Source organism: Myxocyprinus asiaticus, chromosome 18 (genome assembly GCF_019703515.2).
Source record: "Myxocyprinus asiaticus isolate MX2 ecotype Aquarium Trade chromosome 18, UBuf_Myxa_2, whole genome shotgun sequence".
Taxonomy (NCBI): Eukaryota; Metazoa; Chordata; class Actinopteri; order Cypriniformes; family Catostomidae; genus Myxocyprinus; species Myxocyprinus asiaticus.
Window position 1 is genome coordinate 18,247,030 of NC_059361.1, and position 65,147 is coordinate 18,312,176.

The 65,147-nt window shown below is 39.8% G+C and overlaps 2 protein-coding genes and 1 pseudogene across 6 annotated transcripts; all 3 read left to right on the top strand.

Moving 5' to 3' along the window:
- The first annotated feature begins 23,831 nt into the window (after positions 1-23,831).
- Positions 23,832-29,298, top strand: LOC127455856 (sialate O-acetylesterase-like; annotated as a pseudogene).
- Positions 29,299-34,162: 4,864 nt separating this feature from the next.
- On the top strand, positions 34,163-42,447 carry LOC127456072 (CLK4-associating serine/arginine rich protein-like). Of its 5 annotated transcripts, none has more exons than XM_051724379.1 (21): positions 34,163-34,287; positions 35,724-35,866; positions 35,967-36,064; positions 36,163-36,264; positions 36,462-36,541; positions 36,646-36,730; positions 36,843-36,982; positions 37,118-37,214; positions 37,363-37,441; positions 37,547-37,620; positions 37,899-37,940; positions 38,062-38,244; positions 38,539-38,850; positions 39,297-39,473; positions 39,565-39,604; positions 40,708-40,786; positions 41,041-41,099; positions 41,206-41,252; positions 41,359-41,447; positions 41,702-41,726; positions 41,855-42,447. In XM_051724379.1, exons 2-21 carry the CDS (start codon positions 35,768-35,770, stop codon positions 41,901-41,903), a joined length of 1,956 nt encoding a protein of 651 aa, XP_051580339.1. In that variant the 5' UTR covers positions 34,163-34,287; positions 35,724-35,767; the 3' UTR covers positions 41,904-42,447. The 5 variants fall into 5 exon arrangements, 3 of the variants coding, with proteins under 3 accessions (XP_051580339.1, XP_051580341.1, XP_051580340.1); XM_051724381.1 differs by having other exon boundaries at positions 40,726-40,786; XM_051724380.1 differs by having other exon boundaries at positions 34,173-34,287; positions 35,727-35,866.
- Positions 42,448-43,558: 1,111 nt separating this feature from the next.
- LOC127456073 (B-cell lymphoma/leukemia 11A-like) lies at positions 43,559-58,406 on the top strand. Its single transcript, XM_051724382.1, has 3 exons — positions 43,559-43,932; positions 45,538-45,867; positions 55,928-58,406. The coding sequence occupies exons 1-3, from the start codon at positions 43,881-43,883 to the stop codon at positions 57,448-57,450; spliced, it is 1,905 nt and encodes a 634-aa protein (XP_051580342.1). The 5' UTR covers positions 43,559-43,880; the 3' UTR covers positions 57,451-58,406.
- Positions 58,407-65,147: the final 6,741 nt, after the last annotated feature.

Below are 65,147 nucleotides of genomic sequence, written 5' to 3' on the forward strand. Positions count from 1 at the left end.
TGATCAGGTTCTGCAAAAGCTGGCAGAGATCCTTGAGGTGTGTAGAATGAAGGCCAACAAAATCCATCATTCTCCTCAGAGAAAGTACATTGAGTTTTTTAAAAAGGGAAGTGCCACACAAGGCACAACATGGAGAGAGGAAAGGTCAATCCTGGCACATGGAAGTGATTGGTCAATGGTGGTCAACCTTGGCCAGCAGCTCAAATTTCCGTCTGAGATCGCCATTACCTCATTGAGGCTGGATATAGTGTTATGGTCGGCATCAGCTAGGAAAGTCATAATGATTGAACTTACTGTCCTATGGGAAGAGGGACTGGAGGCAGCCTATGAGAGGAAGAAGCTAATATATGCTGATCTGGCCACCGAGTGCAGGGAAAATGGATGGAGGGCTGCCACTTACCCTGTGGAGGTCGGGTGATTTATTGGAACATCAATGCAGCACCTGTTGAAGAACATTGGTATCTTTGGATCAGCATTGAAGCATGTAGAAGAGGAAAGGAGTAGGGAGGAATTATTTCCGCTTACCCACTCGGTCCTTATCCAGGGGTTTCTGGAAGGGGATTGAGTGGGGGAGCGAAACAAGGCCAAGCTAGGCATTATAGGGGTGGCTGACGCAGTCTCATGGCTCGCCTCTCACGTCACTCTCCTACTCAATCTGGATAAGCACTGGATGGGTGATAGGTAGAGACTGATAGCCTGTGTTTATCTAACAGAGAAGAGGCCTTGGACATAGCTAGGTCTGCTCATGGGGGGGGGGGGTATTGAACCCTGGTTGTATGGTATGTCTCGACAGAAAAGGAGGAATGTCTTGATGGGAAAGCAAGAACGACAGGCAACTGAAAGGATCTGGTATCCAGCTGCAGGTGCTGGCAGGGAGACGTCCCTGACTGCTGCCCCACCACCAGGAGATATTCCAGGATTAATGGGGCGAAACATCCATGATAGGTGGCTTCCGGCTGATGACTCCATAGCTGGACAACTGAAGGCACCAGTGGAGGTGCGGCAGGCAGTAATGCCTAGCAGATTTAAACATTTACCTGTGCATCTGATTAACAAAAATATCAGTAGCCTATGTTTTGTCATCCTGCGGATGGCAGTAAACCAGAAATGAGCAACAGACTGTCTCCCTAACTTCAATTTATGGTGTTTGTTTTTGCTTTCTTTGATATGAATTGCTTGTGTTGTATTCCTCACTTGTAAATTGCAGTACAATAGCTGGATGTAAGTCAAAGTAAAGTTTATTTATAAAGCACTTAAAAATATTAGTGTAGACAAAAATGCTGTACATTAAATGCACATCAAACACAATAACACAATGAGACAAACTTATTAAAACACAATGGAATAAAACATTTCCAAACATAAAACCAAATGTATTTTAATTGTAACACTTTCCACACAGAAGCCTTACACTACAGGACAGCAGTGCTTGACAGTTCTGCAAGCTTCATATGTATTAAAACTCATTGGAACTCATTAGTGAGATCATTTTTATACTTTTAGTAAATAATATAATATTTGTCATGATGGTACATGGGGGCAAGTGTCCGCAAAGGATTTGGGGTTATGAAAGGGGTCTCAAAAAAGTTTGAGAAACCCTGGCTTACAGCACCTTTAAAGGGTTAATAGCCATTTGGCTTTAAGGCCGAAACATACTCCACGCAAGAATGTGAGCGCAGATCATTCTAGCTACGCAAGCTCAATTTTGTGCATTGTTATTGTGTTCAAACAAAGATATGTCAGACTGCAATTCATAACACAATGTAGTGAGTGTTTTGCTTTCAAGTCAGCTTCTGTAATGGCGAAGCAACCATTTGAGGAGGATACAGCTGAGAAAGTAAGTTAAAGTCAAAAGTCAGAATATTTATAGCAATTTACCTGAATATCAGTACATCCAGTTTAATGGCAAAGACTCTTAAATGTAACTCTATCGCCCCCTTGAGTCCCCTACCGAGGTTTGTTGCCGCCACTGTAACACTAGAACGCACAGCAAGCATGTTCAATCAGACTGCATGTTGGCAATGCATTAGCCAAGAGCTTGCATTTATGAATGCATACTTGTGTAAAGTATGTTTCTGGCCTTAGTTTTGTGACATGATTTAGTAGTTGCTGTTTGGTTGCAGGTGCAGGAACATTCTCCTTCTGTAGAGCATTTGATTGGACAAAAATATGTGTGGTGCAGCATGAGTAAACAATATTTTTAGTCCAATTTCCCGGAAAAGAAAGACTGTAAATTAAACATATATCTGCTAAAAGGGAATTTTGTCAATGTTTAGGAATACACTATCATATAGATGTCTTTAAAGCAAACACACGTGGACTAAAAGCCACAAAACAAAAATAATTTTGATTTCATGGGCTCTTTATGTGTTGACAGAATCTCAGCAAGAAAAAGAATGATCTCCGTCTCGCCTTTCTTTGGGCACATTCTGAAACAACAGCTATATGTGAATATTAGATGGTGTCAGTTGTGAAATGCAAATGCAGGGAGGGAGTGAATGTACTATTAGTTAGTTTATTCTGATTGAGTGCAGGTGTAACAAAGCCAGCTGGTACATGCTGTGCAGTGTGTTTGTAAACCTCACTCCCCTGGCCTCAAGAGGCGCACTAGCGACTGACTCTAGGGGCTGTAGCCTTTAGCCTCCTCATTTGCGCACCCGCCTCCCATGCCGAAGACGCTGGTTCGAGTCCCGTTCAGAGCATGTTGAGCAGGACAGGTTATAATGGTGCCGTGACCCAGATGGGAGTGAGGTTTAGGGGGGTGAATGTAACAAGAACCAGCTGCTACGTGCTGTGCAGCATGTGTAAACCTAACTCCCCTGATATCAAGAGGCGCACTAGCGACTGACGCTAGGGGCTGTAGCATTTAGCCTCCTCATTAGCATGCCCGCCTCCCATGCCGGAGATGGCGGTTCGAGTCCTGTTCGGAGCTGGTCGAGCAGGACCGGTTACACAGGTACTGAATGATTCCAAACATAACTGACATTCTGAAAATTTCAATATGAATAGTGATATAGTGATATGCTAAAATAGTGGAAAGCTCAGATTGTTTCACTGTATATCATGCTTGAACAAACTCTGTGTTGAGGGGTGCCAGAACTTTAAACTTTTGAGCTTTTTCCAATGACAGCCATATGCTCCCATATGAATATTAATAATTTCTCTGTAGGGTTTCATATTCTACTTTTCTGACATAGATGTCACCACCCTTTTGAACTACTCTTTACCCACCCCCCTCAATTTCCCTCTATATCCCCCACTAACAGAAGGAGAGAGAGCTTTCAGGAGGCCATCGGACAGTGGAGATAGTGGCTTGAGGGTGAGTACAGATGGCTGGACCATGACGTGCCCACAGGCAAGGCCTCTGACAGCCTAGTTACACGTCTTGCTCTCAGATAATTAAAGAGACATCATTTGACTTTGGAAATTATTTTCAGTTGATGTGGTTTACGCTTAAAAGCAAAGCAATCTTTAGGTTTTTTCATTGTGGTTAAGGCTGTGATTTGACATTGCTTTAAGAATGCTTTCTCTCGTTGGGTCACGTGACACCATGCGAGGAGCAGACGTGTAAATGGCAAGCTCTGTGCACTTTGCTAGTTTTTAAATCATTTTCATGTTATAATCCGGTGAGATTCAATACACCCAGCTACATATTTGTTCTTTGAGGTAAACATGGCAAAGAACATCATGGTTACTTGTGTAACCTCCGTTCCCTGATGGAGGGAACGAGACGTTGTGTCGATGTAGTGACACTAGGGGTCACTCTTGGGAGCCCGAGACACCCCTGGTCTTTGATTAAAGGCCAATGAAAATTGGCGAGTGGTATTTGCATGCCACTTCCCCGGACATACAGGTATAAAAGGAGCTGGTATGCAACCACTCATTCAGGTTTTATGCTGAGGATCCAAGACAAGGTCCTGGCATTTCAGCGGGTAGTTCAGCGTTGTGGCAGGAGGAACACAACATCTCGTTCCCTCCATCAGGGAACAGAGGTTATGCAAGTAACCATGACGTTCCCTATCTGTCACTCACTCACTCAATGTTGTGTCGATGTAGTGACACTAGGGGTCCCTATACAAAATGCCACAACTGGCTGAACTGTGTTACGTGAACTGGCGGAGTGAAGGGCAGACAACTGTGTGCCTAGTAGCCAGTGCACCAGGCCGACACGTAACCACCCCCAACATAGTTATGAGTGTTGAATGGCCCTTTGGGGACAAGTCGACTACCCAAAAGATAAATACAGGTTAGCCCAGTCGTGGCCTCTTTTCCCCTTCTTTTTTTTTTTCATTCCCTAAAAAAAAGGGGGGGGGGATTATCTGACTGGGCCGACCAGGTCTAGTCGGGGGGTGTCCCTCCCAAGGGGAGGACACTGTAGAGACCACACCTCACCCAGAGAGAGGGGGGATATTTAAGTGTAAAATATGTCACATGGTCTTGCCAATTATGTCGAGAAGTCTCATGGTAGGTCCTACCCAATGGGGGAGGAGTTACTACAAACATGGAGACTGTGGCAGAGTCCAAGGAAGACGCAGTTTGCCAACAGGGAAACAAATTAGCGGAGGATATACATCGCATGGGGTTGCCTACAGGGAACCGCCACATGCGGAGCACCTACCACAGAACAGGGCTTTTAGTTAGCATGTGTACTGGGCTGGCAGCAAGTCTCTCCGAAAACTCAACTGCCACAGGGCTCGGAGGAAGTCAACCAGGGAACATAGTTTGTGAACACTACTGGGAATTAATGGTGCACGTCTTCAGCTCAGAGGAGGTGAAAGATGCTATGTGCAAGCGATACACCCGGCCGGCTATCCTGGGCTTATCCACTTGTATTGCGTGCCACTACCCAGGACAAAACCGGTTCCACCCAGAGGTTGTAGAACCACGCAAAGGTGTTGGGTGTTTCCCAGCCCGCTGCTCTGCAAATGTCTGTTAGAGAGGCACCCCTGGCCAGGGACCAGGAGGCCGCTACACCCCTGGTAGTATGGGCTCGTAGCGCTACCGGGAGCGGCACGTCCTGGGCGTGATATGCCATAGCTATGGCGTCAGTAGGTCAGTGGGCGATCCTCTGCTTGGAGACAGCGCTTCCTTTCTGCTGTGCACCAAAGCAGACAAAGAGCTGCTCAGAGATCCTAAAGCTAAGTCCTAATCCTAAAGGAGGCTTCGTGCCATCCACTGCAGCAACCACGCCCAACTCACCACGCGCCCCACCGAGAATGAACCACATTATAGCGACCACAAGGAGTTTACACCATGTGACTCTACCCTCCCTAGTAACCGGGCCAATTTGGTTGCTTAGGAGACCTGGCTGGAGTCACTCAGCACACCCTGGGATTCGAACTAGCGAGCTAGCGAACTCCAGGGGTGATAGCCAGCATATTTTACCACTGAGCTACCCAGGCCCCACGTTTTTCTTTTTTGTTTGGTTCGAGGGGGAGGGGGTTCGGGGTTTGATTGTTGGAATAATGTTGGAATGTGGTCTGTATAATTTATAATCTATAATTTATTTTTTCTATTATATCAAAATGTCAAATGTTAATATGAGTGGGTTATCCTGATTTCCAACAAATGTTAAAAACTGAAATCAATGTTTATATTGATACCAACTGGTCCTCAGTATCTTCTGTGGGCATGGCTTGGGAGGCACTTAAGGTGGTTCTTATGGGTCGGATCATACAGTATGCCTCATTCACCAAAAAATCCAAAGCACAAGAACTCGTGGAGTTGGAAGGGAATATTAAAAGTGCAGAAGCAGAGCTGAAGTGCCGAATGACATCTGATGGCCTCAGAGAATTGTCCCGATTGAAATACAGATATAATACTATTTTGTCGCAGAAAGTGGAGCTTTGGTTATTCAGGGCAAGACAGTCATACTTTGAGTCGGAGGACAAAACAGGGAAGCTTTTGGCTAGATATACACTATATTGCCAAAAGTATTCGCTCATCTGCCTTTAGACGCATATGAACTTAAGTGACATCCCATTCTTAATCCATAGGGTTTATTATGACGTCGGCCCACCCTTTGCAGCGATAACAGCTTCAACTCTTCTGGGAAGGCTTTCCACAAGGTTTAGGAGTGTGTTTATGGGAATTTTTGACCATTCTTCCAGAAGCGCATTTGTGAGGTCAGACACTGATGTTGGACGAGAAGGCCTGGCTCGCAGTCTTCGCTCTAATTCATCCCAAAGGTGCTCTGTCGGGTTGAGGTCAGGTCTCTGTGCAGGCCAGTCAAGTTCTTCCACACCAAACTCGCTCATCCATGTCTTTATGGACCTTGCTTTGTGCCCTGGTGCGCAGTCATGTTGGAACAGGAAGGGGCCATCCCCAAACTGTTCCCACAAAGTTGGGAGCATGGAATTGTCCAAAATCTCTTGGTATGCTGAAGCATTCAGAGTTCCTTTCACTGGAACTAAGGGCCAAGCCCAGCTCCTGAAAAACAACCCCACACCATAATCCCCCTCCACCAAACTTCACAGTTGGCACAATGCAGTCAGACAAGTACCGTTCTCCTGGCAACCGCCAAACCCAGACTTGTCCATCAGATTGCCAGATGGAGAAGCGTGATTCGTCACTCCAGAGAACGCATCTCCACTGCTCTAGAGTCCAGTGGCGGCGTGCTTTACACCACTGCATCCGACGCTTTGCATTGCACTTGGTGATGTATGGCTTGGATGCAGCTGCTCGGCCATGGAAACCCATTCCATGAAGCTCTCTACGCACTGTTCTTGAGCTAATCTGAAGGCCACATGAACTTTGGAGGTCTGTAGCGATTGACTCTGCAGAAAGTTGGCGACCTCTGTGCACTATGCGCCTCAGCATCTGCTGACCCCGCTCTGTCATTTTACATGGCCTACCACTTCGTGGCTGAGTTGCTGTCATTCCCAATCGCTTCCACTTTGTTATAATACCACTGACAGTTGACTGTGGAATATTTAGTAGCGAGGAAATTTCACGACTGGACTTGTTGCACAGGTGGCATCCTATCACAGTACCACGCTGGAATTCACTGAGCTCCTGAGAGCGGCCCATTCTTTCACAAATGTTTGTAGAAGCAGTCTGCATGCCTAGGTGCTTCATTTTATACACCTGTGGCCATGGAAGTGATTGGAACACCTGAATTCAATTATTTGGATGGGTGAGCGAATACTTTTGGCAATATAGTGTATAAAGCAGAGAGTCTTTTTCTACCATTCCCTCAGTGAAATCTGCTGGTGGTGAGATTTTTACCTCGGCCATTGATATTAATAATGCCTTTAAAGAGTTCTATCTTGATCTTTATAGTTCCACATCTTCGTCTACTGATGAAGATATTAGAAAATTTCTGAGCAAAAAAATTCTCTTGATTCTGAGATAACCTTGGAGGAGTTTGATGAGGTAATTAAGGTCTTACCTACAGGCAGTGCTCCGGGGCCAGATGGTTTTGCCGCTGAATTTTTTAGATCTTATGCTACAGAATTGGCTCCACTTTTGTTAGAAGTTTATACGGAATCATTAAAAAATGGAAAGCTTCCCCCAACCATGACACAAGCCTGGATCAGTCTGATTCTTAAAAAGGACAAAGAACCAAACGAGTTTAAATGTTACTGTCCAATTTCCCTGATCCAGCCAGATGTAAAAATGTTGTCAAAAATTTTGGCTAACCGATTAAGTAAAGTTATGACATCTCTTATACATATAGATCAGGTGGGGTTTATTCGGGGCCATGGTTCTTCTGATAACATGAGGCGTTTCATCAATATCATGTGGTCAGTAGTGAATGATCAGTCTCTGGTCTCTGCCATCTCACTTGATGCCGAAAAGGCATTTGATATGGTAGAATGGGATTTTTTTTTTAAGACTTTGGGAGTACATTTATTGGTTGGATTAAGTTACTTTATAGACACCCTGTAGCAGCGGTACAAACATATGGATTAATTTCAGATTATTTTACTTTTTCAGATTATTAGGGGCACTCATCAGGGTTGCCCTCTTTCTCCATTATTGTTCTGTCTTGCCCTGGAACCATTAGCAGCTGCGATAAGAAATTATTTTCCAGGGGTGATGGCGGGAGGTGTGGCACATAAGCTTCTGCTTTACGCAGATGATATTTTATTATTTGTCTCTGACCCTACTAGATCTATGCCTTGCCTCCACAGAATTATTAATTCCTTTTCCAAGTTCTCAGGATACAAAGTCAATTGGTCTAAATCCGAAGTTTTGGCTCCGACAGCATACTGTCCAGTAATGGCCTTCCAGCCAGGTGCCTTCCAGTGGCCCAAACAGTTATTACGTTTTTGGGTATTTTATTCCCAGCAAATTTGTCTGATTTAGTTAGAGTTAATTTGAATAAAAACCCTTTAATAAAAAGGTTTTCGAGCGATGTGGACAGGTGGGCTTCATTACATTAATCGATGATTGGGAAGGTTAATGTTATTAAAATGAACTGTATTCCAAAATTCAACTACCTGCTACAGTCACTCCCTATAGATGTCCCCCTCTCTTATTTCAAACAATTTGATAGCATAGCGAAGCCCTTCATATGGAATGGTAAATGTCTCAGACTACATTTCAACAAATTACATAGGCCGATTGACAAAGTTGGACTAGGCCTACCCAAGATTTTGTTTTATTATTGTGCGTTCGGTCTCAGGCATTTGGCTCATTGGTCGCTTCCACCTGAAAGAGCCACTCCCTGGTTTTCTATTGAACAGGAAGTTCTTGCCCCTATTTTGTCATCGCAAAGCCTTTCTATCAATCTAACCAGAGAACTTAAATCACACCCCGTTATTTCACATTTGACAAAAGTGTCCAGAGTGTTTAATTCGGATATTTATCACAATGTTGCCTCGAGCTTATGGCTGAACCCTAAACTGTGTATTACTAAGTCCCTTTTCTGCTGGACAGACTGGATTATGAGGGGGGTTAATACACTCGGTGACCTGTATGAGAGTGGAGTATTGAGATCTTTTGAAAATTTGATTCAACATTTTGGGATTCCCAGATCTCAGTTCTATAGGTATTTACAGCTGCGCTACTTGCCCTGCACTGTTTTTGGGAGTAGCACACACGCTCCTAAAGTGGCAGATACTCTGGAAGTGGTGATTACTGCCTTTGGAAAAGGTCATGAGGCATCAGTGTATTATTCCCTGTTAATTCAGAGTCTGGGTGATGGAGATTCAGCTTCTCTTAAGAGAGAATGGGAGAAAGATTTAAATTTGGTATTGGAGGAGGGAGTGTGGGCTAGGATTCTAAAAACATCAATTCTACATCTATAGATGCAAAGGTTCGTCTGATGCAATTTAAGGTTTTACATCGATTCTATTGGACCCCCTCTAGATTGTATAGACTTGGTCTCAAAGACACACCCACCTGCTAGCAATGCCAATCAGAAGATTGGGACATAACCCATGTTTTTTGGGGGGTGTAAAGATTCAAGATTTTTGGTTGGGGGTTCAGAATTTTATCTGTGAGGTGTTGGTTGCACAGGTTTCATTTTGCCCCAGGCTCTGTGTTCTAGGCGATGGGACGTTCATTGATGTAGGAGATGGGTTCATGGGTCCTGGCTGGTGTCATGATCGGAAGGCAAGTTATCCTTAGGGGATGGAAATCAGCTGGAGCTCCCTCGTTTTTGGAGAGGTGCGCGGAGTTGGGCAGGGTGGCGGTTTTTGAGGGGATGGTTTGTAGAAGGCTGGGCAACACGGGATTATTTAATAAAAAATGGGGTAGGTATTTGGATTTTGTGGAGGGCTCTCGGGGGAAGACTGTAGAGGGAGATGGGTAATATTTAATGTGTCTGTGCATTCTTATTATGTTTTATTTTTTCTCATTTCTTGTCTGTTGATTTATTGTATATTTTGTGTGTCATTATTGGTTTGATGTCAGGCCACTAGGGTGTGTGTGTTTGTGTTGGGTGGGAATGTTCAGTGAGAAGGGTTTAGGTTTATGTAATGTGATTCCGTGCTTCCTGTTATGTTTATTGGATTTGTCACTGGAATTGACACAATTGTTAATTGTAAAAAAAAAATAAAAAAGAATGCTTTCTCTCCCCAACCTCAAACCTATGCATTATAATTTAACAAGAAATCCTACCAGAAACATCCTATTAGAGAGAGAAAAGAGAATGCATTTTGCACTTATACCATCAAAGATGTAGTGGAGTAAATTCATAACTTTCACCTGGCTATTATCACCATACCATCTTCTGGAGCATAATTTTTACCACTCACAGCTTTGCATTTGCAATGTATCGTAAGAGGTACCCTGACTGTATACATGACACACTGCGCTGAAAATGGTGGCAATATGAGCTGGATACTGGCCATTAGATTGGGATCATACAGCATGTTCCCGCAGGTGTGATTTATGATGGCCTTATTGATGTTTGTTTTATTTTATTTGCCTACATGATAGAGCTGTCAGACATGGCTGTGATGAAGAGCATGCAGTGTGTTGGGTATATCTGCTGGGATTTTCCACTGTCATGTTCACAGAGCCTGTGTCTCTCAGAAACTGATCTATGGCTTATTGCCTGCTTGAGAGATGAAATCTGGGTCAGTTTGTGAAACTCTATAGAGGAGTCAATGGACCTTGTTCCATGGACGCCATATTTAATTTGACACAAATGAAAATAAGACTGTGAGAGTTAGATATACAGTCTGTTCAATAGGTGGTACTGTCTTAAAAGTGCACTCCTGATTGAAAAAAGGTTTCACCCCTAAAGAAGTGAATATTGCTTTTGAAAATTATGTTTAAAATCATATATTCTGACATGAGATGGAAAAATTCAGTCATATAATTAGCCTAATAAACTCTGTTTTATTTTATATAGAGCTGGGCTTCGCCACCAGTGCAAACATGTAGAGGTCACCTGACCAGCCGAATATTACTCACTTTTTCTCCCTGGACATTTTGTGGAAACATTTTCAAAATTAGTTGGTTGAATGATCGCAAGAATCCCTATGGGAATCCCTACAAAAAATGTACAGAATATTTCTATACATAGATTACAATTAGTCATTTTGATATTTTAATGAGTTGTAAGATGAAAGTAAGATGTTAGGCTTAATAATAGACTATAATTTTTTTAATTTAAATAGTGGTCACCATGGCTTTGATGCATAGTATATGATAGAGCTATAAATTAGACGTATTCACAATTTCTTTTGAATGTGTTAATACGTTGTTTTCTCTGTTATCGCTGTCATTTATCAGTATGATGACCTTCCTATTCTGTTTGGTCATTTTTGACCAAAATAAATATTTCTGATGTAATAAAAATGGTTTCGTTTATCTGAGCAGTACAAGACTTGGTAACTTTTTCTCCACTTGCCATCTGAACACACAAAAAAACATTTGGACTTGATTCAATAAGGTGAGACTTTACAACATGCAGTACAAAACATAGCGAAAATAATAGTTTATATTAATATTATATTTAAATATTTCATAATGTCATTTTTCTTTTCACCCTACTGTTAGGTAAGCACTGCTTACCTTGCTTATATGGACGGCATGTCCCTGACACACACACACACTTAAAAATGAACTGGTGACACTATAACACAGAGCAATTTTTTTTAACATTTCGTCTAATAAAAACTATGAATCATTCACAATGCAGAACACGCACACACATAAATGAGGGGTTGAGACTAACACAGCCAGAAGGCAAAATGCAGTACACAACACACACACTCACACCTGCAACCAGAGAACAAAGAGTATACACTAATACATTTTTTACAGTCCATTGCTGTTCATATCTTTTCCTTTCTGTTCATTTTCTTGACATTATTATGAATTTACTTTGTTATAAAATTTTGATGTTTGAAATAAATGATTGGTAACAAAATTATTATTTTATGTCTTCTCTTCGTAACACCAGGTCAGGTTTGTTATAATTTCTTTAAAAAAATTTTTTTACACCTGTACTGTGTCTGGTTAAAAATGACCACGAACAGCAAAGTGGCCCTACTTGATCAGAATAGGAGGGTTAAAGATATTGAAAGAGGGCCTGCTCGTCACAGGCACAGCAAAATATATGGACAAATATATTTCTCCACATAGTATCCATGTAAAAACATCGAAACTTTTTGATAGTGAGCTTACACGTAGTGTTAGTTAGATTAATTCCAGCAAAACTACGATCATATTACAGTAACTGCATGCATTTTAATGAACCTCTAGTGACGGTTTAATTCTAAGATAAATGATTATTTAATGTCAGTAGTAATGTTAGGAGTACCAACAATCTTACCATTATTGTGAGGTGAAAATGAGGATCCACTTTGACAGTGTCACTCAGTTGCTGTCTATAAATTCCATCATAAAGCAGCAGGAGGCACACTTGGGTGTGTTTCCAATTTTCAGGCAGAAAAAATCTAATTTGGATTATTTGTGAAAACTGGGACAGATAACAATGTTGCATCATGTCACTGCAATAATAATATGAAAATAATTAGTTTTCTGTTTCTAGTATTCTAGTTTTGATGAAACACCAGTGGACCCCCCAAGTCCAATTTCTGTTTGGCCTTATGCCCTAGAAGTCCCTTAACTATTATGGGGGACCCACCCAGCCCCCCTCAGTTTGAACACTGAATGATCGACAAGCAAGGTACGCAATAGCACGACCCGCTGAACAGACTGTATATCTATACATCAGCCACACTTTCATTAATGTAAAATTAAATATGGCATGTATCCTGACTAAGGTCCATAGTGGTGCTCTGGAATATTACCAAAAAAGTAAATAAATAAATCATTATCATAAATAAATCATTCCATAAGTATAAAGAACAAATGCTCAACAAACCAGGAAAAATTGCTGTCAGAAAAAGTATATGACCATAGCAGCAGTTTGAACAATGTTAGGTACTGTATTGCAGACACTAGACAGTAGTTGCTGTCAAATCTGTTGGTTCATTTATGATGAAACATCAACATTAAATTCAAGTAGATCTTTACAAAAATAAATGTGGCTACAAAAAAAAGTGCATTCCCAAACCGCTTTCAGGTCTCCTGGAGAAATGTTCCCACTGAAGGCAGCACCTCACACCACTTTTAGGTGTGAACTCAGGAATAAGACTGAGAACAAACTCATTACATACTGCAATATCTGACATTATCCATTTGGCTAAGTTCCATGTAAAAATCACAACATTCAAACAAGCACAAAGCTTCTTACCCCAATGTGTTTTTAAGAACATGTTCTTCTCTTCTATTATATAAAGACTTCAGCTCCTCACATACCTGTCAGCATGATGAAGCAGTTTAGTAATTATTACAAATCCTTAAAGCAATTACAGATTCATTCTTTTTTAAAGACCCAATTGAATGTGGTTGATACAAGCAAGCTTTTCTTTCATGTGTTGATGTATTTCCCATTGATCCCGCTTTTTTTAAATTGCCAATAGCCTTTTGTTTATGTCACAGCCATGAACAATGATTGCTATTTGCTATTGCTAATTGGAGTCAAGTGGTATAAGGGAGAAAGCTATTCTCATTCAGAGCATTGTATTGGACAGAAATGTGGATGTGTCCCTGAGTTCTGTTTTATTTTTGTCTGTTTTCCTGGAAGAGGAAGACTGTACATTTTAAATATGTGTATATTTGTATGTGCTAAAAGTTTCTTTAGTCAGCTTTAGGAGAAGCTTACGCTAGCTCACTGATAACTAAAGCTAAAAGACATGAACTCCAACTTTGGTTTAAAGACCAATAAGTGCAACTTCACATAACACAGTGTTCCCCAATATAGAATGAAAGTATAGACATAAATAGAGACCCATTTAAGTCAACGTCCTAACTTGTTCCCTTTCGTTATGGATTGCTCTCAGTAAAGTCTCGGTGGTTGAAAGCAAAATCTAGCCTACTCCCCTCTTTCTAGGCTGTAAGTATATCTGAACTAGTGTATTAGAGATATGGAGAGAAGCAAATCAGTTGAAGTATTGTGATGGAGCGACTCATAGATCATGGTGGCAGCAGGTGGCTACTACATCTTTTTATAATATATGTAGCTGCGATGCAGCATCTTGTTGCTCTCAGTCAAACATCACTGTCATTTGAGCGCCGCCTGCTGACCAGGACTCTAACTACAGTTAGTGCACTGTAACTGAAGCATCAACATGGATTTATCATTTTACCGCATCCAGCACGATTTTCTTCGCTCCATAACTCACTACTATGTGCTCCTGCAGTTTTAATGAAGGTCAGTACATAAAAATGACATTTTTGCCATTTAAACAATGGTTTGTTTTATTAATGTCGGCCCCATGTTTTATGTTTGAAGGTACTGAATCATTTAACATTAGCTAGGAAACATTGCCATCCAGTGGAAAGAGGAGTCTGTCCATCTACTGTGACAGACATTGGGGCTCTGAATGAATAATAAAAGGCAGGTTAAGTGACATTCAGACTTTTGAGGTTGTGGGGGTGGGGTAACATGACACATTTGGTCATAAGATAATTTAGCTAGAAACATCTCTGGGCTGTGTCACACATCTGTGTTGTATTGATTACCTCAGCAAGAGAATATAAAGTGCATCACAGCTGATGAAAATTGAAAAGTGTGTTCAAAAAATATTTAATTAGCAACGCTTGTCCTCAGAGAAAAACAAGCAGTGAATCTCGGGTTAACATCTGCAAAGCAGACAACAGTGACTAAGCGATGCATATAATTAAATTCCACCCATTTAATGAGATTTTTGCTGTGAAGGAACACTGTGTCACTGTCAGTCCAGTTCAGTGCTGGAGTCTTAGGACTTCTCTCGTAGTCAGTCCATGCTGGTTCTCACACTTTTTGGCCAAGTTTCCAGTCATTTGGGATTACTGGATAAGGATTTTTTTAATCATTTTGAATCAGAATGATTTGCTAGTTTTGATGGCTGTATATTGTACGGTCTACTACCCTTTATTTTATTAAATTATATAAACTTGATATACTATCCTTCTGGAACTATAAAAGACTACAGCTGTATTTTTTTTAAACCTACAGTCTTCATGATTTAAGGAATCTGCAGCAACACATAACAAATTCAATGTGAGGAAGATAAAAGATAAGGAAATAAAAACTGAACTCATCAGTTTGAATAGGCATAAGGCATTATAGTACTGTATATTATGTTTATTACTGCTTGTGTCAAATGATTTCCACTTTCATCCTTGAGTCTCTTCCAATCGTCTAAGGATTTTTTCTAACAAGATCAAGCACTGCTACATACAACAGCAGGAGAGCATGCACTCTGTATTCAAAGCTCAAGTTATTGTAAATGATAGCTATTTCGACAAAGATTTTCTTTACAACAGATCTTCTACACAGAACATTTTTATAATATCTAATTATAATATTTGTTGTTCAAAACAGAATATTATGTGCATTTATTCACAATGTCTCAGTGACTGTTCATTTATTTATTTTTAAATCATCTGCGCATATTGCTAAAGATAAGTCTTTTTTGGGGTAGCACTTTTTATACATGATGTAAAGCAGGCTACAGAGTTTAAAGATGAAAATTGATGCTGTGTTGTCAAAAAACATTAACTTGCAAAGACTAAGCAGGATTTATGCTTGAAATCAATTTTGAAAATCTATGGTTCCCTAGATGCTAGTCATAGTTATATCACAATTTGTTAAAGTAATGTATTTGTCTTCAATCGCCAGATCAAGAAACATCTTTCTTAAAACGTTGTGCTTAACGGTCAGTCCAAGTACACCATTCATAAAACTTTGTTGTTCTTTACGCCATCTAATAGATCAGCATGCTCATATTAAAATTCATGCCTCATGCTCTCTCTCGTGTCATGATTTATTATACTGTAGGACTCAATTAAAAAGCTAATGGCCATTACGAGGGCTGCACATTGAAAAATATTTCTCAAATCATTCTTTTTCTGACCTTCAACCTGTCCATTATCCATCAAAGAGAAACTTACACAAAGAAAAACACATCAGTCCCAAATAGCATATTACATTTACAGATGTATTTTGCGTGATTTACAGTGATATTCTCTGTATCCGTTTTAAGTCGAAGTGATAAATTTAGTTTATTCATTTTCTCTGTACATCTTTGGAAAAACAAGAGTGTTTTTCTAAGTCAAACTCATCTGGAGGAGGCAAAACATAGCAGCAATGCTATTTCCTGGATATGCTTATGTTTAGTGTTATCCATAATCATGGGATTGCTGATTACTTAAATTTTTTATTTTTTTCAAAATACAAATATTTGAAAAGATAACAAACAGGATAAAAAACTAAAGCAAATAAGAAAGGACACGTATTTTGAAATTATGTTCATATTGCAAAATATTTAAAGAGAACTCTGAGAAACCACTACATTCCATTGATGTAAAATCCAGAAATATACCACTTAAAACCCATTTCTTTGTCTCTTCACGCTGTTTTTAACTAGCTGATTGATCAAAACACTTTCTGCTTGCGCTCTCTCTCTCTCTCTCTCTCTCTCTCTCTCTCTCTCTCTCTCTCTCTCTCTCTCTCTCTCTCTCTCTCTCTCTCTCTCTCTCTCTCTCTCTCTCTCTCTCTCTCTCTCTCTCTCTCTCTCTCTGATCAGTCATATGCAATGATTTTATATTGAATACTACCCTTCAGCTGTAATGATGTTGCAAAGTTAGGCTGTCAGTTGGCCTCTGCCAGGATGCAATCAGACTGATGGGGTGCCATGTTTACTGAAATATATGCTAAGATGATGAAGTGGGTCATTGGTGTCTGCATCTATTGGGATAGCCTGATTGGTGCTATTATTAGTGTTGGACTTGCAAGCACATTGCAATATTGAAAATGCAGACTAGACATGAGCCCAACATATTCATATATTATATTACCATGGTAAATAAAAGACAACTGACACATACACACATATAATTTTTGGGTCGTCTTGATCACATGGTGAGCCTGAAACAGAGCAGTTTTAGGCATACTGTATGAAAGGGAAGGAAAATATATTGGTTGAATACAGCAAATGCTGTTTTGATCACAGCAAAAGAGACATCAAGCATGACAAAATTAGACAAAAACTCCTCTCATCATTTACTCACCCTCAATATATCAAAAGTTTGGTGTCACTTGCCTGAAATGATCTTAAAAATCTTGATCTAAAGGTGTATGCTTAAATGTTTGAAATTAGTTTTGTAGACAAAAATATAATTGTGCCAACATATTCATTTATTTAATTACAAAACCAAACTTTTATTTAAAAAAAAAAGTTTTTGAAATGGATGAATTGGACCGGATAATTTAGAAAAGCAGCCACTAAGTGCCCAGCATATAGATGGGAACTCCTTCAATACTGTTTAAAAAGCATCCCAGAGTGATACCTCAAGAAGTTGGTTGAGAAAATGCGAAGTGTACATTTCTGCAAATTCTAGGCAAAGGGTGACTACATTGAAGATGCTAAAATATAACATAGTTGTAATTTTTGGGGGATTTTTTTAGTCACAACATAATTCCCATATTTCCATTTCTATTATTCCATAGTTGTGATGACTTTACTATTATTCTAAAATGTGAAAAAAATAAAAAATAAAGAATAAGTAAGTGACCCTAAACTTTTGAACAGTAGTGTGTGTATATATATATATATATATATACACTATATTGCCAAATGTATTCGCTCACCCATCCAAATAATTGAATTCAGGTGTTCCAATCACTTCCATGGCCACAGGTGTATAAAATGAAGCACCTAGGCATGCAGACTGCTTCTACAAACATTTGTGAAAGAATGGGCCGCTCTCAGGAGCTCAGTGAATTCCAGCGTGGTACTGTGATAGGATGCCACCTGTGCAACAAGTCCAGTCGTGAAATTTCCTCGCTACTAAATATTCCACAGTCAACTGTCAGTGGTATTATAACAAAGTGGAAGCGATTGGGAATGACAGCAACTCAGCCACGAAGTGGTAGGCCACGTAAAATGACAGAGCGGGGTCAGCGGATGCTGAGGCGCATAGTGCACAGAGGTCGGCAACTTTCTGCAGAGTCAATCGCTACAGACCTCCAAAGTTCATGTGGCCTTCAGATTAGCTCAAGAACAATGCGTAGAGAGCTTCATGGAATGGGTTTCCATGGCCGAGCAGCTGCATCCAAGCCATACATCACCAAGTGCAATGCAAAATGTCGGATGCAGTGGTGTAAAGCACGCCGCCACTGGACTCTAGAGCAGTGGAGACGCATTCTCTGGAGTGTCGAATCACGCTTCTCCATCTGGCAATCTGATGGACGAGTCTGGGTTTGGCGGTTGCCAGGAGAACGGTACTTGTCTGACTGCATTGTGCCAACTGTGAAGTTTGGTAGAGGGGGGATTATGGTGTGGGGTTGTTTTTCAGGAGCTGGGCTTGGCCCCTTAGTTCCAGTGAAAGGAACTCTGAATGCTTCAGCATACCAAGAGATTTTGGACAATTCCATACTCCCAACTTTGTGTGAACAGTTTGGGGATGGCCCCTTCCTGTTCCAACATGACTGCACACCAGACATGGATGAGCGAGTTTGGTGTGGAAGAACTTGACTGGCCTGCCCAGAGTCCTGACCTCAACCCGATAGAGCACCTTTGGGATGAATTAGAGCAAAGACTGCGAGCCAGGCCTTCTCGTCCAACATCAGTGTCTGACCTCACAAATGCGCTTCTGGAAGAATGGTCAAAAATTCCCATAAACACACTCCTAAACCTTGTGGAAAGCCTTCCCAGAAGAGTTGAAGCTGTTATAGCTGCAAAGGGTGGGCCGACGTCATATTAAACCCTATGGATTAAGAATGGGATGTCACTTAAATTCATATGTGTCTAAAGGCAGATGAGCGAATACTTTTGGCAATATAGTGTATATCAGCTCTGTAGGTCCATACAATGCAAGTGAATGGTGGCCAGAGCTTTGAAGGTCCAAAAAACACAAAGGTGGCATACATTTACTATAAAACTCCACTTCCACATTTTTCTTCTTTTGTTTTTGTCTTTGTGTAGAACGCCACCTACTGGGCAGGGAGGAGAATCTATAGTAGTAAATGACTTAAAGTCACCATGAATTCAAAACTGACAATTCTTATTTACTTATTGGATGTTGCTGTTTTTATTATAAAAGATTTATTCATGCATGTATATTTTGTAATTTTATTTTTTATGGTTTGCTCTCTTAATCTTTAATCAAAAACAATAACTCGCAACAAATTCTCTTCTCTGCTGAGGTATGTACTGACTGAGGGCTGGACTATAAGTTTGACCAATAGCCAGACGAGTTTCAACCCCTTCCATCCAGCCCTCTGTCATTCACATGAAACAATTGCAGCAATTAGCAAACTACATGTCGATGAGGTATATTTTATGTTACTACCATCCCCAAACCCTCTTCCTTATCCCCAAACTACCTTGGTTGCGTGCCCGCTGGCTTGAAGTTTTACACTTCGAAGAAGGAGGAATATCGGACAATATCGTTTGTTGTGAAGATGAGTGGCTGGTGTTTATTTATATTTTTTTGTGCAGCTTGAGTTCCCTTACGACTCAGTACACTTGACATTGTGTTTGCTAAGGCATATGGGGAGTGTCCTTCCACACGACCTAGATGAAACATCTCTACAATAACGCCAATATTCTAATACTGGCTATGGTGTTTGAGCCCGCCCTTTTAGGCGCGAAGCTGTTCGCTATAATAGCAGGCACGCAAACACCATTCATCTGAATTTTCTCCCTTCAAGTCAGCGATTCATCTCTCGTCTAGAAGCCCTCTATTGCTTCAATGTGGACTACACGAGTCAGTGGGCGGGATCTTCACACCAACGAGAAGACTCTACGCTCCCCTGCAGTGTTCCAGCGAACATCACTCCGCCTCACCGCTTGACGCTTCGATGGTGTACGGGCCACTTCAGCATCCTGATTCCCCTCAGTGCTTTGGCAGGAGTTGTGTATCCTTATAAGCAATTGTATATTGTTATATTGTGTGTATATATATATATATATATATATATATATATATATATATATATATATATATATATATATATATACATATTATATACAGTTGAAGTCAGAGGTTTACATAGACTTAGGTTGAAATCAACAAATTTTTTAACCACTCCACAGATTTAATATTAGCAAACTATAGTTTTGGCAAGTCGATTAGGACATCTACTTCGTACATGACACGAGAAATTTTTCCAACAATTGTTTACAGACAGATTGTTTCACTTTTAATTGACTATATCACAATTCCAGTGGGTCAGAAGTTTACATACATTAAGTTAACTGTGCTTTTAAGCAGCTTGGAAAATTCCAGAAAATGATGTCAAGCCTTTAGACAATTAGCTTCTGATAGGAGGTGTACTGAATTGGAGGTGTACCTATGGATGTGTTTTAAGGCCTGCCTTCAAACTCAGTGCCTCTTTGCTTGACATCATGGGAAAATCAAAAGAAATCAGCCAAGACCTCAGAAAAAACTATTGGACCTGGAAGTCTGGTTCATCCTTGGGAGCAATTTTCAAATGCCTGAAGGTACCACGTTCATCTGTACAAACAATAGTACGCAAGTATAAACACCATGGGACCACGCAGCCATCAAACTGCTCAGGAAGGAGATGCATTCTGTCTCCTAGAGATGAACGTAGTTTGGTGCGAAAAGTGCAAAATGTGCAAATCAATCTCAGAACAACAGCAAAGGACCTTGTGAAGATGCTGGAGGAAACAGGCAGACAAGTATCTATATCCACAGGTAAATGAGTCCTATATCGACATAACCTGTAAGGCTGCTTAGCGAGGAAGAAGCCACTGCTCAAAAACTGCCATATAAAAGCCAGACTACAGTTTGCAAGTGCACATGGGGACAAAGGTCTTACTTTTTGGAAAAATGTCCTCTAGTCTGATAAAACAAAAATTGAACCGTTTGGCCAGAATGACCATCGTTATGTTTGGAGGAAAAAGGGTGAGGCTTGCAAGCCGAAGAACACCATCCCAACCGTGAAGCATGGAGGTGGCAGCATCATGTTGTGGGGGTGGTTTACTGCAGGAGGGACTGGTGCACTTCACAAAATATATGGCATCATGAGGAAGGAAAATTATGTGGATATATTGAAGCAACATCTTAAGGCAATAACCAGGAAGTTAAAGCTCAGCCACAAATGGGTCTTCCAAATGGACAGTTACCCCAACCAGACCTCCAAAGTTGTGGTTAAATGGCTTAAGGACAACAAAGTCAAGGTATTGGAGTGGCCATCACAAAGCCCTGACCTCAATCTGATAGAAAATTTGTGGGCAGAACTCTCGCTGCATCAGGTGAGTGGTCAGTGGATGACGCTACTGCCCCTTCCCCCAGCGAGGGTGAGGAACGTGTACATGGCACTGACAAGGAGATTCTTCGCACCATTTCAAGGGCGGTCGAAGAGCTCGATATCGAGTGGTCTCCTTCAGAGGAAACTACACAATCTCGCCTTGATGAATGGTTACTGCAGTCCAGACACCATCAAGTGACCGTGTCCCATAGATCTGCCCCGTTCTTCCCTGAAGTTCATAACAAACTGTCAAAATCCTGGCGTGCACCCTATTCAACTCGCCTGCGATTCAGCTCACCAGCGATTACATCCTCTCTGATGTGGATCACAGGGAAGAAAATGGTTATGCCCAACTATTTCATACAATCACTTCCCATTGCTGAGCAGCGCATTATATCTTGTAATGAATTACAAAGATTGCAAAAAGAATACAGCACTCGTTGCACATGCACAAGATGCTCACACTTTTTTAATAAAGAGCTTTCTCTCTTCAAAGCCTCACATTATGCGCAACCGCTTCCCAATGGTGAGCAGCACATTATATCATGTTATGAACATACCAAATTGCCCTCTGTCCCATTACGCGGGCGCATGGCAAGCTCTTACTTGCATTCTGACTGGGTGCTAAAAAACAATCGGACATGATTATACGATCCTGTGGGGATGAGGCCGTGGTCGTGTGTCTGTTTGCAGGAGAGAAGGAGCTGTGTGGTCCGTCAAACTGGTTGGCGTAATTTCTAACAGCTGTTTTTTATTACAGTGATAGCGGAGGGAGACCTCAAAAACCATTGCACAGCGTTACAGACGGCTTTTTAGATTCGTGTTCGAGGGAACTGTGTATCAATTTAAAGTCCTTCATTTCAGTCTGTCTCTGGCTCCCCGCACGTTCACGAATGAATCGATGGCCCAATCAGTCATGGTTTCTGGAGATGGTAGAAATACTGTACGGGCCTCCATGGGAAATACCGCTGAAGAAAGATCTTCTCTCTTAAACACAAGGCACGGTTTGGCATCCCCAGCCTGAGCTGCGAAGCCAACATGTGTGGCCTTTGAACGGAGTGCGCTAAACACACCAGAACAGACGCATTCAGTCATGAACACCATTTTACAAGCCAGAGCGCCATCCACGAGACGCCTCTACGTGCTAAAATGGAATGTTTTCACTGATTGGTGTCTTTCACATGGCAAAGACCCAGTAAACTGCCCCATACATTAAATTCTCATATTTCTTCAAGAGCGATTAGAGACAGGACTCACTCCGTCAACGCTCAAAGTTTATGTGGCGTCTATATCTGCATATCACGCACCTGAAGCCAGCACCACTATAGGCAAACATGATTTAATCATAAAGTTCCTTAGAGGAGCAAGACTATTAAATCCAACTTGGCCGGCTACAGTCCCAACTTGTGACCTAACTTTGGTCCTAAATGCGCTCGCAGGGCCCCCCTTCGAGCCTTTGGACTCGGTTGATTTGCACATTTTCTCCATTAAGACCACACTACTGCTGGCTCTGGCCTCAGTAAAACGGGTCGGTGACTTACATGCACTATCAGTTGACAATTCATGTCTGGATTTTGGCCCCGGTCTTCCAAAAGTCACTGTCAAACCCAGAAAAGGCTATGTGCCTAAGGTTCTAACCACGCCCTTCAGAGAGCAGGTGGTTTACCTTCAAGCCTTCTTTCCTCCTCCATTTAATTCGGATGAGGAACAATCATTGCATTTGTTATGCCCTGTGCGGGTGCTACATGCATATGTTGAGCGCACCCGCCAGTTCAGACTGTCTGATCCGCTCTTTGTGTGCTATGGAGGATGCACGAAAGGAATGTCCATCTCCAAGCAAAGACTTTCTCACTGGATCGTTGATGCGATTACCCTGGCTTAAGAGTCGCAGGGTAAGATTTGCCCAATTGGTGATAAAACACGCTCAACTAGAGGCATGGCCTCCTCATGGGCATGGACGAATGGTGTGTCTTTACATGACATGTGGCCTGTGCAGTGACTTTCTGGGCTCGCAGTGCTATGTCCGTATTCTATATCATTTGTTTTATTGTACTTTGTTGAACAATGTGTTTTTGCTGTGGTCAAATTTAACCCCAAACAGAAGCAATGTTATTTCATTGGGCAAAAGTCACATTTCTGCCAGGTCAATTCCTTTTTTCTTTTTTTTCATACTGCAGAGGCTTCAACCTCTAATAATAGCTGTCAAATAGTATTGATTTTGTCAGAGGAATATTTAAAACAATGTGAAGAGAAAATAAGAGGTTGATTTTAAAAATTAATATTGTTATTACACATACCTCACTGGGTTCTCTAGGACGCCAAACATAAATGAAATAAAGTCAATCTCAACAGAACATTTAACGTTCACTAATCAGATAATACTTGTATGAATCTCTTGACAATAAACTTCTAAGTTGCAAACCTTAATGTTACGAAAACCTTAATAATTGTAATGAATACTACATGTTTTTTATTTACTTAGTCTTTATTTAGTATAGAAGCTAAAGATTATGAGGGCTCATAGTTTCCTGCTGCTGTAGATGATGCAAACCTCGTGACACGTTGGGCACTTTCTTGTTTTGAATCATTTGGAGAGATGTTGACACCATTGAGTTTATCGCTTGTTTTGAGCGTCTTTGCCACTGTGTTATCGGCAGGTAAATCGTGATTTGTAGCCATGCAGTGAATTAAATGAACTGATTATTTTGTTCCTAGCAGTTACTTAATGCTTATAGTGGTTTTCCACACGCATATATGAAAACGAATGTTTAATGACGCTGCACGCATGATTTTTAATAGGTTCAAACGCATACATAAAATTGTAAAGCAGAAACGTGTAATTCAGATTTACTTAATGTAAACTAGACTGAACGTGAAATCTAGTCTTGCTGAATGTGCATGTGACAATGCAGTGTCTCACCCTAGTTCAAATGCTGATATACGCTGTCTGTATTTTTCCTGTGTCCTCAGCGGAGGTGTTTAGGTTGGCGTCTTATTATGGTGATCACATGGTTCTGCAGAAAGCCCCAGCTAAAGCAGTCGTGTGGGGATATGGGAAGACAGGAACCGAGGTTGTGGTGTCATTGTTTGGACCATCCAGTATCTCAGCAAATTCTGCTCCTGTTGTTAATGGTAAGTTAATTTTTTTCCAGAGTTGGAGTAAAGGTCTAGGTCTGCTTTCACATTGAATTGTTTTGTATCACATGATCATTACCAAAGAAAAAAAAAGAGCTACTGACTATTCCAAATTATGCAGGAATATTTGAATTGGCATTTTCCAGTTTTTCATTAATGTTAAAATATTGATTTGCATCAGAGAATACAGTTAGTGTAGGGGTCAATGACAAATAGTGTTGTCCGAGGTAATAAAAATTAGAAAGCTTTTAAAAATCTAGTGTAAAACACATCCAGTTTGGTTCCATAATAAAAAATTATAATAATTAAAATAAAATAAAAAAACACACACATTTAAAGCATTTTCTACAAAAAATACTTCCCTTGCACCTTGAATACATGTGTACACAACTTAATCATTAATAAAAATAATTTAAAAAAAAAAACTTTCAAACACATTTTTCAAGCTTTTTTTTTTTTTTTTTTTTTTTTTGTACAAATATCATGAATTTTTGAGTCAAGAATATCAAGAAGTTTTCTCAGGGTTACACCACATGACGAACAAAATGTGACTTCATAAAAATTTCAAAATGTTGCTTGTGTTATAATGCATTATACTCTTAGGTATAACTATGAATAGGTAAGTATTATAATGTATTATAATTGTGGTTACAATTATTTATGAGATGTTATAGCATATCATAAGATGTATTATGAGAAATTTCTAATGCATTATAATGTTTTTACAATGCATTATAAATATGGGCTTCATAGAAAGCGTTACCCATTGTTTTTTTTTTTTATTGTTTTTTATTTTTTATTTAATAGATCTTTTAGTTCGCCTAAAATTATGACGAAATGTTCAGTACATTATGATTTGCTCCTGTTCGCATATATTCCCTGAAATTCTTGACATAGGAGAACTCAGCTAGTCGAAGAGCATTGATGATTGGTTAAGACTAAATGTGGATGTGGATGTTCTTTTTTTATTTTTATTAACAAACTCATTTTAAAATGATGCCATGAGTAGTAAATGCAGGCTTTATTCACCTAGGGTACCAGGAGAAAAATATTTGGCTTCTCCCATTGTATAAATTAGGCTTTATGGTTCATTAGAGGTGTTTTTTTGTTTGTTTTTTTTTAATTGTCTCACAGGTATATGGCATACAACTCTCAGCCCGGTGGAGGCTGGTGGTCCCTACAACCTGACTGCATCTCAGAGCACAACTGATAGTTCCATCTTGCTCACAGATGTACTCTCTGGAGACATCTGGTTATGTGGTGGACAGAGCAACATGGCATTCACTGTTGGTCAAGTAAGTGAACTTTGCTGTGTTTATTCCTCTAGTTTTCAGATATTAAGATGCAGTAGTCACAAATTTTGTTGCCTGTTGTTCAGTAGGTGTATAATGCAAAAGAGGAGCTTGCCATGGCTTCTAAGTTCCCTGATGTGAGGATCTTCCAGGCTGCCATGGAACAAAGCAGTGTGGAGCTAAATGATCTGGTAGGAGTGGAAGTTCCTTGGTCCGACCAACAGCAGGTATACATTATGGTGCAATCCTGAACACAAACTAATGGGACATCTCTGATAGTAGTCATACTGTATTTCTGCATTATCTTAAGGTTGATGTCCAACCATGTTTTTGTGCCCTAGATGAAAAGTGAAGCTTGTTGCCAAAATGCAACATCTAATACTCTACATATTCCTGTAGAGAGATAAGCCATCTGTTCCCTTTTTTGTTTTGTGTTAATCATTGAAGAATTGCTTGGTGGAAAGCAGTTTAGCCATTTCTCTGCTGTGTGTTGGCTCTTTGGTCGCTACCTCTATAAGACGCTGCAGTATCCAATAGGGTTGGTAGAATCGTGTTGGGGAGGTACACCAGTGGAAGCCTGGTCATCCCCAAGGGCACTTCACAAGTGTGGATTGAAGAGCTCAGTTAGCAGGTACAATACCAGCTGGGGCTGAACGATTAATCAAAATAAAATTGAAATCGCAATATGACCCAGTGTGATTATTTAACCACGAGGGTTGCGATTTAATTAAATAGATAAATAGTCTGAACGTGCTGTCTGCTGTGCTGTGTTTATGTTCACAGCTGTTTTGTCTTTAGTGTTTAGTGCTTTCTTAAGTACATGAAAACGGGGTCATTACACGTTGTTTAAGTAGTTTCAGAGCAGTTCTGTGCTGCTCGATACCCCGGATTCTATTTATCTGATGCCCTGAGTGACAGATGTGCTCTGAGTTCGGTTTTGGTGTACAAATGTGCCCTGAGTGCATTATAATTAAAGGAATAGTTCACCCAAAAATGATAATTATCTTATCATTAACTCATCTTGATGTCATCTCAAACTCGTATAACTTTCTTTCTTCAGCCAAACACAAAGATATTTTAATGAAGATATGATGTCTGTTTGTCCATACAATTCAAGTGAATGGTGACCACATTTTCAAGCTCCAAAAAGGACATAAAGGTAGCATAAAGGTAATTCTCCAGTGGTTTAATCCTTGTCTTTTGAAGTAAGCCAATCGGTTTTGGGAGCGAACATACCAAAATGTAACTACTTTTTCACTGTACATCTTGCCATTGCAGTCTCTTGGCACGATCATGATTTCAAGCTCAATTACACTTCCTAGCACTTGACACATGCACAGAGTGCTAGATGGCGCTAGGAAGTGTAATCAAACTTTAAATCGTGATCACCAAGGAAACTGCCAATGTCAAGATTTACTGTGATAAAGGAGTTATATTTTGGTCTTTTCTCACCCAAACTAGATTGGACCACTTTAGAAGACATAAATTAAACCACTGGAGTCTTATGGATTACATTTATGGTGCCTTAATGACCTTTTTGGAACTTGAAAATTTGGTTACCATTCACTTGCATTGTATGGATAAAAAACACCTCATAAAAAAACAACACCAAGGCTGTAAACTCAACTACAAACAACAGAAACTTAACTTCCTTCAGTTTTCAGCCAAAATAAAGGCTTGAGGGTTTAACTGGACTGCATAGCAATGACACCAGATAGTTAAGAAGTTATTAAAGAAATAAATTACTATTAAATAATTATTATTATTATTATTATTATTATAAATTAATAATATATTTCTATAATAATTTCTTTACTTATCATTATTATTATTATAATAATATAATCAAGTTGACTGGGTTTTTTAAAAATAATGATGAAAAGAGTGAGCTGACCCTTTCACAAATTAGACCAAAACAAATGTACACAGCAGACAGATGCAATGTGATTGATGTATTTTTCCCCTCTGTGTTTCACTGTTTTATTTATTTATTTAGACTGGTCCTTTTAAGAGGAGTCTTTCTAGAACCGTTTTTCCAGTCGGCAGTAGAGCATGGGCAAAACATGGTTTCATTTTTGTTAAAAGTAATCACTTACACTTCTTTATGTTTATCATATCTGATCACAATCACATTTTTTTGGTCCAAATTGTTCAGCCCTAATATCAGCACATATACATGAATAACAAAAGATGCAGTTGTCACTGTCAGTATATACGTGAATGTTGTTGTAAATTTATATTAGTTGATTCGAAGTACCTCTCATTTAACATGCTTCATTTCTGTACAAAAATGTACTTCAGTGTTCAGCAGCCAATGCAAAGCAACTTTTGGGAGAACATTTTTGCAGAATGGGACGGTTTAGTGCTGTGGAATTCTATGATCCATCCATTACTCAACATAACCATAACAGCAGTCATATGGTACCAAGGTAATACTTCTCAGGTTCTGGAATTATATTAGTGTCTAACTACATTTCTGTGCAAAGACATGCAATTCTGCTTTTTTATCCCAGGTGAGGCTAATGCTGACCACAATAGGGATAAATACAACTGCTCTTTCCCTGCCATGATTGATGACTGGAGGATAACTCTCCATGAAGGCTCAGATGACCAAACAGCACCAGACTTCCCATTTGGATTTGTGCAAGTACACTTGAATAGCCAGTAATGGAATAAAAGTTCCTAAAATTATTTTTGACAATAGACCTGTGGGTCCTCATTACTTAAAAAAGCAAAAGGAAATACATTTGTGTGCTTGTACATGTCCATTTTAAACATTTCATCTCTTGTAGCTAAGTACATGGCACAATGACAACTTGCAAGATGGCTTTAGAGAAATACGCTGGCATCAGACAGCAGACTATGGCTTTGCCCCTAATAAATGCATGAAGAACACATTTATGGCTGTTGCTATTGACTTGCCTGATGATAAATCGCCATGGGGCAATTGAGAAAGAGTAGAAACTGTTAGTTAAACTTGTATTCTAGGGGAAAATGTGTAATTGAAAAATTGGATAGTGCTCGACTCTAAGAGCTGACTTGCCTTTTTTGGTTTTCAATAGTATCCACCCACGTTATAAACAGGATGTGGCATACAGACTTGTGCTAGGAGCAAGAGCTGTCACCTATGGGGAGAAGAATGTGTCCTTTAAAGGACTTTTCCCTACTCGGGTCCTGCTTAATCAGTCTTTCAGTAGCATCGTGTTTAATCAGGATATTTCTGCCACCCTTGATGATGATTTTTTTGAGGTAAGAAACTTATTCAAGTCCATATATCCAGTACCTATTCTGGTGAAAATTGTAATTTAACATTATACAGATTCAATCGAGCTGGTTTTAAGACTAGAGTGTTACAAATTACCCTAACTAGCTGATGGTCTATGTATTTTTTCGTAGGTCTGCTGCTCTGCGAATAAGATGTGTGGCTCAGATAACCAATGGTTGCCTGTTCCCATTATAAAACAAGGCTCTGATTATGTCCTTTTAAGTACACCTCCATGTCCCACTGAACAAATTGCTGCTGTGCGTTATCTCTCGAAAGACTGGCCCTGTAAATTTAAAGCCTGCCCCATCTACAGTTCTGATGGAGTCTTACCGGCACCACCCTTTATCCTAAACCGCTGGTCATCAAACTAGTGACCAGCATTACCCTTTTTACATATCCATGTTTGGAATGCAGATGTAAATGACTGCAGGGTAAATTCTATAGCGGTGAATGAGACCACAAAAAAAATGTTTTGCTTATGTGTTTGCTCTAACAGCAAAAGAAAAAAAATAACACTTTGTGTTCTATTCCAAGGTAATATAACACAAAGTACAATGTTATAAATTTACACTAAATAATTTTAAAATTGCAAATCAAAAAAAGCTTTCTAGATTTACACTGCTAAATAAGGTGGAAACGCGCCATCACAATCTGTGAAAAGGGTCCATTTTATAATGTGTGAATATACAGTATAGAGGTAGTAGAGAGTTAACAATAATTCTTTTGTACGTTTTGATGTGATAGACTGCTAATTTCTTTTGACTACATGAGCTGAACATGTTTATAGTATGTCTTGTTTAAGTGGAGAGCCATATGAAAGCCATTTATCTTTAATACATTTTCTTCATCATTTACATTTAAAGCACTTTTAATTACCACTGTGTATGAAATATGCTATATAAATAAACTTGCTTGTTTATTTTAATCACACCCTGTTTACATTCATTTTATGTAAGATCGTATTAAAAGTTAAAAAAACAAACCACTGTATACAACATGGTTATCAGATCTTTCCTGACATAATGTTCATTTTATGTTGTTGTCCACAGGTTTGTCTTTATTAAGCTGGTTGATCAAGACCAGTTTTTCCCCTTTTGAGGCCTTCAGACAAATATATATAATATATAAATAATAACAAAAACTGGGTCTCCCTGGGTGACGTAAATGGTGAACAGGTCTGACAACATTTTCTGAAAATATCAGGCCTAATTGTAAAAACACTTGATCTGTTTGAACATCTGACCGTCCATGTCTTCAACACATGACAAACCTGTTTTTCCTGTTGTAAATGGTCAAACCTAGTATTACACTGACAAAAATAATGGGCTGCTCTGAACATATCAAAATGAATATTTCTGCTGTAAAAAGATTAAATATAGCAGCCTATTAACATAGAAACTTACTCATCCATACTAGTAAAATCTACAAATCACAACCATCAACCAGCTACAACAAAACAACAACAATAGTCATAAGAACTATACACATTGTTTTATAACAGTTATTATATTTTTCCATAAGTTCCCTTGTCTTGACCAAAACATACATAATTTATTCATGCCCAAGTGCTTATGGGTGTTGGGCATTTAGTTAGCAGTACACAAATCCAAAGTTTAAAGAACATATACCCCGATCATCCACAAAATTAAAACCACCTGCCTAATATTGTGGAGGTCCCCTTCGTGCCACCAAAACAGCGCCAACCAGCATCTCAGAATAGCATTTGTACAGAGCGGTAATCTGAGTTACCGTAGACTTTGTCAGTTCTAACCAGTCTGGCCATTCTCTGTTGACCTTTCTCATCAACAAGGCATTTCCATACACAGAACTGTCACTCACTGGATGTTTTTTGTTTTTGGCACCAATCGGAGTCAATTCTAGAGACTGTTGTGTGTGAAAATCCCAGGAGATCAACAGTTACAGAAATACTCAAACCAGCCCATCTGGCACCAACAATCATGCCATGTTCCAAATCGCTGAGATCACATTTTTCCCCCATTCTATTGGTTGATGTGAACATTAACTGAAGCTCCTGACCCGTATCTGCATGATTTTATGCACTGCACTGCTGCCACAAGATTGGCTGATTAGATAATCACATGGCTGGTTTGAGTATTTCTGTAACTGCTGATCTCCTGGGATTTTCACAACAGACTCAAGAATTTACTCAGAATGGTGCCAAAAAACAAAAAACATCCAGTGAGCGACAGTTCTGCAGATGGAAATGCCTTGCTGATGAGAGAGGTCAACGGAGAATGGCTGGACTGGTTTGAACTGACAAAGTCTACAGTAACTCAGATAACCACTCTGTACAATTGTGGTGAGAAAACTAGCATCTCAGAATAATATTCTGAGACGCAGGTTGGCACTGTTTTGGCGGTACGAGGGGTTTGAGTTATGATTACAAAATGTGACATTTCAAGTACTGTTTAATTAGGGCCACTTGATTGTTTTTATTAATGACAACTTAAGGGTTTAGAGTGTAACAGTAACTTAATTCAAACTAGTAAGAATAGTCAAAAATAAAGCTTAACCTTGTGTGACCTTCTGGATATTTTTGTCTTTTTCATTTTTGTTGTTTCAATCATTTTGGCGGTGTTAATGCCAACGGCATCCTTTTTGCCAAAGGTGTGTATTTTTTGGGGAATTTTGATATTTCAATCTCAGTTCCTAAAATACATCTATAATACACTGTGTACACAAAATAGTTACACTCAGGACCTTCGGGACAACAATGTCCCCATTGAAACCCATTAAAACGGCAATATTTGATCCCAGTGCCATGTAAGCATAAAATCATGAATTCTATGATATTATGCTTTTCTTCCGGAGCCCTGGCTTCAAAATGTAAATGTTTTATGTTTTCCACCAGATGGTGCCATTTTTCTCATGTTTAGCCTGTGGAGTAAATACATGCTTTTTTCCTATTTTATGTTTGCTGTATTATAGAGCACTGCAGGCCAATTGAATAAATGATGCAGCTAAAATGGTGTGGGTGTGTTGGTATGAATGTCAGAGTGTGTTTTGTATGTGTGTATTGAGAAGTGTGTGTGTGTGTGTGTGTGTGTGTGTGTGTGTGTGTGTGTGTGGTGTGTACAGGATTTACTATCCTTGTGGGGACCAAATATCCCCACAAGGATAGTAAACCTGAGATCACCTACATTGTGAGGACCAGCCAGCGGTCCTCACAAGGGAAATTGCATATTTAATTATATTTTTTTGAAAATGTAAAAATGCAAAAAGGTTTCTGTGAGGGTTAGGTTTAGGGGTAGGGTTAGGGGATAGAATCTATAGTTTGTACAGTATAAAAATCACTATCACTAAAATGAACTAATTGAAAGTGGAAAATAATATTAATATATAATATTATTATGGCGGTTTTATGACTGAAGATAACTATTAGTATTTACAGTGTGAGAAGTAATAAAGATGTCTTCTCAAACTTTATTGTATTTTGAGATTAGGGTTTGGATTTAGAGAAGTCATACTGTATGTGTTCAAGACAAAGAATTCAAAGAGTAAATTTAAGATCATACCAGAAGCTTGACTGCAGTCTTGCAGATACAGCTGTTAATGGATGGGAAGGACAAGAAATAGGAATTCTAATTGGCAGAGATCATTACTGGGAAATTGTGTCTGGCAAGGTAGAGAGACTGCGTTCTTTGGTAGCAATGTACAGCATCTTTGGATGGTTGGTGCAAGGAACAACAGCAGTGATGAATGTGCGCACCGAACCATCAAATGTGCAAGCAATTACAATTGTTAATGACAATGTCAGTAAGCAGTTGAGATCATTTTGTTAATTGGAAGCTCTTGGAATTGGAAAACCAAATGAGGAAATTTCAAAAACCAACAAAGATGTGTTGCAGATATTTTAAGAAAATGTGAAAAATATTGATGACAGATATGAAGTAAGACTTCCATGGAAAACTGAAGACATTGAACTTTCAACAAAATTTCAATAGCAAAGAACTGCTTTGAACATTTGACCAAGAAATTTCAAATGAATGCCAAGTAATATGACCAGTACAACTGAAGTAAAAAAAAATTTTTTTTAAATACTATTGGTGTCAAAACCTGGGAGATATGAAGAGATAGAAGAAATTTGACATGGACAAACAAAGGACAATGGAAGAGGCCTTGGAATGACTTGTAAAGAAAACAGGCATGATAAGAGCTTCTACTACAAGACTGATGCGCAGAATTGATTCAAACAACATTAGTCACTTTAGCAGCATGGCTAACAAATAAAGAGGAAGTCCCGCCCACTCCCAATATTGAAAGATGTTTAAAGTTCATCAAGATTACAAAAAGGGAATGCAAGCAAAGAAAGGTTAAGAATGGGCCTTTAAAATACTTTTAAGGGAAAACCTGGTTAAATGCACAGATTAATAACTTAAATTACAGCATGACTATAGGGAATATGGGATCTTGAACTTGACTGACAGACCGTCTGCTAATGGCAGACGTGTGAGCCCACTGACTGCAGTTCAATGGACTGACTGCCAATGAGATGAGCAATGAGCATATGGCATAATGCAAAGGAAGAATAGAAATATAATTTTCATATTATATAGATTCAATCTTGGTCCTAATCACAGAAGAAGGTACTTTCAAATGTATGTAATGATTATAATACATTTGTAACACATTTTTAATACACCCAGACCATTACTGGTATTACAACCAGTTGGGGGCTCTACAGATTCATCAGACAGGAACAACACCAAACCAGCAAAGGTCATAGAAATAGAAAAATCAGGTAAAATGGCAATTAACTTTTCTTCCAAGTGGGCAAGTTTAGCGACCCGGACGTTGTCTCTCATTGGTACATTGTGTTTAAATTTAAACCCCTCACAGTGAACTTAAATTAAATTACTGGTTTCATTGATTAGTTGAATAATGAAGGGTTTCATTGTCATTATTCAGACCACTGCTAATCTAATAAATGTTGCAGGCTGAGATTTAACAACACTCTAAACAACAGACGCACCACCCACAAGCGCCCATAGGCCAATCACAAGCCATTTTGTTTACTAATTTTAAATAAGCCCATATATGTGATTTAAAGTACACACATTCAAAACCAATTGATTCTATTAGTATATTTTTTATACGTTTCAAGAAACCAGGCCTAAAAACGCCTTTAGAGTTAAACGAGCCAGAGTGCGCCTCCTGTAGGTATGTATAACAGTTTCACAAGTAAATATAAAGACAGTGAACGCCTCTAGTGGTGTTCAGCTCAGTGATTGGAGCAGCGTGTGCGTGTATGTAATCTTGCGGCCTGTTCCATTAGGGCAACGACGTATGTCTTTTCCTATCAGGAAAAAACACTCTTTACTTATTGTAAACGCAAACAGGTAATTAATTTGCTTATATGATCGCAAAAGCTATTCTTGATGATAACATCATCTGTTTGCGTCTTTATCCGTTAGTTAGCGTTAGATGTAAATATTGGCAGCTAGCGTTAATACGCTAGCGAACGCCAGTGTTTTTTTTTTAAATATTATTTCGCAGTTATAAATAATCTCACAAAAACACTGTCGTATATGCACAGGAATGATAAATATTACACGAGTATTAAATTAGCTGAATTGCTGTCTTTTATGTGCGTCCATGAATGACGGAATACACATGTGATGTTAGCTTAAGTGGCTACATACATTACTAACTTAATTTTGTTACCTAATAGTCTTAATGTCTTATTATGCAATTCTTATCTAAAGACAAAGCATTTAAACCATTATTAGATAGTTTAGATGTTATTAGGTTAACATGGTACCTTTATTTACTTTGACACTAACCATGTCAACAAACTAAAAAATGAATGTTTGTTAACTCTTTAGGTGTTTAAGCAAACTTTACTATAAGTGTTTAGCCACTTAGTGTCAGTAAAGATAGTTAATTTAGTTTTCATGTACAATGACAGTCTTACAGGTAGTCTCATAGCATGTGTTTGTGTTTTCTGACGTATACATAGTTTATGTAGTTTCTGCAGCTGGGGAAACCTGTACTAATTTATTGTAATCTAATCTTCTGTGATAATTCTGCATATCGCAGGAGCTTAATGTGTGTTACCAGGGTGAAATATACTGTGCTCTGTGTGTGAAAGTATACAGATTTGTGAGGTGCACAAAATGTGGGTATTCAGTGTGTTTGCTGTTTAGAATCAGAATGAGCTTTATTGCCAAGTATGCTTACACATACAAGGTTTTCGTCTTGGTGACAGGAGCTTCCAGTGCACAAACAATACAACAATAAGACAAAGATAATAAAAATAAAAAGTGAATAGAAAATATAAGTGTATATAGAAATACACAATAAGACATATGTATTTACAATATACAAATACAACTCTGTTATATACAGATGCAAGGGAATGTATGGCAGAAGAGGTATGGTATGTTGGACAAATATAAAAAGACTAAACTGTGTATTGCACATAATTATTGCTCAATGGGGCAATTTTAACTGTTCATGAGATGGATAGCCTGAGGGGAAAAACTGTTGCTGTGCCTGATGGTTCTGGTGCTCAGTGCTCTGTAGCGCCATCCAGAAGGCAAAAGTTCAAAAAGGTAGTGGGCTGGGTGAGGGGTCCAGAGTGATGTTTTTCAGCCCTTTTCCTCACTCTGGAAGTGTATAGTTCTTGAAGGGAGGGCAATACAGCCAATAGTGTCCTTTGTAGTCTTCTGATGTCTGATTTCATAGCTGCACCAAATCAGACAGTTATTGAAGTGCAGAGGATATGCTCAATGACTGCTGAGGTTAGTTGATTTTAACCCCTCTGTCTCCCTAGTAGCAACCCTGCCCCGACGTGGCCCAACCCCAAGCGGAGCCGTCATGTGGCAGGAGGCCCGCAAACATGAGCGCAAACTGCGTGGGATGATGGTGGACTACAAGCGCCGCGGGGAGAGACGGCGAGAGTACTATGAGAAAATTGTAAGTAGAAATCTCCAGCATACCACCATGACTGCATTTTCATGCATTGTTTTCTGAATACAAATTAATCATAGAATCACATTTCTGTTCATTTGTGTAGAAAAAGGATCCAGCCCAGTTCCTGCAGGTTCATGGCAGAGCATACAAAATTCACTTGGATTCAGCTGTAGCCCTTGCAGCCGAGAGTCCCATCAACATGTAAGTCTCTTACTTGCACATCAGTGTAGAAATTTCATTATAAAAAAAAAAGGTTTTGTTTGGAGAAACTGTCAAATCTGAATTCTTTGTCCTTACAGGATGCCTTGGCAAGGAGATACGAACAACATGATTGATAGGTTCGATGTCAGGGCGCACTTGGACTACATTCCCACCTATACACCGCCTCTCCTGAACACAACGTGAGTATGGATATTTCTTTTTTTTTCTGGTCTTAATACACCTGTAATGTTGAAGAGTACCTGGAGATTGCAGAAAAACAACAAATTAAACAGCACTGACATAGCCTGGTTTAACTACCATGCAATTTTATATAATTTTCTGTATGAAGAATATCTTCAAGAAATATCTTGGGTTGAGTTCACTGTTTCTGTCACAGCACCCCAGAACAGGAATCCGAAGAGAGGAAGTGCAATTATGAGCGCTATAGAGGTCTGGTGCAGAATGACTTTGCAAACAGTAAGTCTACTTTGATTAAAAACTGATTAAAACAGTTTTGACCCTTGTAATGTGAGTAGATACTGTTGATGAATCCACCTTAAAATGTTCTTGTCATTTTGTAGTCTCTGAGGAGCAGTGTCTGTACCAGATCTATGTGGATGAGCTCTACGGTGGCCTGCAAAAACCAAATGAGGATGAAAAGAAAAAGTATGAACCCATGAACCAGTGGTTTAAAGTTAAAATCACATTTTGTAAGTTGCAACATATATATTTAGTCTGTTCTTTTAGAAGAATCAGATCTTTTGTTTCTCTCTATTAGACTTGCTGAGAAGAAAGCTCAAATCGGGTATACCTATGAGGACAGCACAGTGACAGAATCGGATGTACAGCCGGAGAATGATAATGAAGATGACTCGGAAAACAGCGAGTCTGAGGAAGACGAGGTCATCCCTGACATTGGTTCGTCCTTCATACAAAGCACACTTACTGTACAACTCAGGATAATTATTTTGTTGAAAATAGAAACATCTGATCTAGCTAAATTAGTAGATAACCTCCTTACAATGTGTGTGTGAATGTTTATCCATGTTGTAGATGTTGAGGTGGATGTAGATGAACTGAGCCCAGAGCAGGTGACTGAGATAAACAAGATGGGTACCACTTACGGCATGGCAGAAGGGGATTTTGTCTGGTTTGTTCACACATTTTTCATCCGTCAATAAAATGCAAACTTATCAGAGGAGAATGATAATTTTGCCATATTTGGTCATATCAAATACTGTAAAGATCTTCCTCTACAAACCTATTATGTAGTTAAAACTGATCTGTCTTTGTGGCAGGATGTTGAGGAAGGACAAGGAGGAAGTGGAGGCCATTAAGCATGCTAAAGCACTGGAGGCAGAGAAGGCCATGTACTCTGTAAGGGCATAAACTTTTAACTATTTGACTCCCCTCCCATTTAAGATGTTTATGTTGACATTGTTAGTATTATCACAGTTATAATTTTTTTTCTGTTTCCATCAGGGCCGGCGGTCTCGCAGACAGCGAAGAGAATTTAGAGAGAAGTATATGAAAGGCAGGCAAATCAGCCCACCCAGGTAACAGCCTAATCTATACTGCTACTACATGACACAAGTGGACACAGTCTTTGGACTTGCCATTACTGGCATTTAGCTCTTTTCCAGGTTCCACTGACCACCACCCATTTCATTTATGCCTAAATACATCCTTTTAAATAATAGTTTCCATTTGACACTGATGTTTTCAACACATTCCTTAAAAACACACAAAAAATGTATAACTTGCAACAGTTACACTTGGATGCATATATTTTGATGGAATATTGGATAACAAATTAATATGTGAATTCCAACAGCTATGCCAGAAGAGACAGTCCTACATATGACCCCTACAAACGGTAAGTGTATTTAGCTCTGAATTATGTATTAAAGCAAGGGTAATTTTAACAATTACCACCAAAGTCATTATGATCATATAATCTCTCTCACTACTCTCTGTTCTCTCTTATTCTTTCTCAGGCCACAGTCAGACTCAAGTTCAGAGTCACGCTCTCGTTCCCGAACCCCGGGCAAAGAAAAGATCACCTTCATCACTAGCTTCGGGGGCAGTGATGATGAGGGAGTCACAGCCCCACAAGCCCCACCTGCAGCGGTGTCAAGCCACATCACCTCCAACACCGCAGGTCATAGCAGGGGCTCCCGGTCGGTAACTTCCCCTTTTTACTTTCTGGCTCCTTAGTGGCTGTTTTCTCCTTTCATTTATAAGTGCGTGAAAAGTGCCACTGGTTCAGAAAATTATTAGTAGTATCTTTTTAAATATGGATGAGATAGCCAACCAATGTCTGAGTTGGCTATTTAGTCTGTTGATTATATTTTGTGGCATTACTAAAATCATGACCGCATTGTAAAGGGTTTGAATGTTTTTAGAATGATTGTAAAATCGGTCCTTGGCATAGGTTGCCCATAATAACATTTTATATTGTCTTTGTCTTTCAGCCGAAAACGCTCTTCCTCCAGTCACTCGTCCTTTTCCTCACGGTCCTCCTCACATCGCTCATCACGCTCATCGTCTCGTTCCCGCCGGAGTCGCCGTTCTCGTGGAGGTAGAGACCGAGACATCCGTTACTCGCGGTCGCGATCTCGCTCTCACCGGCGGTCTGACTCCCGTTCGTGTCAGCGCAGTGGAGGAGGTGGCTCGAGGAGACGATACGACAGGACACGGTCACGTTCCACAGATCGGAACAGGGGTAGAGACAGAAACAGAGACCGGGACAGGGGGAGATTCTACACAAGCCGCAGGCGAACCAGGTAATAGAACTTGCCTAAGATATTCAAACCTATATAGCTTGTTAGATTTGAAAAATTCATGGCTTTTCCTAAAATTGATCAGACAGTATTGAGGTTAAATATGGATGATATGGATTTTTTTATGACTGTTTTCTTTTGTAAATTTTAAAAAATATATATGAAGAGAATAGGGTGGATGATGGCCGTTTTAATACAAATATAAAAAATGCAAATAAGAAGTACACAATTACAAAAGAATTACATATTCTGCACTATATTTCAAATTTATGAAGAAAAAAAAAAATTTGCACGGTAACAGATGTTGACAATGCTGTCGGTACATTTTGGAATGAAGGTGGAATGACCAATATATTGGCCAATATATCTGTCCATCACTAGCTATGTGGCCGTCATGTTATTCCCAAGCAAAGAGCTACTTTTAACAGAGGTTGCACTCTCTCCCTCAGGTCTCGCTCCCGTTCACGCTCAGGTGATCGCTACCAGCGAAGGAGTCGCAGCACTGCGTACAGGAGGGGCGGCAGCGTCAGTCAAAGCCCCTCCCACTCACCTGCTGCCAGCCGCAGCCCCTCCCCCTCATCCCGTTGTGCTCAGCCTGCCTCTGCTACTGCTGACAAACTGAGAAAGTGAGTTGCTTCAAGCACAGAATCACCGGCCTTACTTAACATTGAATAATGAAAAGGGATGCAGCTAACAATCATTCTCTCTTTCTCTTAGGCCTGAAAGTCCGGGTGGTAAAGAGACTGGAGCTGCCAAAGTCAGTAAGAATTTGATATATCTCGATTTGTTGCTAAAGACTCCGCCTCCCTCACCCCTGACAGGCTGATGCAGTTAATAATCAGGCTGGGGCTCCTGCCCGTCTCATGCACTCTTGGCCCCTCAAAGAGCTTTTGATCTCATTTGAAATTTTTTTGAATAGCTGTCTACATTGTGATCAGTTATCATGGTGCACTAGGTGGCCACAATGCCCTCTCTTTGCAGAATGCAGTGGTCTTTTGAAGGGCAGCAATTTCTGAACTTAACTGATATACCTTTTATGCCTTTTTCTTTTTTTTTTTTTCTTTTTTTTTTAAATGCATTTGAGAACAGCAGGAAGTGACAGACTTGTCTCCAAAGGACCTAGTCAATCTGTGTTCAAAAGGAGTGCACAGTCTCTGGATTGTCTTATATTTAATGAAAAGATCCATCTACTTTTCTTTTATCCTACTAAGTATTATCGAACATGCTAAAATGTTGATGAGAGGAAAACTACAAAGGAATAATAGTTCTTATGAGGTTTGATAAGCAGTTAAACAGTTTGAGTGTTGTAGCCTCTGCACTGGGCTTGTCAAGACAGGCAGAGCAACTTAACTCAGATTCACACTTACACAAACACACCTGCATAAGTCAGTACACACTGTCCTTGTGTGTAAAAGTTCAACTCTTTGCTGCTATGAAAGGCAGCACCATCTGAAATGGCTACAGTAGCTGCCATTTTGTTAATTTTCACTGAGTCGCCATACCTGGCCATGTGATGCAATAAAAATATGAGGGAAGGCTCTGTACTGTAAACTCTCTAAACGGCTGCCCTAATTTGCCTGGTCACACCTTGCCCCTGCTGCCTACATAAACATACGTACAAATACACCCACAACATAAACATCACAGGCAAAAAGGACAACCGGTACTTGAAATGTGACCACATGTAGCAAACAAATGATCTCTTTATGGTTTAAAGGCACTCTCACACTTCAGCATGACACAAGCCTAAGTCAGTAAAATGTAATACGGTGGAACTACAGATGAACCTGCACTTGCATAAATCTCTTGTTCTCAGTCGCTGTTCTTTTTCTGACATTTCCCATCATACTTTTTCTAAAGTTAATGTGTCCATTGCAGTCCAAGATGACACCCCAGGAAAAGCTCAAACTCAGAATGCAGAAGGCCCTAAACAAGCAATGTAGGTTTCCAAAGCACACTCAAACACTAAGAGCCATCTTCTTATAAGAATACTATAATTTGTGTTATTTTTTTATCTTTGGTTCCATTCTGTTTATGTAAATGGATATAGCCTTTGATGGTATATTTAGTGAAAAGCTGATCCAGTTGCCTGCTCAAATTGTATACTGCATATTTCTAAGCTGTCTGTTTGTAATGGGAAAGACATTTGAAATGAAAGCCTGTTGACCCTGCCTCTTCTTTCATCTTCCTCAGCCAAGGCGGATAAGAAGGCAGCACAAGCCAAGATCCAGCAACAGGAGAACAAGCGGCAGGTACGTGTGTGGGGGTTGATATGTTGGGGTATTGAGTGTGGTAATTCCAGGTAGTAGGTCTATATTTTGGAGCTTTAACCCCAACATTTGTTTTTTCCCACCACAGGAACGAGAAGGGGTTTTACGGGCAATGGCACGGAAAATACGCATGAAGTAAGTCTGAACGTGTGTATACATGCATAACGTATTCGTGTTGTGGGATTTGTCCTCTCTGTTTATAAAGGTGAGGATACAGTTTGGTCATTGTTTGGTCTTGTAGGGAAAGAGAACGGAGGGAGAAGGAGAGAGATGAATGGGAGAGGCAGTATGGGCGTCAGAGCCACTCGCCCTCCCCCAACGCCAAATGCGGTGAGTTTCCCTAGAAGATCCCTGCTGGTCTGGAAGAGCCACCTATTGCCTGAAGAATCCCTTCTCTGTATAGTGAATATGAAATCAGGATAATGGAGTTTATTGACTTTTCTTTCTATGGTTTGGGTTTGTTCTATTCTTGGTGGTACAGAATTCTAAGATTGACAGCATAATAACTATTAAGAAATATGCTGTGAATGAAGTTAAACATGTCCTAAAGTAGATTCTAATCATAAATCTTAAACACCCCATAGGTCGGGACCACGGCTCATCCAGAAGGTATGCTGAAACCAGTCTGTGCCTGTTTAAATTCTAGAAGGCTGTAGAGGGCACCACACTTGTCCATTTTATCTAAACATAATGAAATTCAACCCCATTTCAACTTGTTGTTCTATCTAACTCCACAGGAAGTCACGGTCAAGATCGAGATCACGGAGTCCTCATTACCGGTACTGAAGAATCACCTGATAAAACCTTGAGGGAGAGGGGAAAGAAGAAAAGACATGTCAAACAAATGTTCCATCCCATCCCAGGATGACAATGTTGAGTTTATAATTAAACAATAAAATGAATTTCACTCACTTCAGCTTAATCTACACCATCTGAAGACTGCACTGTAAAATCATAATTATATGACTACCATTGCTAAAATCTGTAAATTAGAACTGTCTTGCTCTAAACTAATTTTCCCTCCCATTTTTGATATTACAAGTCAAATTAGCTGGGTTACTATGATAAGAAAGTAGTGTTCAGAGCTAGAAATTTTACAGCTTTCTTCCTTTACCTTGGAGTAATTCAATTTTAGAATATAAGATTCAGATGAATGGTTAAGCATTCCACATCATGTGAGGGAGCACATCCCAACATTGTATATAATGCCTTTGTTTAAAGGAATATTCTGGGTTCAATACAAGTTAAGAGAAATTGAGAGCATTTGTGGCATAATGTTGATTACCACAAAAAATATTTCGTCTCAGCACTTTTCTAAAAAAAAGCAAAACTCAGTTACGGTGAGGCACTTCAAATGGAAGTGAATGGGGCCAATTTTTGGAGGGTTTAAAGGCAGAAATGTGAAGCTTAACATTTTATAAAAGCACTTTAATTCTATTAAAACTCATGTATTATTTGAGCTGTAAAGTTGTTTAAATCATCATTTTAACAGTCATTTTAGGGTTTGTTGACATTACATCGTTGTGAAAATAGTTGTAAAATTGACTATAACGTTACAAAGAAAAGGATAGTAAGTGATTTTATCACAGTAAAATCATGTCTAACACATTGGTTGCGTCTTGTGGCTATACTTTTGAAACAGTGAGTATTTAAATGTTTACGGATTGGCCCCATTCACTTCCATTGTAAGTGCCTCACTGGAACCCAGATATTAGGTTTTTTTTATTTATTTTTTTTTTAAGAAAATTAGGGACGAGTCAAAATACATTTTTGTGGGAGTCAAAATTAAGTCACATGCTGTCGATTGAGCTTAACTTGATTTGAACCCGGAACATTCCTTTAAGAGTGTGATGAAATTTGATACTGTCTTTTAAAGAACATGCAGATTATAAATGCCCATCATCTTTTGCTCTCAGCAGTGTAAATATCAGTATAACTTCATCCGTTAATATCAGGTGGTGCTGTCTTTCACTTGAAACAATTTCAGATGTGGACATTTAAAATAAACTCTAATCATGTATGGAAAAAATTGTGCCTTGGGTTTTTTTTTTAATTTTTTATTATTATTTATTTTTTGCTATTTTATTACAAAGTGATCAATAGGGCAATTTCTCTGGAATGTTACGCGTTGTAACCGCCAGGTGGCGTACTTCAACATTAGAAGCGCTCCTGATTAAACGCAAAATAATGCAATTAAATTGAAATGGGATTTAATAACCGCTGTATACGATCACGAATATCAGAAGTCCCTGATTGTATTTACCACCACCATTAACATTAGATGAGAAAATGGCAGTTACTTTTGGGTTTCGAAATAAGCTGGACAGCAAAACACCTGTCTCAGCCGACCTCGATAAAGCCACTTCCTCTTTACCCACATCCTCAACCAGCACGTTTTATTTGGTGTCAAAACAACAGCTGCGCGCCATCAAAGCGACTATTTACATAATTCCTCCAATACGGCAAAGAGATAACGAAATGAAAGAGTTGAGATAATTTGGAGTGGCACTGATGCCGTTGTCTAAACACAGCAGAGTTTTTAATGAGGTCAATGGTAAGAGAGAGAGGGCTGAGGATGAGGAGGATGATGTGGGGCGGGCTGAAGGCGTTGCTCATGCCGTCCTCCTCCTGTAGGGCCAGTAGACAGTGAACTTGAGCAGTGACGGGCACACGGGTACAGCATTGACGACAATCAAGTCACACATCGCTGCTGTTCTATGAGATTTACAGTGTCAGTTTAGTTTTACGGGATCATCACTCAAGATGTCCAGGCGCAAACTCGGCAGTAGACCGCAACACCTGAGCGCAATGCAAGGTAAAAAAAAAAAAAAAAGAGCAGAACTTTATGCACATTTCATCAACAAAACGCAACAAAATTCATTCACCGCTAAATATGGAAAAACATAAAAGCGTATTAAGTGTAACAACTTCACGTGGTTCGTGTGGTGAGCTCCAGCGCGAGCGCAGAACTTGATATTGGAGTTAGAATTATAACATCCTAATGTTTTATTTACTCGTGTTGCTGACGAGTTTGTGTGTGTGTTTTCTGTGAGTAGACCGTTAGTAGTGTAACATTTAAATAGATATTATTTAAAAATTGTACTCGGACGTTTCCTTAGACAGTCTGAGCGAGTTGAAGCAACAACATTGCACTTCCTTATTGCATCTTCTCAAACTGTTAATGTTTTGTGTTGTCACTTTTCTTAGTTTAGCGGCTAGTTTTTAGGTTTTCCACAAGGGTTTCGCATTTTTTATGCCAACTTTTCTCACCCGCGTGCTGCGTAACACTCATTTTCTACCTGCTGACGACATTGCGCCTCAATATTTTAATAGTATTAAAGTTTCTTGATTTCAGTGATTGATTAATAAAAGTGGTCAGTGAACGTCCGTGCTGTAGCACCACTTTCATGACATTTAAAGTTAAATGTTGATTTGTTTTGTTTTTGAGTTTGACAGGTTTTTTTTCTTTTCTTTTTTTTTTTTTTTTTTTCTTAACTGGGGTCAGCCGTGCGTGCCTCACCTGACCACAAGGTGTGTGTGTGTGTGTGAGAGAGAGAGAGATAGAGAGAGCGAGAGAGAGAGAGAGAGAGCGCGAGAGAGAGAGCGCAGCCGCGCCTTTTGCGTGTCGGCGCAAACAGCCCGAGTAGTTGAAACAGGTAAGGTGACATTTTTGAGTAACCACCGGTGAAGTCCTCCCCTCCCCGGGACTGTCTGTACCTGCAGCGGCATGGACAGCCTAGCCCGGGCAGGTGGATCCAGTCCATGAGCTGTGTGTTTGTGTACTTGTGTCCATAACCACAGCAGCGGCACCCAGGCCAAAGGGCAAGTTCCTCTCTTAGATGCAGCCAGGGTGAAAATATAAGTGACTTTCAATTCGGCCACAGATTATTATTATTATTTATTTTAACACACAGTACACTTTTTTTTTTTTTTTTTTGTTGACTGCATTGTGAGCCAAATTATTTGTGCAACAAAATCCTGTCCAACCAAAAGCTTTTACCTGTCTAGATTTGCATTGCTCATACGTACAGTGGTTATGGCTGGTGTGAAAGACACCTTGTTTAGATCAGCAGACTTGTGAATGTGGTAGGATGACTACAGTGCAAAGTGGCTGATGTATCACTGCGTTCTAATGGGCGAATTGCTCAAGTGCATCGGAGCTGCGTCGCACTGCTTCCTGTGCAAAACAGGCCTCGGTGGCAGAGACACAGGAAGTGGTCAGTGTCTGCTGACCAGACAGAGCTTTGCTGATGGTGACAGTTTAGCAGTAATCAGACAAATGCAGAGAACTGAAAGTAGCACGTTAGAAGAGAAAGGGGGCCGTTTCAAAGCCACTCATTTCAAGAGTGACAGATGTGCTTTTGTACAGCATGTTGTTCACTTGTTTGTCAAAGTTTTTCATGTTTATTTGATTCCACAGATGCTCCAGAGTCCACAGTCATCCCCACCTCCTCACCATCACCTGAGCGAATGTCTCAGCCTGAGGTTGGTAGTCGTGACCTGTTGACTTGTGGCCAGTGTGGTCAGGCATTCCCTCTGGCCCATATCCTCACCTTTATCCAGCACAAACAGGGTGGATGCGGTAGTGCCAGGGCCCAGCCTCAGGACCACACCCCTCCCTCTCCAGCTACTCAAACGCTCCGATGTGGCCAGGAAACGCAGGTGGAGGCAGGCTATGTGGAGCTCCGACGGATGACGGACAGGAGATGGAAGGAAGAGCCAGGTGTGAGGGTGGAGGCTAACAGAGCTGGTGAGTTCTAGGTGCTAATTAGTGATACTGTTTTTTTCTGTAAAACTGTCCCCTTATTTAACGACACCATCCCCAGTCCAGCTCATTAGGCCGCCGTTGCTGTGGCACTGAAGCCTTGGTGAGTTAGAGACGCCGGGCCTAATTGTGCGGAAGGGATAGGCAGTTATTCTACACACGCAGACAAATGTACACTTATACACGCACCCTGGGGGTTGTGGGAAAGGCACCTGAGCATCTCCTTAGCTCTGTCTCTCAGGTGAAGTGGCCAGGTAAACATAGCACAGTCTGGCCACCCAACTGCGCAACTCCCAGAGCACTCTCTCTCACACAAACACACACTCTTCCCCCAACCTCTCATTATTCCAACATGCTGTCAGTCATAGCAGGTGCTGGCATGGTTGGTTATTATGAGTCCTCTGTGAGTTGCATCGCTCCCATCATTTCTCCGACTCTCTTCAAAATAAAGTCCAGAGGTCGTATTACAGAAATGTCTCCCCTTGAGTGCAGATCTGGCAAGTGAATGAGATTCTTACTGAGTTAGGGGCTGTTTAGACGGAATGTGTTTGGGCTAAAAAAAAAAAAAAAAAAAAAAGCTAGGAGCACAATGAATGTTAAAGAGCACAGGTGTCTTGAGATCTTTTTTTTTTTTTTCTCCCAATTTGGAATGCCCAATTCCCAATGTGCTCTAAGTCCTTGTGGTGGCATAGTGACTCACCTCAATCTGGGTGTGGCGGAGGACAAATCTCAGCTGCCTCCACGTCTGAGACCGTCAATCCACGCATCTTATCACGTGGCTTGAGTGCGTTACCATGGAGATATAGCACGTGTGCAGGCTTCACGCCATCCACCGTGGCATCGCCGCACAACTCACCATGCACCCCACCGAGAGCAAACTACATTATAGCGATCGCAAGGAGGTTACTTTGTGTGACTCTACCCTCCCTAGCAACCGGGTCAATTTGGTTGCTTAGGAGATCCGGCTGGAGTCACTCAGCACACCCTGGGATTCGAACTAGCGAACGGTAGCCAGCGTCTTTACCACTGAGCTACCCAGGCCCCCTCAAGATCCTTTTTTAAATGTTGAAGTTTTTTAAACATGCCATCTAAAAACGTGGCAATCCTGCACTAGACACTGAAAAAAATAAAAAGACAACCATTTAGCACGTTTATGCAAAAACACGTTTTGTGTGTAAAAACGCAATTGTAATATGACTAGTCTAGTCTAGGACTGTCTAATGAAAATAAATGTTTAGAATTTTAATCAAATGAAAAACAAAACAATTATTACCTTTATTGTAACATACCATTACATTATTTTTATCAAATGAAGTGCTTCTATACAGATCCTCACAGCACAATCCAAAACACAATATTGGAGTTATTTTTTAATTTTTTTATTTTGTCAAATACAGTGCTGCACAGCATCACAGTATTAATGAAAGCATTTATGAAAACTTTTAAGGACAACAGCATTCTTGTTTGTGAGATATTGCTTAAATATAATTTAATTAATATTTAATTATTATTATTACTACACTGAATATAACATTTTACTTTACAGTAGAAATGTATTTCTGTTGCAATTTCTCCAATTTCACACATCTAGTGTATGTTTTTGATGACACCTCTGGATAGACCGTTTGCTATATGGCTTAAGTGTGCTTATTAAACCTTTGTTAACTTATTAGAAAGGCTGTGATTTAGTTATATAAATATATCATCTGCAGCTGCTGCTCACTTTAAGCTTAATGTGCACTCTGCTGTCAGTAATCTATAAGAAACACAGAGCGCACGTGATGTTTATCCTTATAATGAGGTGTTGTCAGTATATGAGCGTCCGGCTTCACACATTCCCTTTGAAGCTCACAGCACATTCAGACTGTATATTTATTTAATTAAACCGCAGTCTTTTGTGGTTTAATCATCACACTATGACATATCACAATTTAAATATGATTAATTAACCATTAATACATTAATTTTATCCCAAATATGTGAAATTCTGTGACATTCTGCATTTATTAAAGTCTGTTTTTAAGACTGGATTCCGTGATTCAGTTTGTGTTTTCCACATCATGGAAATCATAGTACCCTGTATGACACCCAACCCAGTGATGACGTTTTCCCTTGTTGGCATAGAATAATCAACCTACAGCCAAGCAATGCATAGAAGAATTTCATGAATTTTGGAAATGTGCTTGCTGAAACATTGTACACTTTTGACTGTTGAACAGGATGTTGGTGGGCGTGTGTGTGTGATCATAATTCTCAAAGCTACTTCACTGTTTTTTGTTGAAGTAGTTGGCCCTAAAGGGAATCATTGGCCTGTGCAGGTGTTGGTGTTTCTCAGTGTCTTTCTATTGAACCGTGACTTGAACTGCTTCCTTACACAGACATGTACTCTCATGCTGCTGTTACTGTACAGTGAGCAAAACATTTATTAGTTTATCATTACAAACTAATCTGGCAACTGAATGAATATAATTGATCATTATCAATGAAAAGCACACTTTCTCACTCTTTCGGTCGGTTAAATGTACACATGTTTGCACTTCCTTCCTCCTAATGCTCTGCTTCTGTACATCCACATTTCTTGCTTCTCTGGAGTTCAGTCCATCTTTACTTTTTTTAGTGTATGAAGGTGTTAGTTGCTGATAAAGGTGTTTGGCTTAGAGGTTTAGAGTATGCAAACTATACTAAAGTGTGACTTCCTCACTGTCAACAATCTTTGTTATTGAAGCAAAGATTCAGAGACTTCAGAGACAGGAGAGACAGGAGGCCTGATAAGGAACGGTTCAAATTGTAAGGCTTCATTTGTGTCAGTTTAATTCACTTTTCCTTAATAAGAGATATTGTTTTAATAGACAGGTCATGTTTGCCAGGTTTGTGTGATAAAGACTGCCCAATACCAAAGCTGAAAGGGGAGGAAATTTTTTTTTAAATAATAATTTGTCTAGCTCATAATCAAAAAAAAAAATCAAACCTAATAAAGCCAGTGTCATCAGTGCCAAACACATTGTAATATTTAGGAGGCTTGGATAATATGAAAGGAATGCAGTGTCTTGCAGCTTATACTTGTGTGTTACTTGTAGTTAGGTTACCTTATTTCTGCTGACACACTTTTTAACCTATAAATTCACTGTATTTTAAATGCATTTGTGCTGTACTGGGTAATGTGTACATTCTTAATCCCTACTGTATCTGAGGTTTCAGTTTGATCGAGTAGAAATAGACCCTTTTCACAGATTGTGATGGCGTGTTATTTAGCAGCATACATCTTACTAATTTTATTATTTAGTGTAAATTTATAAAATGATTCTTGTGTTTAAATTTTTGTTATTTTTATTTTTATTTGTACCCTAACATTACTCGAAAGAAATAACACTTGACAGCATGAATGGCAGTAAATTTGGCATCTTTCTCTCTTCTGACTGCCGTAATCCACCACTTTTCATTTTTTCCTATTTTGGAAAGCCATTGGAATGTAATAGTGGATTTTTTCTGTTGGTGCAAATGGGAACTAATAATATTTGCTGTGATCTCTCATATAGAAGTTTACTTCTACATTCCAAACCTGGAAATGTGAAATGGGACCATTGGAAGAAGTGAATAATTTCTGTCAAACATACATTGTATGCATTTTTACTGGTTATAAATGTTATAAAAAATTTTTTAAAAAAATGATCTAATTTGTGCGACATCTGTCAAACCACGTAAAAAAGCTATGGGTAGATTTGGCAGCTCTGGGACAGGTGTACAAAAGGATGAATGTTAGTGACAACTAGGTGGATAACGGACAGGGCGTTTCATACATTTGTCATTTTGCACTTTCATTTTGACTCATCCAATGAAAATTCAGTTACCCCACAACCCATCAGACAGTGGTGTCTGGGTGCGAAGGAGTGACGGAGACTGAGATTTTGGAGAGGTTGCAGTGTTAAGTATTGCTGAATTGGTTTAGACAGTGTATCAATACCTAGTGTTCATTTTATTTCCTCCAGCTTTTCTTTGCTCTTCATTTCAAGTGTCCCTATTCTTTCTTTCGCTCTCTCACTTTCTCTCTCGCTCTGTTCCCCAGAGAGAGAAGATGCTGCCTGCTGCTCGTTAGCACTTGCAGCCAATCTGCATTTTTAATTAGCCGTTATTGCTTCTGCTTAATATGCAATTGCTACCCTGGGCCAAATGGGAATCCTTACAAAAAGAGTGAGGGAAAGAATGAAAGAAAGGGAGAGGGAAGAGGGAGAGACAGGCTGGGTATTGTGTTTCACTCCAAGACCCCGAGACAAAAGCCCCCCCCCCCTCCACCCGAGGGAGAGATTTGGAGGCAGAAGGGCTGTTTTTTAGAGGGGGCGAAGTTGCAGTCACAGGGGTGATGATTTTTCTGTTGTTTTTCATGACCTGTGTAGCTATTTCTTTTTGTTCTAAAATTAAACACATTTCTTCCAACCTTCTCCTTTTCATCCCTATTTAACCTCCATTCCTGCTGCTGAAAGATCTGCCTCTTCCCTTGTAGTATTGTTCTTCTCTGGGCACATAGAAAGAGGGAAGAGTATAGAGGAAGCTCTTTTTAATCTTCTCTCTTCGCCCCCTCCCAATAAAATGCAGAAGGATTTTGACTTGAGGAGATGTAAAAGAGGCTTATACCACTCAACTTTGAACCCTTTGGAAGAGAATGGAAAAAAATTAAATGAATTTTACTCTGCTTTGCAGACAGGCCCCATTTATCAAGGAGGCTGAGTCAGGACTCATTTGCATAAAACCTTCGTTTGCCCCATTCCGCTAATTAGCAATTTGCAGCTTAATTGGAGAGCGCTTTCTGAAATAGAGACAAAGCTATCCACGTTTAAAAATACCACCAGAGCTGCTAAAGGAACCCATCTGTGCTCATTTGCTTCCGTCTCAATCCACCTCTTTGCAGTTATCTGAATCTTCTGTGAGCACACCTTTAATCAAACAAGACTCTCTTCTCAGTTCTGACCTAACTGGTGTGCAAGAGCTAGCCATTACCAGCTCATTATTACTTGTACACCTGCAGGAGATTCGCAGTTAAATTTTGTGACATGCAGCTTTTCTAAGATTTGCATGAAAAATTAGACACATTAGGAACATTTTGGGTTCTCATGAGGTGATACTGTAAGGTCACGATGATCTTTGGTGACATAGGCTATGTTCAGAATAGCATGCTGTCTCTTACCATTTCACCAGTATTTGGATTAATCTTGAAAAAACATGTCTAGGTCTTAATTCATCCCGAAATCAAAAATATTTTAAGAATATGAAGCCTATATTAGAATTTCTTGCATTGTGACATGACACCTAAGCACATTTCCCCCTTAAATTCTTTTTACCGTAATGCAAAAAGTGAACCTGATTCACATGACTGTTTTACAGTAAAAAGAAATTGAAAATCAGCATTGAGAATAATAGTCGCCTAATTACAAAAAACTAGTACAAGTAAAACATTCAGATGCATCACTGTAATGAGAATTTGGTTAATGTGCTTAATAGTCATGAAAATATTGTCACAATGCAATGGTTTTAAAAATATTGGCTTTTTTATTCTTTAAGCAAAATATGATTTTTGGATAATATTTGACATTATTCTATATGCATGGAATACCCAGATGACCAGCTTCATTTGTCAATATGCGCAGTATTCAGCAGAATCATTATTCCAATCTGGAATAATTTTTTTATTGGACTTCTAACATTTTAAGGCATATTACACATAATTTGACTAAAAATAACCGTGTTATTTCCAAGTGTTATTTTCGTGTTGTAGCTCCTTGAATTTATTTTTGTTAAATGTGAGGTCATGGAACAAAAATGTATTGTACTGATGTTTGACTTTTTTTTTTTTTAGTTTCATACAGCATGTTTCTAATAATATTTATTTGCAAAGGCATTATACAGTATAGCCTGCACAGTATGCCATAAGAAGTACGCTAGTATTTTATTGCGATCATGTATTTTGTGATCTTACCTGTTTTCAGTAAATGATCGAGCTCCCTTGCCTGCAGCCTTTTCTTTCTGCTGCCAGTTTCATTTCAATGTCTTCATGATGATAGACATATTTACGGTCAAGTCAGTTTTTATTTGTATTTCACAATACATTGTTTCAAAGCAGCTTTGCAGCAAATCATGTCTTAATGTCATTAAGCCCCCAGTAGGCAAAAGTTAATTGATTGTGGCAAAAACTCTGTAATATGTTTAGTTAATGGAGAGAAAAACCTTTGGAGGAACCAGACTCAGCATGGGAGCCCATCCTTCTCTGGCATTGCAATAAATGTACATATACCAGTATTATATAGCTACATACTGTATTATGTGGAATGCAAGTCATGTGTTCATTGAAAATATTAAATTATGCAATTTATTTATTTGTTATCATTAGGAATTTAATAAATGGCCATTTTAAGAGACTGAAGGGATGCAGGCAGTGGTCAGCGAAGTGTCACTTGCTGTCCAACTGGCATAGGTTGCAGATTGTTGTTGTTTATTCTCTGTGAAGTCCATACTAAAAGACTGAGATGATTCAGGCAATGGTCAGTGAAGTGTCCCTTGATGTCTGGCTGGAAGTTGCCAGTAGTTCAATGCCTGTGAAGTCCATCCTAAAAGACCAATGTGATGCAGGAAGTGGTCAACAAAGCACCCTTACACCGGTTGGCACAGGCTGCTGTTTGCAGTCATCACTCACAACACATATGCAATGGGAGCGAAGCGGGAACCGAAGCCGGAGCTGATAGGTTCTAATGTTAATAATGTAAGCGTAGAAGCTGTAGGTGATATTTATTATATAAAAATCCTGAGAATTGGTTGTGACTCCAGCAGACCTGGATAATGCAGCATAACTAGATTTTAGGTTTATGCCTGGCAAAAGAGATGTCTTTTGTCTAGACTTGACCTTCAAGAGTGTGTCTGAGTCCCAAACATTGCCAGGAAGGCTATTACATAATTTAGGCCAAATGGGAAAAGGTTCTACCCCCTTTTGTGATTGATTTTAATATTCTAGGTACTGTCAGTATGCTATCAGTATCAGTGGGTCCAATATCCTTTATTTTATTTAGTTATTTAATGAGACATACTTGGGCCTTGTTTTGTTCAGTACAGGTTTAAGCTTTCACAGTAACTGTAAATGGCTGGCCAGTGATGTACATTAATTTTCATATGGAATTTTGCATTTATATCCTGTTATGGATTAGTTGCTAGTAGGGATGTAATGTTTTCAAGGTTTCACAATATACCTCGGTTTTAAAACGGACAGTTATCATACCATTGAAATCTTCTCATTGACTGTATTGCATGAAGATAAAGACAGATTTTTTCAGAACTTTTCTAAAAATCCAAATCAGTTTAATTAAGACAGAATCTGCAACATTTACACAGCATCATATAAACTAAAGATAAAATAAATCTTTAAATTGCACCTTCCTCATGTTGCATTTGACTGTCACTCAGTTTTAAAGGTGACATGCAGGTGTCGCGAACGCTGCGCATCACGATCACATCAGAAGCCCAGCACGAGCGGAGCGCAGCACGAGCGCAACATACAGACATTTCCGAGCCTGAAGCTTTATTTCCGCCGCCACAGAAGTTGAAGTCCGCTGTCTGGGATTACTTGGCTATGTAAAAGACCCACGAGGCACCATCAATGTTGATGGTTGCCCAGTCTGTAAAGTTTGCCGCAAAAAAGTATCGGCTCAGGCAGGAAACACTTCAAACCTTAAGCCCCATCTCCATGAGCACTATCCCACGGAATTTACAGAGATGAATGTAAGTGGAAATATAGTACACAGGATAATAAATTATAGCCCGTTTCATAAAAACACCAGATTCAATGTAGTTTTACATGATTTGTAATGACTAGTTAGGCTAAAGTTATGTTTATGATTTCTGTCACATTCACAAATGCAGCAAACAGATTTAAGACCTCGTTCAACTTTACGATGTGCCTACTGTTTGTTATTTTGCCCAAGTGTAGTGAAACAGCAGGCCAATGTGTTTGATAATACTAATAATATGTTTTATTTGTAAAACAGTACTAAATAGGGTTTACAAAATGCATGGCTTCTCTTCAGGAAATTGACATTGACAATATGCATGCAAGAAATTGTCAGTATTGGACAAAATGCCAATAAATAAACTGCACAAAAATTATTAAAGCAGACTTCAACTTCTGTGGCGGCGGAAATAATGCTTCAGGCTCGGAAATGTCTGTATGTTGCGCTCGTGCTGCACTCCGCTCATGCTGGGCTTCTGATGTGCCTGTGATGCGCAACGCTCGCGACACCTGCATGTCACCTTTAAAACTGAGTGACAGTCAAATGCAACATGAGGACATTATTTTATCTAGCCAAGTTTATATGATGCTGTGTAAATGTTGCAGATTCTGTCTTAATTAAACTGATTTGGATTTTAGAAAAGTTCTGAAAAAATCTGTCTTTATCTTCATGCAATACAGTCAATGAGAAGATTTCAACGGTATGATAACTGTCCGTTTTAAAACTGAGGTAAATTGTGAAACCTTGAAAACATTACATCCCTACTCTGGAGGCAGCATTTTCCTGGTTTCGGATGCAGCCTTGAAGTTGTGCTCACGTGCTCGTGCGGATTCATCTCCCGACAGTTTAAACAGCCTGGATCGCCTATTTGGTATGTCACAGACAAATATGTCTGTGACATACCATCATGATTTTTTTTTGGGGGGGTTGGGATTTTTCCCCTTTTTTTTTTTTTTCACCCAATTTGGAATGCCCAATTCCCAATGCGCTTTTAAGTCCTTGTGGTCGCGTAGTGATTCGCCTCAGTCCGGGTGGCGGAGGACGAATCCCAGTTGCCTCCGTGTCTGAGACCATCAACCCGCGCACCTTGTTGCAACGTGGTTTGTTGAGTGCGTTGCCACGGAGACATGTGGAGGCTTCACGCGGCATCTGTGCTCAACTCACCACGCGCCCCACCAAGAACGAACCACATTATAGCGACCACGAGGAGGTTACCCCATGTGACTCTACCCTCCCTAGCAACTGGGCCAATTTGGTTGCTTAGGAGACCTGGCTGGAGTCACTCAGCACGCCCTGGGATTCGAACTAGCGAACTCCAGGGATGGTAGCCAGCGTCTTTTTCCACTGAGCTACCCAGGCCCCGACCATCATGATTTGTGAATGAGAGGAACTTTTGATCCTGAAGTTTTTGATTCTGGCTGATAGAATACATGCATTATTATATCTATCACATATTAGATGAGCGCTTGACAGGAAGACAGACAGGAAGAGGTTCATGAATGAGATATCTGCAGACGGCATATAATAGAAGTTTTATTGATATTTGCCTTTTATCATTAGAAAAATTACAGGAAACTGTTGAGGAGAGACTGTTAGAATACGTGCTTCAGAGGAAGATTTGAGCGTTCCACAGGACGCTGGATCTGCTGAAGTTGTGGAAGGTTGGTTTATAACATCAGTTTAAACGATATATGTGCATATTTGCAAATGGTATATGATATAAGTTTTATTGATATTTGCCTTTTTATCATTAGACAAGACAGTTAAAAGTTACAGGGAACTGTTGAGGAGAGACAGGGAGAATGAAACATGCGAGCACTTTAACATCATGAGCTCAAATTCGTCTGCCGCGACTCTGATATGCGGACCGTTTAAATGACAGTGTTGCACACCGGTCTATTATTGTATTAGCATGATGGCTTGTAACAACAAAACGAACCGTGACTGGTCGTTTACATGTCTCAGACGCTTCACATGCAAGCAGGTGATTTTCGGCGCCCTCAAAAAAAAAAATACGGCCAAACGGGAAAATTTATCGGCCAATGCCAATAATTAAAAAAAGTCCGAATATCGGCCAATTTAATGGCCTCGGCGATATATCGGTCGACCACTAGTAATAACCGTGTCAAGCAGCATCAGAACCATTTAGTCAACTAGTCTCGCACATCCCTAGTGCTTAGAGGTACATGAACAAATCACTGTAATATCAGTATGATTAACTGCATATGATAGACTGATAAATTCACCTGTTTTTTGCTCTCTGTTTCTCTCCATCACAGAGGAGCCATCTATTTTCACCTGCCAGGTGTGTCAGTGTGTATTCTCCAGTGCATGGGCTCTCCTCCAGCATGCTCAGAACACACATTCTCTCAACATCTACCAAGTGGAGGAAGACAGTAATGCACGGACGTCAAAACCAGCAGCCATGATGGATCCACGTCACCTGGGTGCTGCACTGGCCTCTGCATTCCAATCATCCTCTCAGCGGTCAGCCCACCCTCACAAGCCTTACTGCTCCACCCCTTCATCAGGTGCACAGGACCTGCATGGGCTGAAGTTCTCCATGTGTTTGCAGCGGTTGGCAGAGGTCAGCTACAATAATGGAGGAGTGGTACCCTCTCCGTCTCCCTCTCCACCAGCTGCTTCGCCTTTTCCACACTCCACTCCACCACGCCAAACAGCCTTCTCCTGTGAGATGTGCAGCCAGGGCTTTCAGTCTCTGCGGAGCCTGTCCGCCCATCGTCGCACTCACGCCTGTGATAGACCCTATCATTGCGGCCTGTGCCAGCTCACTTTTGCCCAGAGCGGGGAACTGGCACGTCACATGAGGAGCCACCGCCACCCTGCAAGACAGGAAATGTCTGATCCCATCCCTGCCAGTACAGATGAGGACAGAAAGCTTTCTGCACAGGGAGATAATTATATTTCCAGTGGTGTGGGGCATCAAGTAGCTGGCATGGAGGCAGGGAAGCACCCAGGAGGTAACAACTTGATCTTGATGTCCTCACAGTCCAGGGTTCCAGATCGTAATCTGTTGCGGTACTGCCAGCCTCAAAGAGATGCAGATGAAGAAGGTCATGGTGAACCTCAGCAGCCATCTCCCTTTGGCAGCCCCTCAGAGGGCTCTCTGGAGAGCGGTGATACAGGTGGAAGTGGGGAGAGTGGGATCGCCAGTGGCAACTGCACACCAAAGCGTCCAGAGCGAGAAGATCGTCCTCAAGGTGAGTGGGAAACCGACAGAGAGGTGGAGGCTGTGGAAATGGTCCAGGATTGGCAACGAGAGAACGAAAGGAGACAGGTCACTATTGGTGGGGGTAAGAAGAAGAAAGAAGAAGCCTGTGAGTTTTGTGGGAAGTGTTTCCGTAACAGCAGCAACCTGACAGTGCACCGACGCAGCCACACAGGTGAGAGGCCATACCGATGTGGCCTGTGCAGCTATGCTTGCGCGCAGAGCAGCAAGCTTACAAGGCACATGAAGACGCATGGTGCACGTGGGATACGCCCCGCCTTCCAGTGCCAGTTGTGTTCAGTCCCTTTTACTGTCTATGCCACGCTGGAGAAGCACCTGAAGAAGGTCCATGGACTCACCCACGCTAGTGCTGGGGCCTACAGCCAAAGCCCAATCGCTGATTACAGCATCAAAGTGGAGGAAGACTCCATCAGTGATAAATCAGCAGTTTCAATCACAACCCTCACAGAATCCAATGTGGACATGCAAGAGGAGGTCAGTGTTGATCTTGATGAGCCACCTACCTCTGAAGAAACCAGTGGTACTGTAGCGCTGGGTCAAACCACAGTATAAAAATAGCGATACTTCTGCACGACACTCTAATCATGACCAAAACCACCAAGCATGAAGATCTTCTGCCGCTGGCTCAGTGTGTGCATTCTGTCAAACTGAGAACAGCATTGAAGACCTCACCTGCCTTTACCACAGTACTTAGCAGCCTAGCTCTAAGGCACATACTGTAGCTGATACTGAACAAGACATGTTAGAGTCATATCAGTACACGTTTAAGTGCCTATATATATATATATATATATATATAAATTGTTATATCCTGACATGCAATATTTGAGGACTTTTGAACTAGAGAACATGAGTGAGGCCCAATCGTTGTTGTCAAGACTGCAATCAGCACTTCCTCCTACAGCAGAAACCTAGAACTTTACTGCAGACACAGACTTGTAGAACAGGTCATGAGTAGCCCATGTGGAGATGTTGCTAGGTCATTTGAGCATTTTGATGGGTTCTTAAATGCAATCATATAGGAATATTGGCAAGACTGAGTGGCCATTACCTGCAGGTGATCTGTCTATATGATTTTGAATTCTAAAATACAATTACTAAAGTGGACACTTTGTGTATACTCTACCACAGAGCTTTAAAGGTTCACGTTTTATAAAATTGGTGAATGTCAAAGTCATACTGTCAAAGGGGGTGGGTGGCATATGGAAGGTCTATATCGGGTGTATCATATGTCTTGCACAAATGACAATAGACTCTGAAATACAGATTTGCGCTGTTGTTTCAACATAGGGAAGCTTTTGTTTTCCCAACTCTCTCTGACAGGGTTATGTTTCCATTTTTTGTGCTTTTTGATACTGTTTATTAGACTGATTGGGTCTGTGGCAATGTATATATTCGCTGTAATTAAAGAAAATTTTGTTTGCCATTAGTTCAGCAGGATGTCAAGAAGTTTGTAAATATCTATATATATATATATATATATATATATATATTAGTTTGTGCAGACATTTTACTGCATATTTCACAAAAAAATATTACATGGGTATTGGTTTCTATAGCCACTCTGCTGTGCAAAAAAAAACATCCTTAAAAGTTTCATTTTGTAAGCCTGTTTAGTCTGTTTACAGACATTTGCCGTACTGCCCAAGCACATACAAATGCTATGAAAAGTTCTGTTCATTTATTTGCCCATTTGTCAATGGGTTCTCAAGACCAATGCATGTTTCATGGTTTCTGATAAAAGTATGGGTATGGAACTTCAGCACTGACCTGTTGTATGGTTGACCCACCAAAAGAGCACTTGTGTGTATGAGAGAGAGAGAGAAAAAGAGACCAGATATATGATACATTTATACAGGGAAAGTTTGCTTTGTTACAGTTTTTATTATTATTGATGTCTATATTCTGGCAGGGAGCAGTTATGTTACGGTTTCTTTTTGTGTGTAAAAAATATGGTAGATTAAGTAATCAAATGACATGAAAGGGAATTTTGTATTTGACAAATGTGAAACATAGTTGGACATGCAGTAGTGTCCATCTCTTCAGGGAGCAGTGAATTGTGAACATAAAGCTCTTTTTTTCCTCCGTGACTATCATGTATATGGTTGTAATAACATTTGAATTAACAGACATTATGTCTTATGTGATTCTCTGTGTAGCTCACACAACATTGCTATCTTGTAAACTTGCATAATATTGTTATTATCTATGCCTATTTGGATGATAATTAAAAGACTGTGGCAAAGTCAAAAGGTGTGTATGTGTGAGAGAGTATGTAAGAACTAGTAAGACTACAAGAACGGTGAAGAAGAACCTGCCACTACATGTCTTGGAGCTCTCATGAATTCGCCAGTATTTACATAGAAGAACCGCTTTCCTCTTGGGCTATTGTTGTAAAATCTTGCTCTGCCATCTGAGTCATAGTTCGTTAGTTGTACGTTTGTTGTACAATCATATCTGACTGACTAACTGGGTCATTCAGATCGGTTTGTCCTCTCAAGGAAGAAGGCTAGCTTGAAAGGATGAGACTTGTCAGGTAGATTACGTGTCAAAGAAGTGTGAATAATTATCTGTCTATTGGATAGAGCAGAGTTTCCCAATCCTGTCCCTCCTAAGACGCATTTTGGATGTCTCCCGTAATGTAACAACTGATCCAAATAATACATTTTTTAGTAGAGGCTTTTGAATTGGGTGTGTCAAATAAAGGCTCTGTCACATTTACCTTTGCACGGCGAAATTCTGCGGGTGAAATACAGTCATCTCAGTGGGAATCTGTGTGATCAGGAATTTTGCCTGATGGACTTCTGGTAATGAAGAAATTTCCCTCCGTGAATTTCGCGTGGGGTTCAAGTTTGGTGAACTATTGCAGAGGTGACCAAAAGAAAGTTGCTTGGTTTGGCAGTGACCACTGTGTGTGGAATATTGGGAATATTCACAATGGACGAGGAACTTGTTATAGCAGTGAGTTTCTTTATGACTTCACACTCCCAAAACATAAAGTGCAGCACGAAAAAGAGGCTGCTTGTCAAGTAGTTTTTGAGAGTTTCACACTCGCTTCACATCTGCCTACACCTTCTTCGCCTGTGGAATTTTGTCAAGATAAATGTCCTTTAGGGAGACATCCAAAATGCTCAGTGTTGGGGGTACTCTAGGACCAGGGTTGGGAAACACTGGGATAGAAGAAGGTGGACGGTAAAAGACTACACAGTGAATTGCGGGGGTTGGATGGGTGGGAGTCGGAGGCAAAAGAAATGTTGAGAAACTGGGGGGAGCAATGTCATCTTAAAAGATCTCTCTTTTGTAATGGGACAAAACCTCCACGCCAGTATCTTGGCTCCTCTAAGTGGGATTCTCTATGATCTCTATAGCTCATTAACTACCAACCTTTTTAATGAGCTTTCAGCCAGTGCTTGGGTAGGTTGAATTGAAGGGACAATATGTAGCTCTTACCCCATCTCTAATTATCGCTGTTTCAGAGAATGGGAGATAGATATGGAAGCATGGAGGGGGGTGTCTATAACGTCATTTACAACTCTGTAGTTTAGCAAAATTCCTCTTCCTGATTCTGCTCAAAGGATGGCGAATTACAGGTGATCACCCTGGGACCTGTATCACTCCTCCTCCATCAAAACCTAATACACCCACCCTAGCCATGCACACCCACACAGCACCATTTGGTGGCCGCGCGGGCCCAGTTACATAAAGTAACACGAGATTCTGTGAGTTGACATGGCCTCTGGCAGATGAAAACATTCCCAAGTGCCCTTTGTCTCTTTTGGGCCGCCTCTCTACACCTTGACTCAGACACGTCGCCCTGCTGAGCAAAGACAGGCCAGTGTTTATCTCCAATGACCAATCACAATCGACGCTCACTGTATACAAGGTGTGGTAACAGGTAACTGACCGCACAAACCTGCAGGTGTGTGTGTGGACTTTGAGATAAGTGTTTTTGAGTTAGAGGACAGACCACAGGACATTTCTTAAGACTTAAGTCCACGTTCTGTCCACTGGGTGAAGAGTCATAGATAGAAGTAAATGTCCCACTTACAAAGCACTGCCTCCTCAGTAAAAAGGGTCAGAATTGCCTGTTGTCTTTGGGTCATACCTGCCTAATTGGCAAACTCACTTAAAAACCTGCATCTAAACATGTGTTGTCTTCTGTATAAGGAATGTACAAGTTAAGGTCAATAAGTAGCATTTTGTTTGTTGTAAAACAAAATATAATTTAGATTTGCCCCTTGTTTATTTAAAAAAAAAAAAAAAGCTATAAATGCGCTTACAGTAAGGCTTACTAACATTATCTGTGTAAAGTTACATCCAATACCAGTTTAAGGGGTTTCTTTGTCGTGACAAAGTTTTAATATTGGATAGAACTTTACACATAAGGTTAGTAAGCAATTTTATCACACTAAAATTATGTTAACATGAATAATGTTCTGTCATGGACTGGCCGCCTATCCACAGTGTTTCCGTGCTTCCGTATATATATATATATATATATATGAGGGATGAGTCAAAATGTATTTTTGTGGAAATGAACATTGTCGCAAATGCTATTAATTGAGCTAACTTGTATTGGACCCAGAACATTCCTTTAATGTGAGACTGGCATTGACAGTCCGCTCTACATGTAGCTGTCTTCAAAGTGTGCCTTCCTTTTTAAGTGAGATCATGCAAAAACAGTTCTCACAAAACCTAACGTGAGAAGTAAAACTGATGATGATTAGCAGTCTGGTAGATTTAAATTAGAGATCTGAGATTCTAGATCCTATCAGATTCCCATCTGCACACAATTAAGCTGCATGTTATTGCATTATGAGGAGGGTTGTGCATACACTGCACTTTATGTGGATAAATGACTGAGGGCTATGCACTGCAAGCCAAGCTTAAAAGAGGCTAAGATTTATGTTATGCTTGCAATGTTCACTTGCATAGTAAAAAGCCAATTAACTATACTTAATGACATTTTGTAAAGATGTGTAGCTGGGTGCAACTGAATTCCTCATCTTTTTTCCCCACAGGATCATTACTGGTGTGATCGCATCAGTGAGATGGAGGGAATGAGGGAGGGAAAGAGCAAAGGAAGTTTGTGTGAATGGGATACACCACAGAAAACCTCACTGGTGTTTCTTTACCCTCATTCCCAAACCTCCATCCAGTACCATCCTCCTCCTCCTCCTTGTGATAACGTACCTCTTTTGCTCCGCAAAAACCACAGAGTGAAACCTGAACCCTAAAATTAACTCCCTTGTTGCAGCGATGTGTTAGTGGCCTTGCGTGGGAGAGTCACACAACTGTCCAGCTGTCCAAAAACAGTTTATGCAGGACGAACAGGTGACAATTCCACAGAGCCACGGAGGGAGCAGCCACAGACATGGGTTTAAGCATGACCCATCTCACCACAAAATTCAAGGTGATAATCCCATTATGACTGGTACTGCAGAACTGTCACATTCCCAAAGGCTTTGGTGGATGTGGTTAGGCGTTTCATATTTTCATTTCAATTTGATTATTTCCACCAAACCCACCATGATTTTTCCATCAAAATAAATTCATGCAACCACTGTGATCAGTTTTAAGAAGATTGATTTTGAAGAAATATTTCACCCTAAACTGAAAATACTATTTTTATTAACTCCCCCCCAATGTCATTCCAAATACACGTTTTTTTTTTAAGCTGTTCATTTTTCCATGGAATAAAAAAGGAGAGTTTTTGAAGACCATAGTTACCACAGCTGTTAAGCTCCAAAAAAAGTCCAAAAACACCATAACACAATGCTAAAAGCAGTCAAAATGTCTTGTGCACTATATTTAGAGTTTTCTGAAGTCATACAAGCTTTGTGTGAGAAAAAGATGGAAATTTAGGTTGTTAGTCACTGAAAATCTCTCTCCACTGTAGCTCTCAAATTGCATGTCAATAACGTCAAACCTGGCTCAACGTGTCATTTATAAATATGAACGTGGATGAGATTGCAGAGTTTTGGGAGGAGGAGATAAAGAAAGAGGGGAAAGTGCTACATAAATATTCTTCAAAATATCTAATTTTCTGTTTCACAGACAAAATTAAGACCATACGGTTTTGGAACAACATGTTGAATAATTAATGACATTGTATCATAATTTCATTGCTGGGTGAACTGTTCAATAACAAAACAACTGATCAATTGACAACGTAGGTCTTAAAAAGTAAAAGTTTTTGTCTTAATGTCTAAATATTCATAATAAATATCATGTCCAAAAAAACAAACAAAAAACAAATGTGAAACTATGTTTGTTTGTACCAATACTACAACTTCTGTCCTACTAAATGCTGTCAAAGACTTGTGCTGAGTACACCCTTGAATAAAATATGCAATTTATAGCAATTGACTTCTAAACTGTGGTTTGGCACAAATAAGGTCAAATTAGGTCTCAGGAAACTCATGAGGCACCCCTGCTTTCCCACATACATTCGGTCTCTGCTTCTCTCTGCCACTCCTTAATAACCTCCCAAACAAGCTATGTTACTGAGAAAAGGTAAAAAATTCACACAGCACCTGGTGACCTCCACTCAATCTGGCACACACACACACACACACTGGACAGACAGACAGACTGAACTAGGTTTTACTCCAAGGAAGTGCTCTCATGTCTCAGTCATGTTCATAATGTCATGACCTGCCCTCAGGGCTCAACCTATACTTTCATGAGTTAATTGACTTGTCTTTTGCACCACCAGAAAATACCTTTTCCAGATTCAGGCCCAGAGCATAGCTACTACTAAGAGTGTGGACTGGGAAAATCAGGAAAGGAGGGTGTGAAGTAGATGTGCTTAATCTACTTACTCATTTCAGTGCATTGTGTGACTGAATTGGATCTAGACACTGATTCTCTTCTCACATGTATATTTTTAAATAGAGAGAGAGACTAATAGGGAGATACAAATGTAAAGAGTTTGAGATAAATAGAGAAAGAAAACAGAGTAAATAAGAAGCTAGACATGCATTGAGGCGACATGGTTAAATAGCAAGATATAGAGTAATTGTCTATTTGTTCTCGACCTCTTGACCCTCTTTCATCCCATTCTAATGCATCTTTACACAGGGCACCACGGTAGTGCCTGGGAACCGACTGGTGTTAATTGATGCCTGTGAGTATAGGCTCTGGGTTTGGGTCGTGGGAGCAATAGGGGTCGTAGACGTGCAAGGAGTGTGATAATGTTCTGGGCGGGTCAGCAACCTTTGTCATTACGACATAATCCTCTCTAACCTAAAGACCACATGTAGTCTACAGAACATGGGCATCAATAACAGAGTTAACGATTGTTCACATCTATCTCATTATTATACGTTTATTTTGCCCTGGTGCGCTTGTATGAATGTCTTTAGGCAGACGCGAGCAGCCAATAAAAGAAACGCAATACATTTACGCGATATATTTGTTTTGTACAAAATTAGTTATGATTTACACACATGCTTACCTTCACGTTAATTCGAAGTGAGAATCCACCGTTTAAAATACATAACGCACGCCACGGAACGTTAGAACAGTGTGAAATCTATTCAAATGAGTCAGGTATGAGAACTTGGAAACTGTGGCGGGATTTCAGAAGCAGTTGCATTACAGTGCCATCTAGTGGTGAGTATGTGTCGAAATGTGTCGAAGTGAATTACCCTTTATATATTAAACAAACAAACAGCTGTATTTAAGATTAGTCTATAAGTCCTCAGTTACAGTAAATGATCTGACTTAACAGGAGTGATATATTGGCCACTGACAAATAAGGTTGTCCGAGGAGATAAAAATGAGAAAACTTTTAAAAATATATCGTTTAAATTAAAATCACGTGTCAATGTAACGACTTGAGTTAATGACTTTAAAAATGTCATGTGGTGTATTAAAATACTCTTCTTGTACATTGAATACACGAAAATGTACACAACGTAATAGTTCATAAAAAAGATGAATGTTTTATTATTATTTTTTTCCTGTCACATGACAACATAACAGTTACCTGCATGTTGCATGGTTACAAAACCTGACTTTGATTTTGTGGACAATAGTTTTTCAAACACTATAATATTTTAAAACAAATTAGTTTAAAAAGAATATCCCAAACTACTTATGTGATACCACTTATTTCTTTTTTCTTTCTTTCTTTTTTTTTTTTTTCAAGAATTTCAGCTTTTAATGAGTCTTTTATTTATTTTTTTAATGTCTTTTTATTTTATTTATTATTATTATTATTATTATTATTATTATTATTATTA

What these genes read in the sequence shown, in the direction of transcription:
- LOC127456072 (XM_051724379.1), top strand. Translation starts at nt 35,768, where the DNA reads ATGTGGCAGGAGGCCCGCAAACATGAGCGCAAACTGCGTGGGATGATG. An exon ending in CCGCCTCTCCTGAACACAAC is followed by an intron (nt 36,265 to 36,461) that starts GTGAGTATGGAT and finishes TTTCTGTCACAG; the next exon opens with CACCCCAGAACAGGAATCCG. An exon ending in CAGAGAAGGCCATGTACTCT is followed by an intron (nt 37,442 to 37,546) that starts GTAAGGGCATAA and finishes TGTTTCCATCAG; the next exon opens with GGCCGGCGGTCTCGCAGACA.
- LOC127456073 (XM_051724382.1), top strand. Translation starts at nt 43,881, where the DNA reads ATGTCCAGGCGCAAACTCGGCAGTAGACCGCAACACCTGAGCGCAATG. An exon ending in ACACCTGAGCGCAATGCAAG is followed by an intron (nt 43,933 to 45,537) that starts GTAAAAAAAAAA and finishes TTGATTCCACAG; the next exon opens with ATGCTCCAGAGTCCACAGTC. An exon ending in GGTGGAGGCTAACAGAGCTG is followed by an intron (nt 45,868 to 55,927) that starts GTGAGTTCTAGG and finishes TCTCCATCACAG; the next exon opens with AGGAGCCATCTATTTTCACC.